General features: G+C 36.0%; 6 protein-coding genes and 2 non-coding genes across 8 annotated transcripts in view; 5 read left to right on the top strand and 3 right to left on the bottom strand.

Annotated features, from left to right (window-relative positions):
- LOC133781536 (B3 domain-containing protein At2g32645-like) overlaps positions 1 to 435 on the top strand; it is a 606-nt gene extending 171 nt beyond the window's left edge. The window contains exon 1 of the mRNA XM_062220574.1: positions 1 to 435. This exon is cut by the window's left edge and continues 171 nt beyond it. Within this exon, the coding sequence (XP_062076558.1) occupies positions 1 to 435 (435 nt within the window).
- Positions 436 to 10674: 10239 nt separating this feature from the next.
- Positions 10675 to 11785, bottom strand: LOC133781553 (uncharacterized). Its single transcript, XM_062220597.1, has 2 exons — positions 11630 to 11785; positions 10675 to 11367 (listed from the first exon to the last, which is right to left on the bottom strand). Exons 1-2 carry the CDS (start codon positions 11783 to 11785, stop codon positions 10675 to 10677), a joined length of 849 nt encoding a protein of 282 aa, XP_062076581.1.
- A 5567-nt stretch (positions 11786 to 17352) lies between these two features.
- On the top strand, positions 17353 to 18030 carry LOC133781562 (B3 domain-containing protein At2g32645-like). Its single transcript, XM_062220606.1, has one exon. The coding sequence runs from the start codon at positions 17353 to 17355 to the stop codon at positions 18028 to 18030; it is 678 nt and encodes a 225-aa protein (XP_062076590.1).
- Positions 18031 to 21565: 3535 nt separating this feature from the next.
- On the bottom strand, positions 21566 to 23303 carry LOC133812744 (uncharacterized). The gene is made up of 7 exons (XM_062246559.1): positions 23147 to 23303; positions 22897 to 23058; positions 22547 to 22785; positions 22362 to 22455; positions 22197 to 22249; positions 22033 to 22116; positions 21566 to 21943 (listed from the first exon to the last, which is right to left on the bottom strand). The coding sequence occupies exons 1-6, from the start codon at positions 23226 to 23228 to the stop codon at positions 22048 to 22050; spliced, it is 699 nt and encodes a 232-aa protein (XP_062102543.1). The 5' UTR covers positions 23229 to 23303; the 3' UTR covers positions 21566 to 21943; positions 22033 to 22047.
- Positions 23304 to 38487: 15184 nt separating this feature from the next.
- On the top strand, positions 38488 to 38594 carry LOC133813496 (small nucleolar RNA R71). Its single transcript, XR_009884505.1, has one exon. It is a non-coding gene; the product is annotated as a small nucleolar RNA R71 (small nucleolar RNA).
- A 5402-nt stretch (positions 38595 to 43996) lies between these two features.
- Positions 43997 to 44103, bottom strand: LOC133813714 (small nucleolar RNA R71). The gene has a single exon (XR_009884717.1). It is a non-coding gene; the product is annotated as a small nucleolar RNA R71 (small nucleolar RNA).
- Positions 44104 to 62116: 18013 nt separating this feature from the next.
- LOC133781583 (B3 domain-containing protein At2g32645-like) lies at positions 62117 to 62722 on the top strand. Its single transcript, XM_062220621.1, has one exon. The coding sequence runs from the start codon at positions 62117 to 62119 to the stop codon at positions 62720 to 62722; it is 606 nt and encodes a 201-aa protein (XP_062076605.1).
- Positions 62723 to 70334: 7612 nt separating this feature from the next.
- On the top strand, positions 70335 to 70952 carry LOC133781593 (putative B3 domain-containing protein At5g35780). The gene has a single exon (XM_062220633.1). It carries the CDS (start codon positions 70335 to 70337, stop codon positions 70950 to 70952), a length of 618 nt encoding a protein of 205 aa, XP_062076617.1.
- The last annotated feature ends 1137 nt before the right edge of the window (positions 70953 to 72089 follow it).

The raw sequence follows: 72089 nt of genomic DNA on the forward strand, positions 1-72089 counted from the left end.
ATTAGTAATGCACGTGGTATTATTACTCCTGATCCTGATGCTGACCAAGAATCAGCAGTCTTCATTCACCAAAAAATGCTTTTTGAAGCCGATGTTAGCAAACAACAAGGTCGACTTTCCATGTCAATAAGTCAAATAATCTTCGATGATTTTCTAAACGATGATGAGAAAAATAAAGTTGAACGAAATGAAGGAATGCAAGTTTACATTATTCAACCTAATTTGGATATAACAAGCCTCGTACTTAAAAAGTGGCAATACGCAAAGAAAAATAAAGCATCTTCTCCTCTTTCTTATGTATTTATCAAGAATTGGCTCGATGTTGTCAAAAGGAATGGACTAGAAAAATGTCATATTGTTCAACTTTGGTTTTTTAGAGATATCAATGCGAATCCCTGTTTTGCATTGGTCAACATAAGCAACGACTCTACTTAGTAATTTTTTTCTTCCATGTTTTAGTGTTTTTAGTATTAGACTAGAAAGTATCTATAGTCGTTTTTCTTTATTATTATTTATTTATTAAAGTTGGAAGTGTTTTTTTAGATGGATATTAAGCTTGTAAGTTTGACAGAGTGAACAGATTATTAATGTTTTATGGGAATTATAATTTTTTTAATTCGTATGGAAAAATTTATTAAAGAAAAAGTTAAAAGTATGAGAAACACAATTAGTAGCTAACTAAAATATAGAAATTTCACATTTTTATCATAACTATGTTTTCTTTTATTTTGAAAGTAATTTTATTCTATTTTTTCTACCAATTTTTTCCTTCATCCTTTTTTTCTTTCCATTTTTCCATTATTATTCTTCTTCTCATTTTTATTCATTTATCTATTTTTTTTTCTTTCATTTGTATTCTTTTATTTTTCATTCTATTTTCATTTTTGTATTCATTATTTTCTCCTTCTATTTTTTTTTTCTTTTTTCACACATATTAGTTTTTTTTTTCTTTCTTTTTTTTTTCTACCAATTTTTTTATTCATATTTTTTTTTCTTTTCATTTTTCCATTATTTTTCTTCTTCTTCTTCTTCTTATTTATATTCATTCATCTGTTTTTTTCCTTGATCATTTCTTTTGTTTTTTTTCTTTTCATTTTTGTACTTATTCTTTTCTCATTCTATTTTTTTTTTTTTGCATTTTTTCACACATATATTTTAACATTACATAATTATTTTACTATTTTTTTATTTATTATCTATTATTATTGTAATTTTTTTAATAGTTTTTTCCACTATATGTAAAAAATTCAAATCAATTTTTTCAGCATTTTCTTTTTACTGTAACACTTATAGGAATACCAAAATTTGGAAAGAAAACTAATAAAAATATGAAAACGTGAATGGGTAACTGGTCACCTTCACGTTCTTTGTGTGTATATTTCTAGGTGTGACTGGTTACTTTCACATTCTGATGTGTGTATATATTTTTTAGTTCTTTAGGGTAACTGTTTACCTATGTTACTAAAATCATAGTTACTTTTTTTTTTTAATGAAAGTATTCTTCCTCTTTTTCCTTCGAATTTGATGTTTATTTTCACATTTAATATGAGTCACCCATCACCCTTCTTATGGTAACTGGTTACCCCTCTTATGGCAGAAAGTTACTTATCTCAGGATAACTAGTTACCCATCCTGATACATGTTATTTAACCTAGCTCTAGGATTTTTTTTTACATAACTGTCAAAGATCAATCAAGAAACCGATTACCTTACCCAGGATTTAAAAAAAGAAACGTACAATCTAAAAAAAAGGAAAAAATGTTTATAATAAATAAAAAATAATTTTAAAAACAATTCATATTACAAAAAAAAAATGCAAAAAAACCAAAGAAAAATTTAATATGAAATTAGTAATATAAAAATAATATAAAAAAACAAATAAACTAAAAAAATGATAATCAAATTACAAACATACCCTTCCAAATTAATAAAACTTGATTAAGAGTAAAACTATGACATAAACAAACTTTTAGACAAAAATGTGGGAAAATAAACCTATTAAAGTGAAAATTCTTAAAAAAAAAAGTCATAGATTAACTTTTTTTTTATTTTTAAAAAGCCATATTTTTGCATGCTCTATTAAAAATCTCATATAAAATGTAATTTCCTCTAGTTTATTATGGAGTTAAAAGCTTAAACTGTATAGTTAATATAATCAATTTTATTTTATTTCGGAGGAAAAAGTATTCATTCGTCCATATTAAGATTGGGGTTCTCATAAGAAGGACCACATTGAGCAATAAATGACGATTAAATCAACCTAACAACAACAAGCATAAACTTCAATCTTACGAAAATTCAATCCATAATTTATTTAATTATTTTTTAGTTTACAAATAATTAAAAGAAAAAGCTCTTCTCAATCTTGATCGTTGGATCAAATTATTATTATGGACTAATATAATCATAAATATTATTCCATAATCACAACCATTAATCAAAGTGCTTATTAATTACATATAACCATTAAACTATAGTTCACCACCTCATATTATAATGAGCCCCAATTAACCCGCTAATACCTCTTAAGGTATGAGAGCATAATATATATGGTGTATGGGTGGCAATTGGGTGCATAGTGGTGGTTTTGTGGTAAGGGTTGGCTATCCATAAGTTCCTCTTGCATTTTTTACACTTGATCTTGTGTGTGATTTTTGTAATGCCCCAAATTTCCTAATAAGGTTTAGGACATTGATTAGGAGGCCGGGAGAGTCATAATTGATTTATTATGTTATTAAATGATAATATGTATGTTTAGGTGTATTAAATATGCATGTGAACCCATTTCTGATTAATTTGGTGATTTTCATATTTTGGCAATTTCAGGCATATTTGGCATGTATGTGATATGTGTGTGATGCTTTATTATTATTTGGTTATGCTAGGGTTACTCAGCACGAGACGATCCTAGGAGGTAAGCTAGTAGGAAAGTCACAACGGGATTTATACTTGACTTGGAGTGAGTAAAGGGGTATTTAGCACATTATCGGGATATTGGGTAATGGGAATAAGTATTTGATGATAAATTGGGAGTTAGTAAGATCAGGGGGATATTCTGAAATTTTTTACTATTTTGCCCCTGGGGACGTTTTCGGGACCCCAAGCATTAGGATTTGTTTAAGGCTACTTAAGCTTGAAGTAACCTTTTAAGAAATAAAAAGAGCGCTCAGAACGTTCTCTCTCCCTCAAAGTTTCATTTTCGTCTCCCGATCGCATTTTCAAAGGAAACTTGAGTTATAGGACTCGGATTCAAGCGAGGATCGATGCATAGCGATCCTAGGAAAGATTAGAAGCTTATTAGCCGGAGGATTTTGTTGGGAAACAACTCAATCAGAGGTAATTCAGGTTTTAAGTTCTAAGTTTTTAAAGTTTTTAAGCTTGAATTGGATTTTGTATTTTGATGAGTTTTTGATTTGATTGAGGCTTGGGTTTTGTTGGTTTTGGATCATGGGGATGTTTGGGAACTTTAATTTTGGGATTTGGATATGTTTGGGTAGGTTTTTGGAAGGTTTTTAAATGAAGAAATGGAGGTTTTCTGGCTGGGTTCGAGGTTGAGCCGCGGCTCTGTTCTTGGGCGCCGCAGCTCAAGCTTGAAGAAGCTGGTGGTTTGGGGCTACTGGGCTATTTGAGTTGCGGCTCTAATGCTGTCAGAGAATATTTTTGGGCCTGACTTGAGTGGGGCTGCGGCTCTAATGTTTGGGGTCGCGACTCAAAAGGGGAAAAGCGGCCAAAATGGGTTTTTAGTCATGGGAACTTAAACCTAAGGGCTCAGGATTGATCTTACTACCCGATTTGGTAGGATTCAACGTCTCGGAGGCTAGGACTTGGTCCGGAAGTATTTATTTACTCATCTTGATGAGGTTTTATATTATGGTAGTGACTAGGTTATCACTGGAGGCTTGGAATCAGGATCGTGCTTGTGGCTCGTTTATTGGTAACCTGTGCTTGGACTAAAGGTAAGAAAACTGCACCGAGTATGTGATGCATGTGATGCACGAGAAACATGTGATTAGGGCATGCCATGAATATTGAATATGAGATTGATCAGAGCTTGAGTCTCTGTGTTTGTGCATGATCATAATTATGCTAGCGATTGTTAAGTAAGCATAATTATGATCATACATTTGAACATTTGACATATGATATATGCCTGGTAACATTGCTTACTTGTGCGTGGCACTGACTAACTAATCAGAATTGGCAATGGTGTCAGTATTAACTGTGAAGTTGTGACCAACTTTTCAAGTTCGGCAGTAATACTGAGCACTGGTCACATGGTATTGACTAAAAAGTCAAGAATGGTCTTAGCGTGTCTAACGCAAGCTGACAAAGATTAGATCTAATCGGCATCTGCATTGAATGACTTAAATGAGCATCAATGCCGGACCGACCTCAAGTTTGATGATAACTAAAAGTGCTTGTCTAGCCTAAGGCTAGTCACTTAGAGCCAGGGTCAGAGAGCCCCAGTGACTGTTTAGTCACATGGCTATGGGTGTTGAGCCAGAGTGACTTACCCAGCAGTCACTCATTTGATTGGAGCCAGGGCCAGAAGGTCCAAGTGACTGTTTAGTCACATGGCTATGGGTGCTGAGCCCAGGTGACTACTTCGTCACATGACTGTGGGTGCCGAGCCCCGTAGTGACTTGTTCGTCAGTCACTCATCTGATTAGAGCCATTGCCCAAAAGCCCAGGTGACTGTTTCGTCATATGGCTATGGGTACTGAGCCCCATAGTGACTTGCTTGACAGTCACTCATTATGGTTAAATAGAACCTCAAAGTGATATTCACTCATCTGTTCAAGGCTATAAGCTCTGTATGATTATAATGATCATCATTCGCATGGCTGTAGGTGCTGAGCCTCGTGGTGACTTGTTTGTCAGTCACTCATTATGGTTAATGGAACCACCAGTGTTAAATCACTCATCTGATTAGGATTGACTTAATAGTCATCCAATCAGGAGGGCATGATTTCTTATCCTAGATTCCCCAGCATTGTCTGAACTCATTTGCATGCTTGATTAGGTTATAAATTGCTAGGCATGCCAGATATGATTTTGTGACATGATATTACTGTTCATGAGCATATTGAGTTTTCTTGCTGGGCTTCGGCTCACGGGTGCTATGTGGTGCAGGTAAAGGCAAAAGAAAGCTGGACCATCCTTGAGTTTGAGAGCTTAGGTGACGATGTGTACATATGCGGCTGCTCGACCGCCACGACCGAGGGTTGAAAGAGGAACTAGGGTTAAACCCTGTTTTTCCGCTTAGAGCGGCTGGGTGTAAATATTTTCTTGAAATTAACCTTTAAATAATATTTTCGGGATCCCAATGTATATGGTAAACGTTTTAGTGAAACTTATATCTTAAGAAAAAAAAATTAACCCTAAACCGCTAATCATACTTAGTTACACGATTATGGCCAAATGACTCGATTAGCGAGTTTAGCATTGTTTAAAAGGCACACCGTAACGATCCCTAGAGTTTGGGGCATTACAATTTTGGCAGATTTTGGAGTGTAGAAATGGCTCAAGAAGGGATGAGAAATATGGGAGGTATGTTCTCTACATTCCCAAACTAATATCCAAATAAAATGTGTTCTTGGATTGATTGTGAGCATTTATTAATTGTACATAATCTGTTTTGAGCATTAGTGATGCTCATATTGTGTTTACAAACTAACAATTGGTATCAAGAACAAGGTCATTTGAGTTTTAGGGCTTGTTTTTTAGACAAAAACCCATTTTGTTCAAATCTAATTTTTTGCACAAATTTTCGGAATAAATGATATGTTAATGTGGGAAATCGGGTTTGATAATGTGTGCTGGGTTTTAACAATGTTTTAGACAAAACTTTCGTGTGTATTGCTATGAAACCGAGCTTTTCATGGAGCTCAAAAATGGTGGAGGCCCATTTTCAGATTTCATGTTGTTTTGACATTTTGGTTGGGAAATGAGGAGAATGGATATGCTAGGGTGGTTGGCGACGTTGAGAGGAAGAAAAGCCAAGTGACGGTGGCCAAAACGGTGGCTGGAATTGCTGGTTTCAGTCGGGTCGGACCCATGGACTGAACCGGGTCAAGGCGACCCGCGTGCCTGAAAAAAAAAAGGTCAGGGATGATAAAAGCGACATGTCGTTTCCGAGGGGGTAAACGTTGTCATTTTTGAGCAAACGATATGTCATTTTTCAAAAACGGCATGTCGTACAGACACATATTTAAAAAAAAAAAAACCATACTTGTTTTAGGTGTGTGGGATGTCCATTTTGGGCCATTTTTCACCATTTCACTCTATTTTTAATATCCTATTATCTTCATATATTTATGCACAAGATTAATCCATGAATTTTATTCATAATTGTATTTGTATTCAATCTTTTGTGGCATAAATCTAATTATATACATTGACAACAATTATTGCTTATTTTCTTGCTTGTCGTAAGAATAAGCATGTAAATTTCTTAGTGATGATAAACATTTAAATAATTATTTATTTAAATTTTGTTTTTTCCTCCAAAGTTACATTAAGGTCCATATGAGTAATTAATTATCCTATTGATAATAATTATTTGGTAAGGATGCTTAATATGGTGAAGAAAGTCTATTGAATTTTATGAACCACAATTTGTCTATCCTCTAGATAGTAAATTCAAGTATTTGGTTATAATGCTTAATAGATTGTTCTTACTTATGAATGAGTTCTATCTTTTGTTTATTTAAGAACTCTAGCATACATAATGATCATTTGTTATTTTTTGCGATCATTGATGAGAAAATAGCACAAATGACATGATTTTGTTATAACATGCATTTAATAGTTATTGCTATTGTTTCTCATTCAACACTAAGCTATCCCAGAACCTCCGCCGTCTTGACACTAAATGCAACCAACCACAAGCAGTGGGTTGAGTCAATCACGATGAACTTGACTTTCATGAAAGTGGACTTGGATGTTCCCAACACCTTAAGAATGTTCTCTAGTCCTAAAACGCTGATTAAAACCATACATAACAGCCCATAAATTCATCACCATCCTAAGAAATGAAATTGAAAAATCGGAAACTTAAAACTACGAAGGAAATCTATGAATATATACCTCTTACTATTAGAAGAAAGCTCTCTGTTCTTTGTATTTCACTCAATATATCAGTACAAGAAGAAAGTTAGCCATATATATATATATATATATAAGCTAACAAGAGTTTGTTTTAGACAAGAGACTGTTACAACAGAAAAGTTATAAAACTGTTACAATAACTAATTAACCAATAATGGTTATAACTCTAAAACTCCCCCTCAAGATGAAGTGTAGAGATTTCTGACACTCATCTTAGATAACAATTCCCTGAAGTGAGTTGGAAACAGTGCTTTTGTGAGAAGATCAGCAATGTTATTTTTGGATGGAACATGAATGAGCTTGATGGAGCCATTGTGAACTTTCTCTCGGACAATATGACAGTCTATTTCAACATGCTTTGTACGCTCGTGAAAGACAGGATTTTCGGAGATGTGATTTGCAGCGTTGTTGTCGCAAAATAGAATGGCAGGCTGTTTGTGATGAATGCCAAAGTCTTGGAGAATAGTGAGTAACCAAGTGAGCTCACATGCTGCGTTTGCCATGGCCCTGTATTCGGCTTCAGCTGAAGATCCAGATACTGTGACTTGTTTTTTTTATTTCTAGGAAATAAGAGATTTACCAAGAAATATGCAATAGCCTGTGACAGACCGTCTAGTATCTAAACAAGAACCCCAGTCAGCATCTGAAAAAACTTTAAGATGGAGATCATGAGCAGTAAAATTGGATTCAGCATAAGCAGTTAATTGAGGCTGACTATTTGATGGGAAGAAAAGGCCTTGACTAGGACTTCCTTTCAAATATTGGAGAATCTTTTGGGCAACCTTTAGATGAGGTAATCTAGGCAAAGATAAAAATTGACTCAACCGATTAACAACAAAGGATATATCAGGCAGTGTAATGGTAAGATAAATCAACTTGCCGATTAAGCTTCTGTATGATGTAGGGTCGGTAAGGGCATCTCCTTCATCTTTGCTTAACTTTAGATTAGGCTCTATAGGTGTGGATGAAGGTTTAGTGCCAAGATATCATGTATCACTTAAGAGCTGTAAGAGAAAGGGTCTTTGAGAAACAGAAATGCCAGAGTTAGATCTGCCTATTTCAAGACCAAGAAAAAAACGAAGAGGACCAAGGTCTTTTAATTTGTATTTTGAGTCTAGGTGAATTTTGAAGTCATGAATAGCTTGATCATTGTTAGTGGCGATGACAATGTACATAGATCAAAATTGCTATAAAAACACCTGACATATTTTTAATGAAAAAAGAATGATCTGAATGTGATTGTTTGAAGCCATCTTCAATTAAAGTGGAGCTAAGTTTAGCATACCACTGTCGAGAGGCTTGTTTTAGGCCATATAGGCTTTTGTTTAATTTACATACCGGATTAGAAGGAAGATTCACCTTAGGTATATATCCTTGGGGAATATTCATATAAATTTCCTCTTCTAAATCACCATGTAAAAAAGCATTATTAATATCCATTTGGTGTAAAGACCAATTAAAAGTGGCAGCAAGAGCTAGAAGAAGTTTTAAAGTATTGAATTTTGCAACAGGAGCAAAAGTGTCAATGTAGTCAATACCTTGTTGTTGCGTATATCCTTTTGCAACGAGTCTAGCTTTATATCTGTCTATGGCTCCATTGGGTTGATGTTTTATTTTATAAACCCATTTGCTTCCAATGGTATGTTTGCCGTGAGGAAGAGAAACTATTTGCCAAGTATTATTAAGCTCAAGGGCAGTAAGTTCGTCCATCATAGCTTGTTGCCATTCAGGCATGGTAGAAGCTTTGGCATACGTAGAGGGTTCTGTAGTAGTATGAGCAGTAAGAATGGTTGCACGAAAAGAAGGAGAAAATCTGTCATAAGAGAGATATTTATGTAATGGATGAGCAGTAGATGAAGTAGAAACACTATGAGTACAGATATAGTCATTTAAATGACTTGGTCGAGTAGTAAGACGACCAGATTTTGTGTGTACAGGTAAAGCTTGTGAAGTGTCATCCTGCTGGGAAGGATTATTGTTGGCCAGAGGAGATGAAGCGGAAGGCATGAGAGGAGGCCTGCATGAAACAGATTCTGATTTTGGCAGCAAGGAGTTATTAAAAAAATTGGTGATATCAACATTATGGTGAGACTTATATAGAGGAAAAATATCCTCATAGAAAATAACATCTCGTGAATGGTGAACTTGTTTTGTTTCAATATCAAGAAGAGTGTAAGCTTTCATACCTGTAGGATACCCGATGAAGATGCAAGCTTGAGATCGAGGGGTGAATTTATGTCTTTTGCTGTCAAGAGTAGACATATATGCAAGACAACAAAAACTTCAAAGGTGTGTATAGTTAGGAACTTTATTATGAAGTAATTCAAATGGAGTTTTGAATTTTAAAAGAAAAGATGGTGTCCTGTTAATGAGATATGCAGCTGTAATGACAGTATAATTCCAATATGATAGTGGAAGATTTGATTGAAAAGCAAGGGCACGAGCTACATTCAAATTATGTTGGTGCTTTCTTTCTTCTACTGAGTTTTGTTAAGGTCTATCAACACATGAATGGTAATGTTGAATTCCCTTAGTAGCATAAAAAGATGTCAAATTGAATTCCTTAGCATTATCAGAACGAGTGGCTTTAATTGTAGTGGAAAACTGAGTGGAAATAAGTGCAAAAAAGGCTGGAATTATTGTTTGAACATCAGATTTTAATTTTAACATATAAAGCCATGTAAATCTAGTATGATCATCAACAATGGTGAGAAAATATCTATACCCTTCAGTAGTAGTGACTTGAAATGGACCCCAAATATTAATGTGGATTAAAGCAAAGGGAGTATCAGATATATTGTTATTGCAAATAAATGGCAGTCTCTTTTGTTTAGCAAAATGACATATTGAGCAATGCCTATCATGAGATTTATCAGTAGAAAAACTCAGACTTTTATTGATGTTATTAGAGATTAACATTGAAGGATGACCTAGGCGATTATGCCATAGGTTTCCATTAGTACATACAGAATTATTGGAAAAAACATTAGAACAAGAGGAAATAGATGACTTGTCTTGAGCAATTATATAGAGATTGCCAACTCGAGTAGCCATCCCAATCTTGGAAATCCGAGTATGATCCTGAATGATGCAATGGCAGGCAGTAAACAAGAAAGAATTAGCATAAATTTTCAGATGTGCATTAACAGAAAATAGATTTAACCTAAATTCTGGTACATATAGAACATCATGAAGAGTTAATTGGTCATTCAAGTGTATTGTCCCTGTTTTGTGAATCTTAATATGCAAACCAGTGGGTAAAGAGACAGTGTTTTCAATATTAGTATCATTAAAAGAGGAAAAACAAGCAAGATCATAACCAATATGGTGGGTAGCCCCACTATCAATTATCCAATGAGATGATGGAAAAGAAAATGAGTTACCAGTAATGTTGGAAACCATTGGCTGAGTTTGGGGGGTGGAGGATTCACTCTTCTGAAGTTGTTGGCTGAGAAGAGAGATAAGGCTCTGAATTGAGGCATTGCTGGCAGTAGCATCAATTATGGGAGGGGTCATAGTGGTACTACCAGTTTGGTTAGTGACAGTAGCCAAGTTGATATTGGCTTAATGGTTGTCATCATTGCGCCTCTTGTCACCATATCCCGGAGGAAAGCCATGGAGGAAGTAACACTTTTCTTTGAGATGTCCTGGTTTGTGGCAATTAGAACATGGTGGGTGCATTTTCTTGGGCCGGGTATTAGTAGTTGGAACAGCAGCCACCAAGTTGTGATTAATAGAAGAACCAAGTTTTCTTTGGCGTTCTTCTTGAATGATCATGGAAAAAACTTTGGATAAAGGGGGAAAGGGATCAATCAACAAAATCTGAGCTCTTACAGCATGAAATGATTCATTAAGACCTGTTAAAAACTGTAAGACTTGATCTTGATTCAGAAAATGAAAGTTATCAACAGAGGCAGCACAAGTACAAGGAGTTCTAGGCCTTAATTGATTTATTTCATCCCACATTGATTTGAGTTTAGTGAAATAAGCACTTACAGAATCATCACCTTGATGAAGACTAATGAGACTTTCATTGAGTTCAAAGATTCTAGGGCCATTGCCTTGGTCGAATTTGTTATTGAGCTCCATCCACATGGCTGCTACAGTATCCAAGAACATAATGCTACTCTTGATTTCTGGAGAGACAAAATGTATAATCCACGACATAACCATCTGGTTGCAACGAAGCCAGGCGTTGAAGTGAGAATCAGATGGACAAGGTTGTGGGAGGGAGCCATTGAGAAAAGCAGTCTTGTTCTTTGCCCCCAATAGAAATTTTAAAATCACAGCGCCATTGGAGGAAATTTTTGTCTATGAGAGGAGGTGAGGCAAGAATAAGACCGGGATGATCACTAGTCCCAAGAAAATATGGATCGTCTTCATGAGTTGGACGAGGCAGAGGGGTACTAAGCATGGGTGGAATTGGAGTCTAAACAGTCGGTGGTTGTTGTCCAATCGAGGAAGGATGGATTGGAGGTTGAGCGACTGAAGGTTAAGGCCCAATCGGAGACGGAGCAACCGAAGATTTGGCAATCGGTGGCTGAGTTTGTTCTGGTTCTTCTGGTGCGATGGGATCAAAGCGATTAGAGTTAGAGCTCACATGACCAAGATTTTCAGTGGCACCATTAGAGAGGTCTGGACCGGTTGAAAGAAGATGTCGTCTGGTGTGAGCCATCAACGCCGGAGGAGAAAAAAAAAAGCAATCAATCGAAGAGGGTAGTGACTTCTGATACCATATTAGAAGAAAGCTCTCTGTTCTTTGTATTTCACTCAATATATCAATACAAGAAGAAAGTTAGCCATATATATATATGTATAAGCTAACAAGAGTTTGTTTTAGACCAGAGACTGTTACAACAGAAAAGTTATAAAACTGTTACAATAACAAATTAACCAATAATGGTTATAACTCAAAAACTTACTGTGGCCGGTTCTTGGTGTGTTCTTTCTTCTCCTCAACTTAGTCCAAAACATTATGAACACAACAAAACCATTCAACATGAATTTGGAACTCAGAATCTAAGAGAGAAATTAACACAAAGTAGGTTCGGGCTTACGTTATTTTGTTCTGACTATTCTTGCACCGAACTCTCAAAACACTCCCTTCTTTCTCTTGCTTTCTTCTAAAATCAACACAACACAGAGGTTCTAAGGACGTGTCTAAGGTCATTACATTTAAAAAATAAGGTGTGAATAATTTTTAATTTTTAATTTTAGATATTTAAATCATTTAGATATTATATTATTTTTTAATAATTAACTAATAATCATAAATATGAAAAAGAAGAACTAAAAAATGTTAAAAATTTAGAAAATATAAAAAGTGTTATGGAGCCATTTTAGAGTGTTACATCATTTCTTGATACTCTCATTTATATAAATTGGGTCATTTGGCAAAATGTCTTTAAAAATATTTTTTTAAGTTATTTTGCACTCTAGCCTAGTTTTAATAATTCTTTGCTTTGCAAAATAAAATAGATTTATATATATATATATATATCTTTTGAAATTAAAATATGATTATATATTTATTATGCAATAAAAGGAAGATTAGATGATATGAAAATAAATTTTAAAAAAATGGTGTTTTTATCTGAGGATTAAAATTTCGGTTAATTTAGGAGAATAAATATCAAGAAAAAAGATAAGATAAATTTGAATTAATTTAAAAAGAATCGATATCAATAACGGATATAAATATCAAATTTTAAATTTGAATGAATATTTAATTGAGTTTTCGAATCCTAATAGAAATTAGAAATCTTGCTATATATATATATATTTGAGTCTAGATCTAGGCTTCAATTAATTGTCTCGAGTTTATAGTTTAGAACAAAAATAAGAATCAAAGAAAAATGTCGAGGATTGAAAACATTTCTAAATGTGGCCAATCCTGGAAACGATTTAATGCACTCATGGATGTATGTCATCAGTTTCTTATTGCTGATTTTGTTGACGATGGGCCATCATCAAATTCTAATTGCAGAGTTAAAGCAAAAGAAAACCTGAAAAGAAAACGATCCACCAATGGTGTCGCTGCAGGACCATATCCACCGCCACCTATAACTCCTGCATTGAGTAGGATTATTAGTAATGCACATGGTATTATTACTCCTGATCCTGATGCTGACCAAGAATCACGAGTCTTCATTCACCAAAAAATACTTTTTGAAGCCGATGTTAGCAAACAACAGGGTCGACTTTCCATGCCAATAAGTCAAATAATCTCTGATGATTTTCTTAACGATGATGAGAAAAATAAAGTTGAACGAAATGAAGGAATGCAAGTTTACATTGTTCAACCTAATTTGGATATAACAACCCTCGTACTTAAAAAATGGCAATACGCAAAGAAAAATAAAGCATCTTCTCCTATTTCTTATGTATTTATCAAGAATTGGCTCGATGTTGTCAAAAGGAATTGACTAGAAAAAGGTCATATTGTTCAACTTTGGTTTTTTAGAGATATCAATGCGAATCCCTGTTTTGCATTGGTCAACCTAAGCAACGGCTCCACTTAGTAATTTTTTTCTTTCATGATTTAGTGTTTTTAGTATAGACTAGAAAGTATCTATAGTCGTTTTTCTTTATTATTATTTATTTATTAAAGTTGGAAGTGTTTTTTTAGATGGATATTAAGCTTGTAAGTTTGACTGAATAGATTATTAAATTTTAATGGGAATTATAATTTTTTTAATTTGTGTGCAAAAATTTATTAAAGAAAAGTTAAAAGTACGAGAAACACAATTAGTAGCTAACTAAAACATGAAAATTTCATATTTTATCATAGTTATGTTTTATTTGATTATGAAAGTAATTTTATTCTATTTTTTCTACCAATTTTCCTTCATCCTTTTTTTCTTTCAATTTTTCTATTATTCTTCTTCTTCTCATTTTTATTCATCTATCTATTTTTTTTCTTTCATTTTTATTTTTTCTTCATTTTTGTATTCATTTCTTCATTTTTTTTTCTACCAATTTTTTCATTCATATTTTTTTCTTTTCATTTTTCCATTATTTTTCTTCTTTTTATTTTTATTTATTCATCATTTCTTTTGTTTTTGTAACGACCCGACTTTTCTTAACTAGACCCACTGAAACGCAACTATGACTATCCGTGGTCAACTAGACTCTTACGGTCAACTTTGGTAAAAATGGAACGTTAAAAACTAAATAAACTTTAAAGTAAACTTTAGAAAATTTTACATTGGAGTACTTTGAAATAAAATAGTATTTGGATGGGAAGTTTTAAAAACAAAATGTAGTTAAACGTAACTTAAGAAATAGTTTGTAGCCACATGGCTTTCTTTAAATAAACTAGTAAACATGAAATTGATAAAACTGTTACTGGACTTAGCGGAAAACTTAAGAGGAACCCTGAAAACCCCGCAGGTCGGTTGTTTCACAGTATGCATACTTCAGACAGAATCCTCTTCAGCTCATTGCACTGCTCCTTAAGCTTTGCCCTTACCTACACACACAGAGTAACTGATGAGCTATAACGCTCAGTAAGGAAGCTAGCTACAACTCATGATTCTATTATCCAAAACAAACTTTGCATAACAGAAATGCATATCTAGAAACTGCAAACTGAGCAACACGTCTAGCATATTCACATAAGTCAAAGTGTTGCGTAACATACTGAAATCATATAACTGAGCCATCATGTTATCTGTGGGGTCTTAATCCCCGTGTGGCCTCCACGGCCCAGAGAATACTCACCTCCTGTACCAAAGGGGTACACTCCGCTAAAACACGATGACTTTACTGACTTGGCGGATAACCCCGATGTACTGCTGCATGGGGATCCGCCCTCACAAGGTTTCCCTTGTCTGAGCCATCGAGTTATCTGTGGGGTCATGATCCCCGGGGGCCTCCGCAGCCCAAAGAATACTCACCTCACGTGCCAAAGGGGTATACTCCGCTAAAACCCGATGAATTTATTGACTTGGTGGCTAACCCCACTACACGGCTGCATGGGGTCCATCCTCACAAGGTTTCCCTTGACAGTCACAAACATTGCACATGCATTCATGATAACTTTACTGCACTAAGCACATTCAAACCCGATAGATGGGTACTATCATGCGCATCCAACCATATAATCACACATATATAGCAACTAGAATTTAACCGGCAGTATACAAACATGCAAACAATTCACTAAGATCACAACAAGCTAAGTTACTCTTGGTGTATACTTCCTCACCTCTTGTCCTTAGCTTTCGCGAATTATGTCTTTGTGAGTATTTCTGAACGCGTTTAGACCCTATAATCATATTGGGACAATATGTCTTAGTTTATGCTTACTAAGATTCTAAAAAATATTAGGGTATTTAAAAAAACAAAACTGAAATTCCCGACCCTAGCCCAAACCCGAGCCCTTGGGGTAAAATGACCATAATACCCCTCTCAGAATCCCAAACTCAACTTAGAAAATTATTATTTCTAATAATAATTTTATCCTAGGCCACGTTTGAAATTTCAAGTCAAAGCTCCAATTATTTCTTAAAATTCTGTTTTCCGATGCTCGAGTCCAATTCACGAGCCCCAAGCCCACCTCTTGACCTTGTGACTTAAAATCGGTAATATTGTACTTCCTAAAATATTTTCTAAGTCCTTGAAAATATTTCATAGATTCTAAGTCATCAAATCTAAACTTTGAAACTAACTCCCAAACCTAGAATTTTTCTCGAAGCTTACATAATAATTCCCGAGCCTAACTTGTTAATTATTATACTTGGACAATTAACTAGGGAATTTTTATCCTTAATTCTCGATAATCAGATTTTGATCTTAGAATACCTAATCCCAAGCCTTGCAGTAACTTTCTAAAGTTTCGGGACCAAATACCACTTTTTGTCCCCTTTGGTTACAAATTGGTAACCATTAGTTACCAAAAGAATCAACAAACCATGCATGCATGCTCACGTGCACAAAGCTTTCATCAATGGCACCTTGTGCACGGCCAAGAATGGCAAGCACTCTTCAAGTCCAGTTTCAAGCCATAGGTACCTTCCACAACGTTCACTGCCTCATCCCGGTACCACCATGACCCTCACCTCCGGCCACCACCACCACCACCACCGGTGGCGGTTGATCGAAGCAAACGGTCAACAATGACTCCCAAGTTTCAGCCGTGACTCCCAAACCCACCAAAGGTGGAACCCAACCCCAAGGCAACTTCTAATACACCTCTGGAACTCTTAGGGGTGTGGAAGAACACCCAGCCCGTGGCCTTAAACATCATCACCGCCTGCAACCTCCATTAAAGCCGGCGGTGAAGAAACTCTCAATGCAACCATCGGCCATGGCTACAACCACCACCTTGCCACCCCAAAACTTAAGATATACTATATTAGACCCTTCCCAACACCTTAAGGATGTTCTCTAGTCCTAAAACGCTGATTAAAACCATACATAACAGCCCATAAATTCATCACCATCCTAGGAAACGAAATTGAAAAATCGGAAACTTAAAACTACCAAGGAAATCTATGAATATATACCTCTTACTGTAGCCAGTTCTTGGTGTGTTCTTTCTTCTCCTCAACTTAGTACAAAACACTATAAACACAACAAAACCATTCAACATGAATTTGGAACTCAGAATCTAAGAGAGAAATTAACATAAAGTAGGTTCGGACTTACGTTGTTTTGTTCGGACTATTCTTGCACCCAACTCTCAAAACACTCCCTTCTTTCTCTTGCTTTCTTCTACAATCAAAACAGAGGTTCTAAGGACGTATCTAAGGTCCGTAATACAAAGAAAAACCAAAGAAATAACTCACCTTACCTTCTTCTTTTTGGACCCGAACTAGTCGTACACTACAAGAACACAATGTATTCTCTTTCTCTAACCTCTCTCAGTTTTAATAATTCTTTTCAAAATATAATAATAGGATTATATATATATTTTGAAATTAAAATATGATTATATATTTATTATTCAATAAATATATAATCATATTTTAATTTTAAATTTTTAAAAAAATGGTGTTTTTATCTGAAGATTAAAATTTCGGTTAATTTATGATAATAAATAGCAATAAAAAAAATAAGATAAATTTGAATTAATTTAAAAAGAATAGATATCAGATATAAATATCAAATTTAAATTAAACCGTTTAATAGGAATTAGAAATGTTGCTATATATATATATAGATATTTGAGTCTAGACTTAGGCTTCAATTAATTGTCTCTGAGTTATAGTTTAGAACAAAAATCAGAATCCAAGAAAAATGTCGAGGATTGAAAACATTTCTAAACGTGGCCAAACCTGGAGACGATTTAATGCATTGGTGGATGTATGTCATCAGTTTCTTATTGCTGATTTTGTTGACGATGGGCCATCATCAAAGCCATCATCAAATTCTAATTGCAGAGTCAAAGCAAAAGAAAATCTGAAAAGAAAGAGATCCACCGATGGTGTCGCTGCAGGACCATATCCACCGCCACCTATAACTCCTGCATTGACTAGGATTATTAGTAATGCACGTGGTATTCTTACTCCTGATGCTGCTACTGACCAAGAATCACCAGTCTTCATTCACCAAAAAATGCTTTTCGAAGCCGATGTTAGCAAACAACAGGGTCGACTTTCCATGCCAATAAGTCAAATAATCTCTGATGATTTTCTAAACGATGATGAGAAAAATAAAGTTGAACGAAATGAAGGAATGCAAGTCTACATTATTCAACCAAATTTGGATATAACAAGCCTCGTACTTAAAAAGTGGCAATACTCAAAGAAAAATAAAGCATCTTCTCCTGTTTCTTACGTATTTATCAAGAATTGGCTCGATGTTGTCAAAAGGAATGGACTAGAAAAAGGTCATATTGTTCAACTTTGGTTTTTTAGAGATATCAATGCGAATCCCTGTTTTGCATTGGTCAACCTAAGCAACGACTCAACTTAGTAATATTTTTATTTCATGTGTTTAGTGTTTTTAGTATCAGACTAGAAAGTATCTATAGTCATTTTTCTTTATTATTATTTATTTATTAAAGTTGGAAGTGTTTTTTTAGATGGATATTAAGGTTGTAAGTTTGACGGAGTGAATGGATTATTAAAGTTTTATGGGAATTATAATTTTCTTAATTTGTGTGGAAAAATTTATTAAAGAAAAAGTTAAAAGTATGGGAAAAAATTTCTTAATTTTAGTAGCTAACTAAAATATGGAAATTTTACATTTTTTTTATCATAGTTATGTTTTCTTTTATCTTGAAAGTAATTTTATTCTATTTTTTCTAACAATTTTTCTCTTTTATTGGGATTTTTTTTATTAATACGTATATAAAAAATTTATAGTACATTTACATGGTAGATAAAGAATTAATTCAAAACTACATAAACTAAAGTTTTTTTATTAAAAATACGGCCTCTTGTAACCTTTAATCTATTCTTTATTTTCTTATGCTTTGACGGGAATAAGGTTTCAGAGCTAATCAACGAGCCTTGCCAGCTTCTCTTCCCACTTCTTTCACTTATTCTCTTTGTCCCTTTTTTGTTCATTTGCCTGTGCTTTCTTCTATGTTTTTTTGCTTATTTTTCTGCTACTTTTGTAGCTGCACATGTCGTTTCCGAGGGAGTAAACGCTATTGTGTTTGAGCAAACGACGTGTCGTTTTTAAAAAATGACATGTCGTACGGACACATTTTTAAAAAAAAACCATACTTGTTTTAGGTGTGTGGGAGGTCCATTTTGGGCCATTTTTCACCATTTCACTCTATTTTTAATATCCTATTATTTTCATATATTTATGCACAAGATTAATTCATGAATTTTAATCATAATTGTATTTGTATTCAATCTTTTGTGGCATAAATCTAATTATATACATTGACAACAATTATTGTTTATTTTCTTGCTTGTCGTAAGAATAAGCATGTAAATTATTTAGTGATGATGAACATTTAAATAATTATTTATTTAAATTTTATTTTTTCCTCCAAAGTTACATTAAGGTCCATATGAGTAATTAATTATTCTATCGATAATAATTATTTAGTAATGATGCTTAATATGGTGAAGAAAGTCTCTTGAATTTTATGAACCACAATTTATCTATTCTCTAGATAGTAAATTCAAGTATTTGATTATAATACTTAATAGATTGTTCTTACTTATGAATGAGTTTCTATCTTTTGTTTATTTACTTATGAATGAGAACCACTCCGGCTCCGATCTCTCTCTCTCCTCTCATCACAATCTCTCTCTCTTCATCTTCTTCTTCAATGGCGGAAGCTTCAGCCATCTCTTGGGTCGAAGGACCGATCTCTCTCTTCTCCAAAGAGTTTTCTCCGTCGTTCTTTTCCTCTTCTCCTCCACGTTCTTCCTTTCCTCGCCGGCCAACCTCTCGATTTCTCCGATTCACCGCCAAAGGTTCCTCCTCCAATTTTTTCTACGATGGCTCTTCCAGCTTGTTCCCTTGATCTGATGGAGACTCTGGTAACTCATCTTTTACATGTTCTTTTCCTTCCAGCAAGTTCTTAATTGATTCGCGTAATTGTTGATTAGATCACAAATTGGTAACAGAGGAGTGTAGTTTGATCAAAATTGGGTAGTTATATTGTTATTTGAGAGAAGATTAATGTAACGGTATTGTATCAAATAAATATAAAAATAAATATTTTTATTGAAATTATTTAGTTATTAGAATATTACTTATTGCCTGTTATAAGTGATAACTCGGCTAGCACATTGTTTTGGCCTCTTTTCTATTCAACCACAAAATGCAATCCCCATGGTTAAGTCCTCCGATGATTTATTGTACGTGCCTTTTGAGAACAAAATCAAGTTTTCTAATCATGGTTTAACAAGTATCAAAAGTACATAAAACTACTCAAGTGAAAAGGGATTAAAATGTGATCTTTAAACGACCAGGTTGCCGCCGACTGAGCACTAAGTCAACAACAAATCGGCACTATTGAGAAAATTTGACTGTTAAAACCAAATTCAAAAAGTAATTTTAAATTAATGAAATAAAATTTCTTCCAGTGACAAAGCTCAAGCTGTTATCCAATTTCTTAACTGAATGGGTACCGAATTGCTCGTATAGCAACAACATTTTTAATTAGTAATTCCAATAACTGAATGAGAAGCCATGTAGTCATGTACATCATCATTTATCACAATCATAATATCCATATAAAAGTTAATCGCCTGTACAATTATGCAGTTGATATTTTATGCTCAACATTAGAGTCCTATAAATATACACGTATATATAATTAATAAGAGGACAAGGGCAAATCTCTATAGGTAAAGCAGATTATTCCCACATGTCAAACTTCAGATGTTGGCCATCTGTGATCCATGAAATATAAACTATATACCACAAAAAAATTTCTATGTTCAAGTTCCTAGATGGTCTTATTGATTAAATATCAGATGTTGGGTTAGAAAAATCCTCTTAAACTGTTAAATAAGGTCTCCCAAGATGTCACCTATATAGACTAAAGACACATAAGTTTATTCAGTAGTATTTTCTGACCATCAACTCTAGAGTTTTCACCAAGTCTAAATATAACACCACTATTTCTTTAGTCTCTTTTTGTTTTCTAGAAAAGAATGAATAAATGATAGTCAAGAACCAAATTTCTACTAAGCTTAAAATGGGTTGAGGTCTATGAGCATGAATACTAAGAATTAAACCCCATCAAATAAAAGTCAGTTCCATGTTAAATGTGGGCAGGATGAAGTTCACCTAATTAAATCTCTAAAAGAGTAAACTGACCATCTCTATCTATGACAAACTACGCAATTCATCAAAGATGTTCAGAAATGATGCATCCTTAGAAAACCTCCTAATTAGGCGAAACACTTGAAGTAGAAATTTAATTTAGAACAAATAAGTCTTCTTCCTAAGTTATTCAGATGTTAAAACAGACTACTCGTGCAAAACAAAGCTAACCATTCAGCCAATGACAAGTCTCACCAAAACTATAAGAACTATAGTCTAGAATCAAATCTCGATGGACACCATTTGAAAATACACAGATATCAGAGTCTCCCAACATTTATTTGCATAATTGACTAAATCATATTTGACAAGGCTTATCACTTCTACTCCTAAAAAAAAAGGCATCAAGACAAAACATGAGAAGTTCTGATTTGATTCCTACTAAATAGCTGCACCACTCATTCCTCTAAAAGGGGAGAACCTCTTATACACCTCCAGAAGAAATGTCCCAGAACACAGCAGATCGTGCATTTATCACCTTATGTCAACGCAGACAGAAATTTGTGATATATATTTACATATACACCCTGCATTGCAAATCTGCAACTTCATTCTCTCCATAAAATCTTCAATATCATCTTCCAGAAAAGCCCCCATTTAAATAAGTAAACTAAAGTCTCCTATCTCCATAGGAAAATTAAAATCTTAACCTGAATCCTTTTACCTCAAGTAAGTCCCCACTTTGTCTCTTTCGAATCACAAGTTTAAATATCATCAAGAAATATTGATCCATACCAACAATTATAAATAAAGCAGAAAATGAAATCTGCACTTATGCACAAGAACTCATAACTCAAGTCATCAACCCGTTCATACCTAGGGGTAAAGGGGGCATCTCTGTACCTCTCCATCATATGAAAAGTAAATTATAATCTTACTCAGGAATCTTAGAACTTGGAAGACAACCTAAACTCGAAACTCTAGCACTCTGGATACTCTACCAAAAATATATATAAGAGCAAACCATGAGGAAGAGTAAAGTAGAAAAAAGCAAGGAGTAAGAAGGGAAATGATATGGAACTTCAGCTCTTTCAAACAGCAAGCCTCTAGTCCATCAGAAGAGTTCCTCATGCATTTTCATGCCCACCTACACACAATATATGAGAACCTTTGAAACATTGAGATGGGTAATCATTATAAAATTCAAAATCATCATTGCAAAGGAATTTTTATTACCAAAGTTCCTTGAGATTAATAGTAGTAGCCACCACCATATGGGGGATCACCTCCATAGTATGATGAATAAGGACCTCCAGCATTCTGCAAGGCCAGCTGAATAATTAGAGATATCAATAAAACATCATTATCGTGCCATATCATTAAAAGCAACAATTTCTTACATCAGGGCCATAATAATCACGAGGATAGACACTGCTGCCGGCTCCATTAGTATCTGAATTTAAAAATACAAAAGAACAACATGATTAGAATATATATTATACATGTGTACATGACGGAATTGATGAGCAGATACTAGAGGTAAAACCAGATGTAAACACCCTTACCATGATAACGGCTTCCACGAAAGGAAGCTGCTGGATCAGAATATTCTAATCTTGGGCGAATTCTGCTTGGCTCCACAAAATCAGGATCAGGGTCCTAAATCCAGGAGCATAGTACCAATCATAAGATTCAATAGATTATAAGATAAACCATATTAAAAGTTAACAAGAAAAAAAGGACATCTTACCCTCGTGTACAATGGCCGCTTCATGCCACGCATACTGTCATTATAACCATAAGGGTCATCAAAGTGATTTCCTGGGAAAGGTCTGTCAAAATGGCCTTCCGGAGAATAAGGCTGCCTCATAGGAGGGTAGTGCATTTCCCGTTCTCTGTTGGGGACACCATGCCATGATCTATCAAAATTACGTCCAGCAAACCTACCAGAAGGGTAATCACCACTTCTGAAAGAACCTCTCCTTCCACCTATTATTCGTTGGTAAAATCTTACTTTAAAGAATTGACTCAGAAAATTGGAACAGGGAAGACAAAAATAATTAAAAATAAATAATAATTACAAGAAATTTGAAAAATAACCTCGTCCAACGTTTTGTCTCCCATGAAATTCAGCATGCGGGTTATCAAATCCATATTCGTTAGGAAAATTCATTCTGCCCATATGACCACGTCCACCATGATGAAAACCCCTGCGGAAATTTGCATTGTTAAAGGAATTTCCACCTCTTCCATTACCTCGCCCTGCAAGAACAAGTAAAAAGGACATGACAAACTATCCTCTGCTGAGCTACCACTATAAATAAGCAAACATATAGACATATGAGCACACCAGATTTAGGAAAATATCCATCACCGCGACCAATTCGAAATCCACCACACATTCCACCCTTCACAGCCTGAGTTTTTGGCATAGGATTTGATTTGAAGGAGAAAAATATAAATACAAAAATGGAGAAAAAATATAATGAAAAAAACGGAAGAAAAAAAAAATAATCCAAATGAAAGAAAGAAAAAAAATAGATAAATGAATAAAAATGAAAAAAAAAAAAAAAAAAAAAGGAAAAAATGGAAGAAAAAACAAGTAAGGAAAAAAAGAAAAAAATGATGGAAACAAATAAAAAAAAATTACTTTTAAAATTAAAGAAAACATAACTATGATAAAAAAATATGACATTTCCTTATTTTAGTTAGCTACTAATTGTGTTTCACATACTTTAATTTTTTCTTTAATAAATTTCTCATATAAATTAAGAAAAGTATAACTCCCATATTTTTTTACATTGGTAGTATAAAAGCCATATTTTTGAAAAATTCCCCAGATTTTAACTGCTGAACCACATAAAATATTGTGTGTTTTTTTATTGATTTTTCTAATTCTGTGTTTAGTGCTCTTCTATTATAAGTTGACGAAAAACGACGTCAATATATAAATATAAATAGATAGTGTAATTACATTTAAAAAATAAAGTGTGAATAATTTTTAATTTTAGATATTTAGATATTATAATATTTTTTAATAATTAATTAGTAATCATAAATGTGAAAAAGAAGAACTAAAAAATGTAAAAAAATTAGAAAATAGAAAGAGTGTTATGGAGCAATTTTAGAGTGTCACATCATTTCTTAATATTCTCATTAATATAAATTGGACCATTTGGCAAAATAACTTTAAAAATATTTTTTTAAGGTCATTTTGCACTCTAACCTAGTTTTAATAATTATTTACAAAATAAAATAGAATTATATATATCTTTTGAAATTAAAATATGATATATATTTATTATGCAACAAAAGGAAGATTAGATGATATGAAAATAAATTTAAAAAGCGGTGTTTTTATCTGAGGATTGAAATTGGCGTTAATTTAGGAGAATAAATATCAATAAAAAAGATAAGATAAATTTAAATTAATTTAAAAAGAATAGATATCTATAATAGATATAAATATCAAATTTTAAATTTAACTGTTTAATATTTGAATGAATATTTAGTTGAGATTAGAAATCTTGCTACACGTGCATATACTTATATATTTGAGTCTAGATAGGCTTCAATTAATTGTCTCGAGTTATAGTTTAGAACAAAAATCTATATCAAAGAAAAATGTCGAGGATTGAAAACATTTCTAAATATGGCCAATCCTGTAGACGATTTAATGCACTCGTGGATGTATGTCATCAGTTTCTTATTGCTGATTTTGTTGACGATGGGCCATCATCAAATTCTAATTGCAGAGTTAAAGCAAAAGAAAACCTGAAAAGAAAGAGATCCACCGATGGTGTTGCTGCAGGACCATATCCACCGCCACCTATAACTCCTGCATTGAGTAGGATTATTAGTAATGCACGTGGTATTATTACTCCTGATGCTACTACTGACCAAGAATCACCAGTCTTCATTCACCAAAAAATGCTTTTCGAAGCCGATGTTAGCAAACAACAAGGTCGACTTTCCATGCCAATAAGTCAAATAATCTCTGATGATTTTCTAAACGATGATGAGAAAAATAAAGTTGAACGAAATGAAGGAATGCAAGTCTACATTATTCAACCAAATTTGGATATAACAAGCCTCGTACTTAAAAAGTGGCAATACACAAAGAAAGATAAAGCATCTTCTCCTGTTTCTTATGTATTTATCAAGAATTGGCTCGATGTTGTCAAAAGGAATGGACTAGAAAAAGGTCATATTGTTCAACTTTGGTTTTTTAGAGATATCAATGCGAATCCCTGTTTTGCATTGGTCAACCTAAGCAACGGCTCAACTTAGTAATTTTTTTCTTTCATGTTTTAGTGTTTTTAGTATCAGACTAGAAAGTATCTATAGTCGTTTTTCTTTATTATTATTTATTTATTAAAGTTGGAAGTGTTTTTTTATGATGGATATTAAGCTTGTAAGTTTGACGAAGTGAATAGATTATTAAAGTTTTATGAGAATTATAATTTTCTTAATTTGTGTGAAAAAATTTATTAAAGAAAAGTTAAAAGTATGATAAACACAATTAGTAGCTAACTAAAACATGAAAATTTCATATTTTATCATAGTTATGTTTTATTTGATTATGAAAGTAATTTTATTCTATTTTTTCTACCAATTTTCCTTCATCTTTTTTTTCTTTCTATTTTTCTATTATTCTTCTTCTTCTTCTTCTCATTTTTATTCAATTATCTTTTTTTTTTTCATTTTTGTATTCATTTCTTCTTTTTTTTTTCTTTTCTTTCTACCAATTTTTTCATTCGTATTTTTTTCTTTTCATTTTCCATTATTTTTCTTCTTCTTCTTTTTTTTTTTATTTATTCATCAGTTTTTTTTCACCATTTCTTTTGTTTTTGTAACGACCCGACTTTTCTTAACTAGACCCACTGAAACGCGACTATGACTATCCGTGGTCAACTAGACTCTTACGGTCAACTTTGGTAAATATCGGACATTAAAAACTAAATAAACTTTAAAGTAAACTTTAGAAAATTTTACATTGGAGTACTTTGAAATAAAATAGTATTTGGATGGGAAGTTTTAAAAACAAAATGTAGTTAAACGTAACTTAAGAAATAGTTTGTAGCCACATGGCTTTCTTTAAATAAACTAGTAAATATAAACAAGAAAAGAAAATAACACACAAGATTTTTATAGTGGTTCAGCCCCGATTGTCGGTAATAGCCTAATCCACTTAGAGTTGTGATTTATAGATCTATACTCAAGATCAGATGGACTGAGCCAACTGAGTTTCTTCAGTACAGATTGTGAAAATACAAGAGTTCTCTCAAATATCAGCACTTTCTCTCTCTAGAATACACAGACCCAATTTTCTCTCTCTAGAAAGAAGAAGCAGCAGAAGCCCCTCTCTCATCCCATCAGCTCTCTATTTATAGGCTTGGGATCCTCAACTGATATCCCATTTAGATAGGGATATTTTATTATTCATCTTATATTTATATTACAAGAAATATTCAAAATTCGAAATGTAACAAACCCCCCATTTGTGGGAAGAATGAGAGATTCCCGCGTATGTTGTTGAAGCTGTCTCTGGGAATCTTGACTTAGTCTCTTCTAGCTAGTTGATCCACCTCCTATTGACCACCCATGCAAGTGCTGGTCGAACGTGCATGGTGGTAGGACTTGTGCATGGTGGACATGCACTTCTCTCCTCTAACATGGCACTCTCCTCTAGCATGCCATGTTTCTCCTCGGACCAACTCCTTGGGGTCTCCTCGGACCAAGGTGGTAGGACATGCACTTCTCTCCTCTAACATGACACTCTCCTCTAGCATGCCATGTTTCTCCTCGAACCAATCTCCTTGGCTTCTCCTCGGACCAAGGTGGTCCGAGGCAACCTCCTTGGCATCTCACCCCGGATAGGTCCGAGGCAACCTCCTTGGCATCTCACCCTTGGGGTATCCTAGGATCACTCTCTTGGCTCTCCTAGGATGCACTCCCCTTCGCCTCCTAGGATGCATTCTCCTTAGTCTCCTAGGATGCATTCTCCTTAGCCTCCTAGGACCAAGGTGCACTTGGCTTGGTTATGACATCTTTGAAGCAGTCCAAATTCTTCGTCAGTCTACCGGGTCACTTTATCACAACTCTGAGGAGTCAATGTATTTATTGATTATTAACGTGTCTTTTACTGACCATGCACTGCTACTTGTCACATTTATTGCCACGTCCTTGATCTCCAATTTTTGGGTATAACAATCGCGTTTAGACCCTATAATCATATTGGGACAATATGTCTTAGTTTATGCTTACTAAGATTCTAAAATATATTAGGGAATTTAAAAAAATAAAACTGAAATTCCCGACCCTGGCCCAAACCCGAGCCCTTGGGGTAAAATGACCATAATACCCCTCTCAGAATCCCAAACTCAACTTAGAAAATTATTATTTCTATTAATAATTTTATCCTAGGCCATGTTCGAAATTTCAAGTCAAAACTCCAATTATTTCTTAAAATTCTGTTTTCCGATGCTCGAGTCCAATTCACGAGCCTCGAGCCCACCTCTTGACCTTGAGACTTAAAATCGGTAATATTGTACTTTCTAAAATATTTTCTAAGCCCTTGAAAATATTTCATAGGTTTTAAGTCATCAAATCTAAATTTATTTGAACTAACTCTCAAACTTAGAATTTTCTTGAAGCTTACATAATAATTGCCGAGCCTAGCTTGTAAATTATTATACTTGGACAATTAACTAGGGAACTTTTATTCTTAATTCTCAATAATCAGATTTTGATCTTAGAATACCTAATCCCAAGCCTTGCAGTAACTTTCTAAAGTTTCGGGACCAAATACCACTTTTTGTCCCCTTTGGTTACAAATTGGTAACCATTAGTTACCAAAAGAAACAACAAACCATGCATGCATGCTCACGTGCACAAAGCCTTCATCAATGGCTCTGATGAGTCTAGTTTTTATTATGTTTTGGTGATGTTTTTAGTAGTCTTTTATTTCGTTTTTCTTTCAATTAGTGCGGGTTTATGTTTTGTTTGTTTGTTTTTGTGAATATCAGGAAGAATTGAGCATGTGGAAGAAAATGCCAAAGAAAGGGAAGAAATAATCAAGTTTTTCATCTTATTTTGATAAAGAATGGTTCTCAACACAATTTGGAAGTGTTGGTGAAATTTTGGGATGAAAACTTGAAGAATTGAAAAATTCCTTAAGAGCCACGGCATGAGCAAAGTAGAGCCGCGGCTAGGGGGAGAAACAGAAGCATTGTTTTTGAGGACATCTTCGGGCCGCGGCATAGCTATGGAGGGCCGCGGCATAGATGGGCATTTTTCCCAGAATTCGTTGGTACGGGCCGCGGCATGGCTTCAGAGAGCCGCGGCATGGAAAGGGCTTTTTGCCCAGGAATGTGGATACGGGCCGCGGCATAGTGTATGTAGAGCTGCGGCCCGCCTCATTAAAAATCTGAAATCTTAGGTTTTAAATGACACAAAGGAGAAGGAAAAGAGACGTACGGACGAAGGGAGAAGTTCTTGTTGGAAAAACTTATACAGGATCTTTATTTATTTTCATGTATATCTGATATTAAACAAATTAATACGAGATAGCCTAAAACATGTTTCTAAATTGAATTCAAAGAGAAACAAACAATATAATACTTACAGTATACGCAGCGGAATTAAGAGTCCTTCCTTCAGTTTCTCTAACTCTTGTATCCTTTCTGTCGCAGAGTATTATCAAGAAACTGAACCGATTTTCTATTTTCTTCACGATCTTCCAATGTATCCTTAGAACCACCTAGACTAGTGTGGGCAATTCTCAACACATGAGATAGATATAGAGAGAAGAAGAGAAAATAAGAAAGTGGCTTAGAAAAGGACTTGTGTTTAGAGAGAATATAAAACTATCAGAAAATCTGACTTATCAAAAACCCTTTTTTTGACTTCTCTATAAGCACTCCTTTTATAGACTCAATTAGGCCATTTAATTTAATTAAAAAATCAATAAAATAACAGCAATTTTGAAGCCCTAGGTCGAAATTATCATGGGCTATAGGCCCGTGAAATTTCCCATTTGATTATAAGCCCATTGGACTTAAAATCAAGGCCTGTATTATTTTCTATTGATTTAATTAATTAAATAATTATTTAAATCCTTTATCAAATTAATTATTTATAATTTGAACCTTGATTTAAATTTATTTATTAATTTAGATACCAATTTATCTTAATTAATAAATCTGCCATAATTTCTCTTTTCTTCTCAAAATTACACAACTCTGTGAAACTATCCAAAATTGACCTGGTCAACTTTGATAATTCTAATTGATGATTAAATCAATTAATTGAGACTATCTAGATGATTTTATCCAAGGTACAATGGGGACCGTGGACCTATGAAATCAAGCTCCAATAAGTTATCATAAATCTAACAAATAAATTTACTAACTTATTAATTCCTCGTGACTCCACTATAGACTTGGAATTGCACTCTTGAATTCATAGAACGCTCTATAACAAATATAGATACGCTATTAATTATCCATTGTTACAACCATAATTGTCACTCAATCCTCTATAGACGGTCTACAATGAGATAGGACTAAAATACCGTTTTACCCCTCATTGTATTTTATCCTTAAAACACTTAGTTCCTTGTAAATGATATTTCAGTAAACTAATTTAATTACTGAAATGAGATCTCTATCATTTAACACCTTGAACCAAACTAAAAGGAAACCATCGTTTCACTTCTTCATCAGAAGCTATAGATGTTCATATCTATGATTAACACTCCCACTCAATTATACTACCGAGTTCCCAAGATGTAAGTATGGGCTAGTCCGTCCTACCACGTCCTATGCATTCAACCAATTACTAGATCTACCCTCATTTTCTGCACAAGAGGATGAACACTGGCAGTTGGCCCATTTCGAGGAGCCAGACTATGATGCGGTGGCTGCAGTCTTGAGTATGGAAGGGGCACGTTTCAGTTATCATAATGGGAGGCCCAAAGAGTTGTTCAGGTGGCAGCTAAACCCAGTTGCGAAGGCGTGGGTTTATTTTGTGAGTGCACGTTTACTGCTGATGTCTCACCTGTCTTCTGTTGATCGAGAGCGTTGTTTGTTAGTGTATGCTATCATGACCCAAAAGAAGGTCGATGTGGGCCGCATTATTCGCTATAGCATTCGCAACATCAGTAGATTCAACACTACAGCTGCTGTCGCCCATGGTACCTTCCTCTCGAATTTATGCAACACTTATTAGGTACCAACCTTTCCCAGCGATCTAGTCCGGAGGCCAATGGGGGCAATCAATCAGACCTTGTTTACGGCCTTCCCTCCAGCTTCTCTTACGCAGCCTGCCTTTACTCAGCCAAATAAGCGCAGCCGGGCTGATGAAACAGGGGACCCTGATCAAGCTGAGGAGGAGGAAGTAGAAGAAGTGGGTCCCAGCAACCCACCTGAAAATTTGGCAATTGGAGGACCGATTGATGAGCACACGCAGGGTACGCATGCTCGCTTGGATTACATTATTCAACAAAATCAGTATTTAATCCAATCGCAGCAGGCGCAAAATCAGCACTATAATGACTTTATGGTGCAACAATATGAATATGGGCGGGCGCACATTGAGGAGTTGAATACTTTGGTCACGAGGTGGACTATGAGTTCAGCTGATGAGAATTATTTCACTCCACCGCCACAGTACACTCCATATCAGTGGCCACCTCCACCACCTCCACCGCCATACTGATGTGGCGTCAGGTAAGTTCTTTTCCCTTGTTCTTTTCTTTATCACATTGGGGACAATGTGTATCTTAAGTTTGGGGGGGGGGAGCTTATTTTGTTTTATTTTTGTTTTCTGCGTTGTTTAGTTTAGTTTTCTTTAGTCTGTTGTGTTATTTTCTGTGGTTAGTGTAAATGTTAAACCATCATTCTTGTCTGTAGTTTCTTTGTCTTTGCTCGTGAAAAGGAAATTGAATTCAACTGTGTGCTTGGTTCAATTGTTTTAGAGTTGAATTTAGAAAGTTTTGTGAGAAATTTTTAATATGTTTTGAAAAGACAACATTTTGGATTGTATTATATGTGTTTGACTAGGGTTGGTGGAATGACAATTTGAATCTAATAGAACTTGCATTATTTGGCTTTTGAGGCGAAATTCGTGATGACATGTGTTTAGAAAAGTGATTTAGGCAATTTTATTGGATCGATTGTGCCTTTCAAGCCGACCTTGAGTTAATTATCCTTAGTTACCTGATATCACCCAATAAATTTCTAAGCGGTCGCAGTAGTAATCGGGCTATGTCGTATCCACAGAGAGGTAAAGTACAAAATTAAAAGAAAGATTAGTAAATTAAAAATAATAAACTTTGGAAAAATGTGAATTTGAAAAAGAATATAAACATTAAATGAATAAAATCGAAGGATTAGAATCAGAAAGAAAATATGGAAGGCATAAGTTTCATTCATGCAAACATATATATATTTTAATAAAATTGATTCATTATACTCAACTATAATTCTACACCATTAATTATAGTTGGAAAATATATATATATTAAAGCTCACCTTAAAATATGTTCTTTAATTAAATTATACTAACTTCTAATTTTAAAACCTATCATATTATATACTTTAGAGCGACAAAATACCATTGGCAGAATGCAGTAAAAAGCATATAATATAACAAATATTCTAAATTAAATTAAAAACCTAAATTACATAAGAAGAGCATGACTAGACTTATGTAAAAGATAATAATAAATTTAGAACAAAAATTAGAAGAAAATAAATTTAATTGTAACAAATATATAGAAATGAAGAACAAAATAAAGAATCAATATATTAAAAATATAATGTACACATGAACTCCACTCTAGCCTTTCCACAAGAAAATTTAGCCTAAAATAGGCATTGTTTTCACTCAAGAAAATGTAAAAGAAAAATAGGAAAAGTAAGTGTTTTTCTCTCAAATACTCTCTACACTCTCCTTTGCACAATCTGATATATTTTTCCCTATTTGGTACTCTATTTATAGTGTAAATAGGACCCAAAAACGTGCAAAACCGTGTAAAAAAATAGTGGGAAAGTGGCATAAAAAGCTGGTGAAAGTGGAGTGGCTGCTGGGATGGGACGTGCGTCAGATCGTGTCAGGCGCGTCAGGAGTTGTCGGGCGCGTGGGAGACAGATTCTGACGACATGGGACAGGTGTCGTGCTCGAGTTGGCTGGGCAGCTGGAGGCGTCAGTCGTGGTCGGGTCTTGGGGAAACATGGCAGGCGCGTCAGGCGGCGGTGTCAAACGTGGCAGGTGCGGCGTCAGGTGGCGGCTTCGTCAGCGGCTGGAAGCTGGCGGCTTGGCGGCTGGCGACTTGAGTGGACGAATGGAAGATTGACACGTGGCAGCGAGAGGGAGCAGCTGAAACTTGGGTTTGGGCTCCATTTTGGGCCTATTTCTCCTTCAAAAATACCACTTTATTATCATATTTTTCAATTTTAATTCTTTCTTTTTCTTTGTGTCAAAAATATATTTTATTTTCTGAAAATTAAACACAAATTAAATTAAAATTAATATTTTCAAATATAAAATATATGACAATAAATCCATGAAAATATTAATTAAAACTTAATTAATTTTACACTTTTAAGACTAAAAAAATGATATTTTTGAGCACTAATCACAACCCCCAACCAGCTTATTGCTAGTCTCTAGCAATTTAAGCGAAATAAGAAATGTCAACATGATATATTTCCGGTCAAAAATTATAAAAAGAACTTAAGTATTTACACAAAATGTTAATAACAAGTCAACAAGAGTTATCAAAATTACTTCGAATAAATCTAGAGTTGTGAGTGTGTGCACCAAACTTAAACCTTCTTACCGCAAACCATAGCACATAAGAGCCTTCGAAATTATGCGAAGTAAAAGTCTCAACTCCATTAACCTCCCATGTAATTGAAAGTATTTAAAGCTTAAGGGTTTCACTCATGGAGTTGGAAAAGAAGTAAGCACTCATCAAATTGGTATATATTTAGGACAAACTCATAAATAATTATTGAAACGAAGATAGGATATAAACTATTTGGACAACCACCATAAAGAGTACCACAAAACCAGTTTTTCGGGATTTTAAGTTAAATAGACAATCTTTACATTTATTCTAAGAGCCGTAAAATAAAAAATTAATAAACACATTTTTTTTTGGACACAAGGGACAACATAATTGAAAATGATAGAAATATTGTTCTTGTGTCTTTCTCCTTTTTTTTTTTCTATTTTTTTTTTTCTTCTTCTTCTTCTTTTTCTTCTTTTTTTTTCTATTTTCTTCTTCTTCTTTTTTTTTTCATGAACAACATAATAAAAGGCTCTTTAATAAGATTTGTCTATAGAAAATATTATCCCTAAAACATCATCCATTCATACCACAATACCTTGTCCAAATAATTATAACAATTTCTAAGAATCAATAAAAATTTAAAAGTTGTTTTCTCAAGTCTCACTTCTCACACAAAAGAATGAATTACTTAAACATGGCAAATTTCTAAGCAAATATGTGCTAACAACCATCTTACCACAACAATTGGCATGTGCATTAGGTAACTCTAGAGAAACTCTTAGTAATATAGATAACAAAAATTGACTCAAAAGTAACATTTTGCAAAAATAAATAAGTAATTTTTTTAAAAATTTGACCGTGAAAATATTAATATGACAAAAATCAACATGAACGTGCATGAATATGCTCACCACCCCCAACCAAAATCTGACAGTGTCCTCAATGTCTCAAAAGATAATAAATGTAAAAGAGCAGGGAAAGAGAACACCTGGATAGCGAGCGTCGAGTGGTAGAGCGAATATTGATTCTCTAAAACATGAAAAACTGAAAACACAAAATGATAACAAATAAAATAAAATGACAAAAGGGAAATAAACAGAAAACAAACCTATTTACAAACAATTTGGAACACTACTCAGACTTGGTAAACTGGTTCCACGAGAGTGACTTCTTCAGGCTGGGTCACCCTCTCTATGTAGTGTTTCAGTCGCTGGCCATTTACTTTGAATTCTCTCCCATCAGTTGGGTCCATGACCTCAACAGCACCGTTGGGAAAGACAGATTTCACAACATATGGGCCAGTCCACCTTGATCTCAGCTTGCCAGGGTGGATATGCAAACGAGAGTCATAAAGATGCACTCGTTGGTTTGGCTCAAATTCTTTTCTTAGGATCTGCTTGTCATGAACCGCTTTCATTTTAGCCTTGTAGATCCTAGAGTTGTCGTAAGCATCGTTTCTTAATTCTTCAATTTCTGACAACTGAAGCTTACGATTGAGTCCTGCCGCCTTGAGATCAAAATTTAGGCTTTTAACTGCCCAATAAGCTTTGTGTTCCAGCTCAACAAGAAGGTGGCAGGCTTTACCATAGACTAGCCTATAAGGAGACATACCAAGTTGAGTTTTATAAGCAGTGCGGTATGCCCAGAGAGCATCGAGAAGTTGTGAGGACCAATCTTTGTGGTCAGGATTAACCGTCTTTTCTAAAATTTGCTTAATTTCTCGATTGGCTAACTCAGCTTGGCCATTTGTCTGTGGGTGATAAGGCAATGCAACCTTATGAATTACACCATATTTTTTCATTAAGGTCTCGAAAGAATAGTTGCAAAAATGGGTGCCTTGATCACTTATGATAGCGCGTGGTGTGCCAAACCTAGATAACACATTTTCTTTTAAGAATTTCACAACAGTTGTGTTATCATTATTTCGACAAGGCACAGCTTCCACCCATTTTGAGACATAGTCTATGGCGAGGAGAATGTAAAGGTAGCCAGAAGAAGGTGGAAATGGTCCCATAAAGTCTATTCCCCAACAATCGAATATTTCTATTACAAGAATTGGGTTTAATGGCATCATATGTCGTCGGGACAGGGCACCTAATTTCTGACGCCTTTCACATGATCGACAGAATTTGTTAGTGTCTTTGAACAAAGTGGGCCAATAAAGACCACACTGTAAGATTTTTGCAGCAGTCTTTTTCATAGAAAAATGACCACCACAAGCTTCATTATGACAAAAGTTCAAAACACTAAAAATTTCATCATCTGGAATGCAACGTCTCATAATTTGGTCGGGGCAATACTTGAAAAGATATGGGTCATCCCAATAGAAGTTACGAACCTCGACCAAAAATTTACGTTTATCTTGTGCACTCCATGCAATTGGAAGTTTGCCAGTCACTAAGTAATTGACGATATGAGCGTACCATGGCAACTTAGTGACTGCGAAGAGATGTTCATCAGGGAAGTCATCTCGAATGGCTGGGCCATCAGCGGAATCAGAAAATTCAAGACGAGATAAGTGGTCCGCTACCACGTTTTCAACTCCTTTCTTGTCTTTTATGGTCAGATCAAATTCCTGTAACAGAAGGATCCACCTAATTAAACGCGCCTTAGCATCCTTTTTGGAAAGGAGGTATTTTAAGGCGGAATGGTCCGTGAAGACTGTGATAGGTGAACCAATCAGGTAGGAACGAAACTTGTCAAGTGCGAATACTACAGCAAGTAACTCTTTTTCAGTGGTAGAATAGTTCATTTGAGCACTGTTAAGAGTTCTACTTGCGTAGTAGACAACGAAGGGCTTCCCTTCCCTTCTTTGACCTAAGACTGCCCCTATAGCATAATTGCTAGCATCACACATGATTTCGAACGGTAAGTTCCAATCTGGTGGCTGAAAGATAGGGGCGGAAGTGAGTTTTGTAATGAGCGTTCGGAAAGATTCCTCACACTCAGGTGTCCAACTGAACACAACATCTTTTGCTAGGAGGTTTGACAAAGGGCGAGCAATTGTCGAAAAGTTTTGTATGAACCTCCTATAGAATCCTGCATGCCCAAGAAAAGACCGAATGTCTTTAACAGTCTTGGGGGTGGGCAGCTTTGATATGAGTTCAATCTTTGATTGATCAACCTCAATTCCTCGTTCCGACACGACATGCCCCAAGACTATGCCTGATGGCACCATGAAATGACACTTTTCCCAGTTGAGTACTAAGCCTTTCTCTTTGCAACGTTTAAGCACAGACTCCAAATTGAGAAGGCTTGATTCAAAGGAATCTCCAAATACTGTCAAATCATCCATGAATACTTCCATACATTTCTCGATCATATCACTAAATATGCTCATCATGCATCGCTGGAAAGTGGCTGGAGCATTGCACAGGCCAAATGGCATACGCCGGAAGGCAAAAGTACCAAAAGGACAAGTGAATGTGGTCTTATCCTGATCTTCTAAGGCAATCTCGATTTGGTAATACCCTGAATAACCATCGAGAAAGCTATAGAAAGGATGACCTGCCACACGTTCCAATATTTGATCGATGAATGGAAGTGGAAAATGGTCTTTGCGGGTGGCTGCATTTAATTTTCTATAATCAATGCACATGCGCCACCCAGTTGTGACCTTGGTAGGAACAAGTTCCCCTTTTTCATTTGGTACCACTGTTACCCCAGATTTCTTGGGAACAACCTGAGTTGGGCTGACCCATTTACTATCAGCAACATGATAGATTATGCCAGAATCAAGAAGTTTCAAGACTTCAGTCTTTACTACTTCCTTCATCGTTGGGTTCAATCTTCTTTGAGGGTCACGACGTGGTATAGCCCCATCTTCCAATTGAATGTGATGGGAGCAAATTAATGGACTCATACCTTTGATGTCAGCTATCGTCCATCCTAATGCTTCTCTTTGTTCTTGCAACACATTGATGAGTTGGAGCTCTTGTGTGGCAGTGATCTTGGAGGATATTATGACAGGAAAGGTGTTGTCAGCTCCCAAGAAAACATGCTTAAGACCGTCAGGAAGTTGGGCCAACTTTGGTTGAGGAGCTTGTTCAATGGACGGTTTTGGTGTTTCTCGATCTTGAGGGAGTTCCTCAAAGATTGGATTCCAAAACATGGTTTTACTAGCCTGTGAGTGTTTGACGATTTCAGGGTTGATTGCAGACTCATCAGGCTCAACACTTTCTGAAATTTGGAAGAGGTGATTAAAATGATTAGACGTGTATTTCGATTCGACCTCTTCCGAAATAAGTGTATCGATCAGATAGGATTGGAAACACTCATCGTTGTCAAGTGGTTGTTTTGCGATATGGAAAACATTCACTTCTAGAGTCATGTTCCCGAAAGAGATTTTCATGAGACCATTCCTACAGTTAATGAGTGCATTAGCTGTTGCGAGGAAAGGTCTACCAAGAATAATGGGAATTTTGGACTCTATACTCACTTCAGATTGAGTGTCCAAGATGAGAAAATCAACAGGGTAATAGAATTTTTCAATTTGAATCAGAACGTCTTCTACTATTCCCCGAGGTTTCTTAACTGATCGATCGGCCAGTTGTAACACCACAGATGTGGGCTTGAGTTCTCCTAGACCTAATTGCAAGTATATTGAATATGGCATGAGATTTACACTTGCTCCTAAGTCTAGAAGGGCTTGACCAAATTCCTGTTCCCCTATTTGACATGAGATGGTGGGACAACCAGGATCTTTGTACTTAGGCGGTGTTTTGCAGTCAATTACCGCGCTAGCTTATTCTGCCAAGAATGCAGTTTTCTTGACATGATGCTTTCTTTTAACGGTGCATAAATCCTTGATAACCTTGGCATAAGCCGGCACTTGTTTGATCACATGCAACAATGGCAAGTTGATCTTCACTTGTGTTAAAAGGTCTAGGATTTCACCATGATTTTCCAGTACCTTTCCAGTGGATTTCAAAGCTTGAGGAAAGGGTGCCTTTACTGGAATGTTTATTGGCACATCATCATCTGGAGCGGGCATTGACGTACTCGTTGTCTTTGTTAACGGTGAAACCGTACTTTGACCACTTCGAGTAGTGATGGCATTAACCTCTTTGAAATTTGTATCTGCAGAGGAGGAGGTTTGTGCCATGTGTTGCCCTTTTTGATGGATTAGAGGTTAAGCGGGAAGTTTCCCATGCTCTTGAATCGCCAAAGTAGTGTTTAGCTTTGTCATTTGGACTTTCATGTCTTTCATTTCCTCTACCATTTGTGTGAAACAAGCTTTGAGCTCTTGAGTTGAGGCTATTTGAGTTTGTGCAAGCATTTGCAAAGTACTCTCAAGAGAATTACTTGACTGCATGATATTTTGAGGAGCGTTGTATGATTTTGGTGGTTGTTGCTGCTCAGGCCTCCATTGGCTCCCAGATGCTTGGTTCGAATCCTTCCAGCTAAAATTTGGATGGTTGCGCCAACCAGGATTGTAAGTGTTTGAGAAAGGGTTATAGGGCTTCTTGTAATCCCCTAAAGCATTGCATTGTTCCTCTTTTCCTCCTCTTAACTCACTAAGAGTTGGGCACTCTTGCGGTTGATGTTCCGTTCCTCCACAGATGAAGCATGGATCTCGTGTCTCTACCTTTGCAGCCATGTGGATTCCTCTACCTTCTTGAGATTTGAAAGCCTCGAATTGTTGTCTCAATGATTCAATTTGGCTTTTGACGTTATCCTCTTCCTTCAATTGGTAGATTCCAGTTGATCGTGGCTTGTCCATAGGACTCGGTCCATTCCATGTGTAGGATTTTTCAGCAAGATCGTCGAGGTACTCGAAAGCTTCATCGGGATCTTTTTGAAGGAATTCGCCATTGCACATCATTTGTATGAATTGTCTTTGTCCGGTTGTGAGACCGTCATAGAAATAGTTGATCAGACGCCAGCTTTCGTATCCATGATGTGGGCATTGATTTATCAAATCTCTAAACCTTTCCCAGACCTGATGGAAAGTTTCATGGTCTTTCTGGATGAAGGTAGAGATTTGTCTCTTAAGGCTACTAGTCTTATGGGGCGGGAAATATTTGGCAAAGAATGCTTTTGTCATTTCGTCCCATGTTCCGATAGATCTAGGCCTTAAGGAATACAACCAGCTTTTTGCTTTGTCTTTGAGTGAGAAAGGAAAGAATTTCAATCTCACAATGTTGGTGACATCAGCTCGGTTGTTGAATGTAGCCACCACCTCTTCGAATTCCCGTATATGCACGTACGGACTCTCATTTTCCAACCCATGGAAGGTTGGTAAGAGGTTAATCATGCCGGGTTTGAAATCGAAATTTGGCATATTGTTGGGATACATTATGCACGAAGGTGTGGCTGTACGCGTAGGATGTAAATATTCCTGTAGCGTTCTTGGTTGGACTTCATCTTGATGAGCCATCGTGGGTGGTTCAGGAAGTCTCGGTGAATCAGGAGTGTTTGAACGAATGGAAGAAAACGACGAACTAGGAGAGTTTTCTAAAGTTTCTACTTGTTGTCTCACAAATCTCCCTAGTGCGTCTCTGTTTCGTGGCATAAATATTTTTTTGTAAGTATTATAAGCGCAAATGTGTAATAATGTAATAAGTATACACCAAAATGTTCCCAGGCCAATCGGAAAGGCTGCCAAGGTACCACTTTAGGCCCAAGAGCTTTTCTAGAACTCCCCGAGGTTCTTAGAAAAGATTGGAGGGTAACGCTAACACAGACCTTATTTAAGAACCAATTTTTCTAAGACAGAACAAGTTTGGTTTTTACTAATTTCCACGATTACACAAATGTTCTCAATACTTTGTTTGATTTTTTTTTTTTGATTTTTTTTAATTTTATGATTTAAAATTTTATGCTCTTTTTTTTTCGGAAAAAAAAACCTAAATCTAAAATAAAAATTCTAAACTTAAAATTAAAAAAAAAATGAATAAATAAAATAAATAAAACTACTAAGGAAAAATAAAATAAAAGAGAAATTAAAAATTACACTACTTTTTTTTTATATTGAAAAGAAAAAAATTAATTTACTAGGCAAACCTTTAATTGTAGAATTACCTCCCCGGCAACGGCGCCAAAAATTGATATCGCCCAATAAATTTCTAAGCGGTCGCAGTAGTAATCGGGCTATGTCGTATCCACAGAGAGGTAAAGTACAAAATTAAAAGAAAGATTAGTAAATTAAAAATAATAAACTTTGGAAAAATGTGAATTTGAAAAAGAATATAAACATTAAATGAATAAAATCGAAGGATTAGAATCAGAAAGAAAATATGGAAGACATAAGTTTCATTCATGCAAACATATATATATTTTAATAAAATTGATTCATTATACTCAACTATAATTCTACACCATTAATTATAGTTGGAAAATATATATATTAAAGCTCACCTTAAAATATGTTCTTTAATTAAATTATACTAACTTCTAATTTTAAAACCTATCATATTATATACTTTAGAGCGACAAAATACCATTGGCAGAATGCAGTAAAAAGCATATAATATAACAAATATTCTAAATTAAATTAAAAACCTAAATTACATAAGAAGAGCATGACTAGACTTATGTAAAAGATAATAATAAATTTAGAACAAAAATTAGAAGAAAATAAATTTAATTGTAACAAATATATAGAAATGAAGAACAAAATAAAGAATCAATATATTAAAAATATAATGTAACACATGAACTCCACTCTAGCCTTTCCACAAGAAAATTTAGCCTAAAATAGGCATTGTTTTCACTCAAGAAAATGTAAAAGAAAAATAGGAAAAGTAAGTGTTTTTCTCTCCAATACTCTCTACACTCTCCTTTGCACAATCTGATATATTTTTCCCTATTTGGTACTCTATTTATAGTGTAAATAGGACCCAAAAACGTGCAAAACCGTGTAAAAAAATAGTGGGAAAGTGGCATAAAAAGCTGGTGAAAGTGGAGTGGCTGCTGGGATGGGACGTGCGTCAGATCGTGTCAGGCGCGTCAGGAGTTGTCGGGCGCGTGGGAGACAGATTCTGACGACATGGGACAGGTGTCGTGCTCGAGTTGGCTGGGCAGCTGGAGGCGTCAGTCGTGGTCGGGTCTTGGGGAAACATGGCAGGCGCGTCAGGCGGCGGTGTCAGACGTGGCAGGTGCGGCGTCAGGTGGCGGCTTGGCGGCTTCGTCAGCGGCTGGAAGCTGGCGGCTTGGCGGCTGGCGGCTTGAGTGGACGAATGGAAGATTGACACGTGGCAGCGAGAGGGAGCAGCTGAAACTTGGGTTTGGGCTCCATTTTGGGCCTATTTCTCCTTCAAAAATACCACTTTATTATCATATTTTTCAATTTTAATTCTTTCTTTCTCCTTTCTTTTTCTTTGTGTCAAAAATATATTTTATTTTCTGAAAATTAAACACAAATTAAATTAAAATTAATATTTTCAAATATAAAATATATGACAATAAATCCATGAAAATATTAATTAAAACTTAATTAATTTTACACTTTTAAGACTAAAAAAATGATATTTTTGAGCACTAATCATTACCCTTTTGAGCCTTGAACTTGGTTTTTGTTCTTGATCATACTACTTGAGCCTAAATTTCTTAACTTCTTTATTTTTGTTTTCCTTTCCTTTTGTTATCATAAGCATATAATCTGTGGGAAAGAAGAAGGAAAAATAGTAAGAAGTTGGTATGATTGGAATATAGTATGATTGTACAAAAAGAAGAGAGAGAGAGAAGTCTTTGAAAAAAATAATATCACTTTGTCACACTCCTTGATCATATATATATATATAGAAAATAATAAGTTTGGGGGAATGTGATTTGAAAAAAAAAAAAAAGTGATAAGTCTAAAAAAAAAAAAAAAAATAATGAAAAGTGTTGTAATCTCTCTCTCTAATTGTATAAACGGGTGATTTTTGGTGTGGTAAAGAGAAATTTGGTGGGTTTCAAGGTTTTTTATGCTTATGGTAACGACTGAGCCTAAATGAGAATTTCATCTACCCTTACCTAAGCCTAACACTATAACCTGTGAAAGTCCTTTTGATTTCAAAACATGTGTTGTTGACATTAGTGGAGAAGGTCAAGTAATGCAAGCATATTGTAGAGTTGGTTTGTGGAATTGTCTGGAATGAGTTGAGCATATATGATAGAATCCAAGTGTTGTAGTCATTTTCATGATAAATTATTGATTTCCCTATTTGAATTGTATAAGTTGGACTTTAAGGCAATTGAGCTGAAATTCTGGTTATAAATATTGCAATTGAGATTTCATGAGTTTTGGCAAAGCAGTGTAGATGGTAATGATGGTTTAGCTTGTTCGTTTGTGTTTGTTTCTTTTTGTTAGTTTAACTTGGTCTTTACTCGAGGGCGAGTAAAGGTTAAGTTTGGGGGAGTTTGATGAGTCTAGTTTTTATTATGTTTTGGTGATGTTTTTAGTAGTCTTTTATTTCGTTTTTCTTTCAATTAGTGCGGGTTTATGTTTTGTTTGTTTGTTTTTGTGAATATCAGGAAGAATTGAGCATGTGGAAGAAAATGCCAAAGAAAGGGAAGAAATAATCAAGTTTTTCTTCTTATTTTGATAAAGAATGGTTCTCAACACAATTTAGAAGTGTTGGTGAAATTTTGGGATGAAAACTTAAAGAATTGAAAAATTCCTTAAGAGCCACGGCATGAGCAAAGTAGAGCCGCGGCTAGGGGGAGAAACAGAAGCATTGTTTTTGAGGACATCTTCGGGCCGCGGCATAGCTATGGAGGGCCGCGGCATAGATGGGCATTTTGCCCAGAATTCGTTGGTACGGGCCGCGGCATGGCTTCAGAGAGCCGCGGCATGGAAAGGGCTTTTTGCCCAGGAATGTGGATACGGGCCGCGGCATAGTGTATGTAGAGCTGCGGCCCGCCTCATTAAAAATCTGAAATCTTAGGTTTTAAATGACACAAAGGAGAAGGAAAAGAGACGTACGGACGAAGGGAGAAGTTCTGGTTTTGAAGGCTCAAGCTTAGAGTATTTTTACATGTTTTTCTTCCTGATGTTATCTTTAATTTCTGTTGTGATTAGCACTAAGACTATGAACTAATTTTCTGTTTAGGATGTTCAATTGAATCACTTGAATTTCTGTTATGACCTAATGCAATTTTAATTTCCTCTTCTTCAATCTTCTTCAATTCCTTATAACCTGTTCTTATAGACTGATTATTGATTGGCCATCTTTAGTCATATATATATGTTTTTAAGTCAAAATCTGAGAAGTGAGATTTAATTATGCTGTGGTTATATTGGACATAATTTTGATTTAGAACGAAAGTATCTGAATTAATTGTGTAACTGTTATTAAGTTGTGGAAATTAATGCTACCTTTGTGGTTCAATTTACCATAGAAATATAGGAAATTGTCACCTAGGTTGAGTTTATAATTCATAGTATGATTATAGGCTGCTGTTTCAACTTGTTAATTGAAGTAGGTCAAAATAAGAAGAATTCACATTTTGCATTAGGGAATAATAGGAAGGATAGTTGATGAGATTGAATATCCTAATTGTTTTTTCAGTGATTAAAGTAAAAATTTTACTATTAGTTTTTATTCCATTTAATTTTCGATTATTATTTCTGCACTTTATTGTTACTTTTGCTGTATTTTACAAAAATCAAGAATTTTAATTCATCAAATAGAACAAGAAATTAATTGACTGGTAATTGGTAAATCAATCCTTGAGGACGATACTTGGTTTTACCATTTTATTACGAATTTGCGACTGTGTGCACTTGCATAGCAAAATTATCGCATCAAGTTTTTGGCGCCGTTGCCGGGGACTGAAAATTATCAATATCAGTTTAATTAATTTTTATTCTAATTTGATTTTAATTTCTCTCGTTTCTAATCTGTTTAGTTGCTTAATTTGTCTATCTCAGGTGAATTTTGGTATATGCGTGGCAGAAAAGGAAAGGACACACTTGTTCCTCTGAATCCTGAGATTGAGAAGTCTTGCAATCAAATCAGAAAGAAGAAGAGAGAGGCCCATAAATCTGTAAAGATGGCACAGAATGAAGGGGATGGCAGGAATGTTCAAACTCCTGGAGTTGTACGAGGGGTTCAGGCTCAACCCAATGCTGAGAGGAGCCTGCGAGATTATGTGCTACCCACTCTGACGGGAGTACAAAATAGTATACGCCCACCAACTGTAGAGGCCAACAACTTTGAAATAAAGCCCGCTATTCTACAAATGGTGCAATCTTCTGTGCAATTCAATGGGTTACCCTCTGAAGATCCTCACACCCATTTGTCCAATTTTCTGGAGTTATGTGGGACCTTCAGATATAATGGAGTGAGTGATGACGCAATCAAGCTCAGGCTTTTCCCATGGCTGAACTCTCTGCAGCCAAACTCTATCGTCACCTGGCAAGATCTAGCTCAGAAATTTTTGTCCAAATTCTTCCCTCCGTCCAAGGCTGCTAAATTGAGGGGAGAGATAAATAACTTTTGCCAGAATGACGGAGAGTCATTGTATGAGGCGTGGGAAAGGTTTAAGGAACTCCTGAGAAGATGTCCTCATCATGGCATTGAACAGTGGATGCTAGTACAGAATTTCTACAATGGTTTATGTCCGACAACCAGAACCATTATTGATGCTGCAGCGGGTGGCATTTTTATGAGCAATAGCGCAACTGGTGCTTATGAGCTGTTGGAGGACATGGCTACAAACAACCATCAGTGGTCTGAGGAGAGATCATCAGGAGTCAGAAAGATAGCTGGGGTGCATGAGCTAGATGCAATTACTGCTTTAATAGCGCAAGTAGCCTCTTTGACCAAGCAGTTGCAACAGAGCAGTGTATCAGCTAATGCGGTTCAGATGGCAGTGAGGTGTGAAATGTGTGGTGGTGCTCATTCTGTCGATCAGTGCCCTATCTGTATGAATAACACCCCAATGGATCATGCTCAAGTTTAGGCGGTGGGAAATTTTCAGAGGCCACTCAATAATCCATTCTCCAACAACTACAATCCAGGGTGGCGAAATCATCCAAATTTTTCGTGGAAGAATAATCAAGGCCAACAACCTCAGTTTCAGGGCCAGTTTCAGAATAACATGCCTCAGCCACCTATGAATCAAGCTTTGTCATCACTGCAGCCTAGGCCTCAACAATCAATGCCTCAACCTGAGAGACCTAATGAACTGCAAGCTGCCCTGTTGACTCTTACTAATACACAGAATCAATTTATGACTGAGACCAGATCCTCTATTCGAAACCTTGAGACACAGGTTGGGCAGTTGGCCAATATGCTCAATAACAGACCCCAGGGAAACTTGCCTAGTAATACTGAAGTCAACCCCAAGGAGCAAGTTCAGGCAATTACTCTGAGGAGTGGGAAGCAAACAGAGCAGCCTAGACCTCCACAGGCAGTGGTTCAGAAAAAATAGATGGGTGCACAGTCTGAGTCAGAAAGGGTTACTGAAGACCATCAAAAGTCAGAACTGAGTCCCCCAGTTGTCATTGAGCAGCCAGTTAGAGTTCCATACCCTCAGAGGCTTAGAAAGACTACCCTTGATAAACAGTTTTCTAAGTTTCTTGAGGTGTTTAAAAAGCTGCACATAAACATTCCTTTTGCTGAGGCCTTGGAGCAGATGCCCAGTTATGTTAAGTTCATGAAGGAGATTTTGTCAAAGAAAAGGAGAATGGAGGACTATGAGACTGTAGCACTCACTGAAGAGTGCAGCGCTATTTTACAAAGGAAGTTACCCCAAAAGCTGAGAGATCCGGGGAGTTTCACCATACCTTGCACCATTGGCAAGTTTGAATGCAAGCACGCCTTATGTGATCTGGGGGCAAGTATCAATCTGATGCCCTTATCTGTGTTTAAAAGACTTGGTTTGGGGGAGGCAAAACCAACAACTGTCACTTTACAGCTCGCAGACCGATCGTTAACACATCCACGAGGTATTATTGAGGATGTTATTGTGAAGGTGGATAAGTTCATATTTCCTGCTGACTTTATTGTTCTGGACATGGAGGAGGACACAAATGTCCCCATTATTCTGGGTAGGCCATTTCTAGCCACAGGCCAAGCTCTTATTGATGTTCAAAAAGGAGAGCTTAAGCTTAGAGTTCAAGGAGATGAGGTGGTCTTTAATGTCTTCAAGTCTATGAAGTATCCGGTGGCTAGTGACAGTTGTTTTAGTGTGGATGTGATAGAAAAGGTAGTCTCCAAGAGAAGGATGAGCAGTGATGCCTTAGAGGCAGTATTATTGGGTGATGAAGGCGATGATGATGAGGATGCTGAGATCAGAGAATGTGTAAATTGGATCAACTCTTTCCAACCATATTGGAAGAAGTTCCAAGAATTAGCGGATGCGACTGATAAACCGCTAACCTCCATTCAGCAGCCACCACCGTTGGAACTAAAGGTCCTCCCAGATCACTTGCAATATGCTTATTTGGGAGAGAATGAAACTTTACCGGTCATTGTGTCAGCTGACCTGTCAAAGGTAGAATTGGAGAAACTGTTGAGGGTTCTAAGGGAGCATAAATTGGAAGAACACCCAGCCCGTGGCCTTAAACATCATCACCGCCTGCAACCTCCATTAACGCCGGCGGTGAAGGAACTCTCAATGCAACCATCGGCCATGGCTACAACCACCACCTTGCCACCCCAAAACTTAAGATCTACTATATTAGACCCCTCCCAACACCTTAAGGATGTTCTCTAGTCCAAAAATGCTGATTAAAACCATACATAACAGCCCATAAATTCATCACCATCCTAAGAAACGAAATTGAAAAATCGGAAACTTAAAACTACGAAGGAAATCTATGAATATATACCTCTTACTGTGGCCGGTTCTTGGTTTGTTCTTTCTTCTCGTCACCATGATCCGCTGGTCATTACTCTTCAGTTGGCCAATAAAAGGGTCCACCGAGTTCTCATAGATAATGGGAGCTCAGTCAACATCCTTTATAAAGCAACCCTCGAGAAGATGGGACTCTCCCTTCGTGACCTGAAAGCATGTGCAACCACTTTGTACGGCTTTTCAGGAGAAGGAACCGCCTGCATGGGATCCATCGAGCTCCCCGTAACCTTGGGAGACTACCCAGTCTCGGCAACCAAGATAATGAAGCTCGTGGTAGTAGACTTACCATCGGCCTACAATGTACTGCTCGGGAGACCCGCCCTGGTCGGGCTGGAGGCAGTATCATCAGTGAGGCATCTAGCCCTTAAGTTCCCGACCCCCAGCGGAGTCGGGACATTGAAAGGAGACCAATTAGCAGGGAGGCAATGCTACAGCATCTCCTTGAGGGGAAAGAAACAGACGAGCGCACAAGCACTCGTCATCATACAAAACAAAGATGGAACTATCTTAGAGATTGATCCAAGGATTGAGGAGAAAGTTGACCTCGAACCTTTAGAGGAGCTCGAAGAAATTCAGCTCGAGGAAGCCGATCCCTCGAAAAAGGTGAAGGTCAGAAAACACCTCCCAGATGAGACAAAATAGCAATTAATTTGCTTTTTGAAGAAAAACCAAGATGTCTTCGCGTGGTCACACTCAGACATGGTGGGGATAAGCCCGAATATAGCAAGCCACACACTGAACATAGACAAAAGCTTCCCCCCGAAGCAACAAAAGCGAAGACAGCTGGACGAAGACAGAAAGAAAGCACTAAAGGAGGAGGTTGACAGGTTAAAGGAAAACCGATTCATTAGGGATGCCTTTTACCCTGACTGGGTAGCCAATCCGGTGTTGGTCCCAAAGCCCAATGGGACGTGGCGAACCTGTATTGACTACTCGGATCTCAACAAAGCTTTCCCAAAAGACTGTTTTCCGTTACCAAGGATTGACCAGCTCGTGGATGCCACGGCGGGGCACGGCCTGATGTCGTTCATGGATGCCTATTCTGGATACAACCAGATTCCCATGCATGCCCCCGATCAAGAACATACGAGCTTTATAACGGATAAGGGGCTATACTGCTATAATGTCATGCCATTCGGGCTCAAGAATGTTGGGGCCACATACCAGCGGCTTGTAAACGTGATGTTTTCAGAAAAAATAGGGAACAACATGGAGGTTTATGTTGATGACATGCTTGTCAAGTCTCAACTCAACAAGAACCATGTTGATGACCTCGAAGAGTGCTTCGGCGTGCTCATAAAGTATAACATGAAGTTAAATCCTCAGAAGTGCACTTTTGGGGTATCTTCAGGAAAATTTCTGGGCTTTATTGTAAACTCTCGTGGAATCGAGGCTAACCCCGACAAGATCAAGGCTCTGATTGACATGCCCTCACCTCGGAGGCACAAAGATGTCCAAAGTTTGACTGGCAGGATGACAGCCCTAAGCAGATTCATCTCGAAATCTATGGATCGTGGTCTTCCATTTTTCAACTTATTGAGAGGAGGTAAGAAGTTTGAATGGACGGAGGAATGCGAGCTGGCCTTTCAGGAGCTCAAAAAGCACCTTGCGGAACCACCCATCCTGTCAAAACCTGAAACGGGAGAAGTACTGTACCTATACCTTTCAACCACCGAACACGCGATAAGCGCAGTGCTCGTTCGAGAAGAAGAGAAGGTGCAAAGACCCGTTTACTACATCAGTAAAAGATTACTGGGGGCAGAGTCAAGATACCCATTGATGGAGAAACTCGCGCTCAGTTTAATTCATTCATCTCGAAAACTCCGCCCCTACTTTTAGGCGCATCCCATCCATGTGCTGACTGATCAACCACTTAGGCAAGTCTTGTCTAAACCAGAAGCTTCAAGTCGACTTCTTAAATGGGCAATTGAGCTCGGACAGTTCGAGATCACCTACCACCCGAGAATGACCATTAAGGCACAGGCATTGGCGGACTTTATAGTGGAATGTACTGGTATAGCCGACGACGAGGTAATAACCACGACCCACGAGCTGTGGAAACTGTACGTCGACGGCTCATCAAATGAAAATGGAGCGGGGGCAGGGGTCATTTTGGTTACCCCCGCAGGGAGCAGATTTCATTCTGCCTTAAGATTTGGCTTCAAAGCGTCGAATAATGAGGCCGAATACGAGGCTTTACTCGCGGGACTTCGTATAGCAAAGGAGCTCAAAGCAAGAGCTATACATTGCTACAGTGACTCCCAGCTCGTGGTTAATCAAATCTTGGGAGAATACCAGGCTCGAGGCACGAGAATGGCAGCTTATTTGGAGAAGGCAAAATCCGCGTTAGAGTGTTTCGAATTCTATACAATCGAACAGGTTCCCCGCGAGCAGAACTCGAATGCAGATGCCTTAGCTCGACTCGCCACATCCACCGAAAATGAAGAACTGAATGTTGTACCCATAGAACACCTATCAGCACCTAGCATTAACGAGCCAGAAGAGGAAGATGTGTGTATGATCAAAACAGAGCCAACCTGGATGACCCCAATAGTTGATTACCTCGAAAACAGAGTCCTTCCAAAAGATCATAACCAGGCTCGAAAGTTGATGTATCAACTTCCCCGTTACACAATTTTGGATGGAAAGCTATACTGAAGGGGATATTCCATGACATTACTTAGGTGCGTAATCCCTCCTGAAGCTAAGAAAATCATTGAAGAAATTCATGAAGGGTTCCGCGGAGATCACACCAGGGGGCATAGCCTGTCCAAGAAGATCATACGCCAAGGATATTTCTGGCCAACCATTAAAACGGATTCTTTCGAGTACGTGAAAAAATGCGACAAATGCCAGAGATTCGCCACGATACCCCGAGCTCCACCATCCGAGCTGACCATGTTGACTTCCCCATGGCCTTTCGCGGTATGGGGCATCGACCTCACAGGCTCTCTCCCGACTGGCAAAGGCGGAGTAAAATATGTTGTGGTCACCGTGGATTACTTCACAAAGTGGACGGAGGCTGAACCATTGGCAACCATAACTTCAAAAAAGATCCTTGATTTCGTAGTAAAAAGCATCGTGTGCCGATATGGGGTGTCGAGGAAGATCGTATCCGACAACAGAACCCAGTTCGATTGCGACTTGTTCACCAACTTTTGTGAAAAGAACGACATAATAAAGAGTTTTTCATCAGTAGCTCACCCTCAAGCGAATGGCCAGGTCGAAGCGGTGAACAAAACTCTCAAGAGTTCTCTGAAGAAAAAGTTGGAGGAGGCCAAGGGACGGTGGCCCGAAGAATTGCCCCAAGTCCTATGGGGATATAGAACCACAGCTCGAACGTCAACAGGGCATACCCTGTTTTCTCTAGCATACGGCTGCGAAGCAATGTTGCCCATCAAGGTCGAAATCCCAACGATCCGAACTCAGATTTACGATCAAAGTTTAAACCACACTCAGCTCGAGGAAACCTTAGACCTGATTGAAGAAAAGAGAGAAGAGGCTCAGCTGAGAAACGCTGCTTACCAGCAGCGAACTACCAGGTATTTCAACAAGAGGGTTCGAGATCAAAAGTTCGGAATGGGAGATCTGGTGTTGAGACGCGTATTTTTGGCAACACGAGATCTAGCAGCTGGAGTGCTCGGGCCGAATTGGGAAGGACCGTACCAGATAGAGTCAGTCATCCGTCCCGGTGTGTACAAACTTGCGAGATTGCACGGGAGCCTGGTACCGCGAGCATGGAATGGCGAACACCTTAGACCTTACTACCAGTAGTGTAGGAAAAGTGTTGCCTGTAACCATGAATTTCTATCTGTATTAGTTTGTTTGCTTTTGAATTCCATCAAATAAAGATCTATTTCGTTCAATATATTATCTCTTTTTATTTTTGCAATCTCTCTTAATTTAATAACCTATGGTCACACTCATAGGATATTAAGGGGGCATCATTGGTATATATACCATCAGCTTAAAAAATAAAAATACATAAGTATTTGGATATAACTAGATACGCGAGCTTAGATAGTTCAGACATAACCGAATTATCAAAAAAATGAAGTATTTGGATATAACCAGGTACGCGAGCTAGATAGTTCAGACATAACTGAATTATCAAAAACATGAAGTATTTGGACATAACCAGGTACGCGAGCTTAGATAGTTTGGACAACCGAATTATCAAAAACATAAAATTATTTGGATATAACCAGATACGCGAGCTTAGATAGTTTGGACATAACCGAATTATCAAAAACATAAAAGTATTTGGATATAACCAGATACGCGAGCTTAGGTAGTTTGGACATAACCGAACTATCAAAAACATAAAAGTATTTGGATGTAACCAGATATGCGAGCTTAGATAGTTCGGACATAACCAAATTATCAAAAGATAATAACGCTTGGATTTAACCAGATGTGCAAACTAAATAGGTTTGGAACAAACCAGCCAAAAAATTAATCGACGATAAGTACGAACCTAAACCTACTTCGAGATAAGTCGAGATCGAGGCTGGAATATCTTAAAGAAAAATAGTTTCGAACTCTTAACCTTGGAGTAAAGACCGAGGACGAGGAAAAGTGACTAAGCAAAAAAGATATAACCAAACCATTCACGTTACATACCATATAAGTACTTTCGGGTTCATGGTTAAAGTAATATCCGACTTTGATGAATAAGGAGGTCGGAAGCGGATAATTCAAACAAACTATGCATGAATGCATCGAGTTTCGAGCCTAAATCCAAACTATGTTTGTGTGAAGAAATAAACATAAACAACTCATTCATATAAAATGTGCAAAATATTTCGAGCTGAGAAATGTTAAGCATATATAGGTCAATAATAAAAGAAATTGTATTAGCCCCGTGGGCATAAATTAAAATAATTACAAAAATAAGGGGACGCAGCCCCAATAAATGATTTCCCCGAGATCAGATTTAAGAAGGAGGAGTCTCTTTAGCCTTCTCAGCATCAGTAGCACCGGACCCTCCAGGACGAATAGCATGACTATCCTCCTGGACTCCCTCCGAAATGGCCTCACGAGCAGCCTCTTCCGCCTCAAGCCGAGCATTCCACCTGTCATGAAGTGTCGCCTCGTGAGGACCTAAGAAGCTGGTATCCAAGTCTTCGTTGTTGGCCCACATTCGGTACATGGCCGAGTCAACCGCCTGGTCCTTCTTCTCTCTGTACTCAGCAAGGAGACGAGCTTTTTCATCCTCCATAATATCAAAGGTGGCGGCCTTTTCCTCTTTGAGCTTCTTGTTGGTCTCCTGGAGCCGAGTGATCTCCTTCTTAAGATCTGCGAGCTCGGCATTCTCCTTCTCAAGCTCCTCGAGCTTAGCTTTCAGCTTCCCAAGCTCGGTGGTCATGCCCTCAACTTCCTTAGCTCCTGCATCAAGCTTTGCATTTGCTGCCTTCAGATTATCGCTTGCTTTGAGGTGGAGATCCTTCGCCTCCTGAGCATGAGACTTGCTCGAGTGGATCTCGTTGTTCAACTTATAGTTGAGCTGGGCAGTAAAGGCAAGAGACTGGCAAAGGAAAAAATCATCATTAACTCCAGGTCAGTGTGATTATAACCAAGAAGTAGGACTGTAGAAGGACACTTACCGCGACAGCGAGCTTGATACTCTTCTCATAGAGGACAGTGCAGTCTTGGGTATCGTTCAAGCATCGCCATTGGGGAGCTTCGAGACTGCCAAAGCTTTGGCCGATTCAGGACATAACATCCTAGACCAGTGTAGACCCATGGGACTCAGCGGCATTGCCAACCACATATGCATCCATGTGGGTAGAAACTGACAGCTTCTGAGCTCGAGAAGCAGAAGGCTTTCTAGAAGGTGGACCAAGTGTCGATCGAACCACTACAGGAAGTTGGGGCTCGGTCGTGTTAGAGGCATCGACCTGCGAAGTCGATGCCACAGTTGCGGCACCGACCTACGAAGACGGCGCCGTGATGGAGCTGGGGGAGGAGGTGTCTTCTCGGTCCTTTTGGGAACTTTGGTGGGCCGATCCACCTTTTGAGATGGTGCCCTGGGACGCTTACTCCTTTTGGCGCCACCACTCTCGATGATATTGTCGAGGTCGGAGTCCATGGCACCTGCACAGTTCCAATCGGAGTTAGACATAATGATAATAAGCTTGGAAAATAAAAGAACAAAAAACCAAGTAAAGAAAAGACCTAACTGGAACTCTCCCCCGAACTAGAGCTCGGGGACCATGAAATTCCCCCATCTTCAGAAGAAGCGGGGGGAGTACCTTCCCTATAGGTGGGTGTCAACCTCGAAAGGTCCCTATAATCGTTGGTCCCGTATTGGACAACTATCCCGTTCCACACCTTGTCCGAAGTATACATGGTGTCATACTTCCCGAGCCCACTATCAAACCTATGAACACAGTCGTCTACCCAACTCCATATGTAGAAGTGGTATCTATCATGCGGGCATGAAACTAACCTATTGGGCTTATGCTTTAGTAAGGTGGGGGACCACATTCTCGAGGTATGGAGGGCTTTACCTTCATCCGAATCTGGGTTCGAGGCTTCGTCATTGGCCTCGTTCCCCGATGGCGGACTCCTGCTACGGACTGGAAGCTCTCTCCTCGGAGGGAGGACGCCTGTGGGCAAAGGCACCTGCTCCCAATGTTCATACTTTTTATTGGACCAGTCAGAGGTGGACTGGCCCTCTCCCAAAAGTCCGCAAGCTCGAAGCTTGTCCTCATGTAAAAGGTACAAGAGAGACCTCCTGCCATGAGGGAGTTGGAGTAGGGTCTCTCTATGCCCCTTCATTGTCTCATCAGGAGTGGGACGCTGAAAATTGGCTGAAAAGCAAGACACATTTCAACTAAGTATGGATCTAACAGCTAAAATCCCGAGCACAGAGATAAAGAAAATTGGAATACTTACGAATCCGCCTGAACGAGTAGTATCGAGACGGGGACAGGCCGTCTGTCCAGAAGAAGGCCTTTTTGAAATCAGGTGGATGATTGGGGAGATCTTCAAAGACCTTTTTCTCTTTGGGATAGCTCGAAAGATAATAGAAGCCATCTCCTCCCCGAGCTCGGGAGGGGTTGCTTTTCAGACAAAAGAGATATAAAATCTCCTGAGGCGAAGGCCCTTCCCACGCTAGCTCGTGGTATAGCGACCTCAGGGCAGACAACACCCTGTAAGAATTGGTGTTGAGCTGGAACGGAGCCAACCCAACAAAATTCGTGAAGTCCTTGAAAAAAGACTTCAAAGGCAACAGTGCCCCCGCCTTCATGTGTTCCTGGCTCCATGCCGCGTATCTCAGCTTGGTGTCATGGTCCCCAGGGGCGAAACAGCTTCGTTCGTGGTCGGCCGGAGCTCGACACTTCAAAGAACCTGACAAGCTGAGGCCATGGATGGCCAGGATGTCAGTTATCTGACTAGTCGAGGTAACCGAGTTCCAATAGTGCTCGACCTCGAATATTTCTTTCCTCGGCTGCGAGGAAGAAGGCTCCCCCATTAGTGAAAATTGGAGTTCTCCTGGACTATATGCGACAGTGACCTTCAATGCGGGGTCGAGGGGGATCGGCCTAGGCCCTGAGTTGGACTCTGGATAAAGGGCCTCCCGAAGAGTTCTCCTCGTCTTTTCTATGACCTCGTCTATTTGGCGGCGATGATGAGCTCGAATATCCTCCTGCTCGCGCGCAAGCTCGTACTCCCGAATCCGACGTTGATTCCGAGCGAACAGTGATTCCAGACTTGGGGTTCTTGGCGAGTAAGGGATTGCCAGCAACGACCCCCACCGTCTTTCCAGATTCTGTGACATCTAGCAAGAAAGAAAAAATGGTGAGGGCCATGCATGCAAGAATTACGAGTTCGATAGGACGAGCTCGGAGTTTAGGAACAAAACAAGCTCAATGTTAAGACCCTTATAAAAGAGTCAGGACGTGCGTTCCACGAGAAAGGGAGAAGAGTAGACAATTTTTTGAAAATCCCGAAAATCAGGGGAAGAAGAGTGGCGGATAACCAGAAAAGGCAACCTTGGGTTTCGTGCATTTGTCAAAGCCAAGGTTTTCTACCCGAAATCTTGGTGTACAAGAAACATCTCTTAAAATTTTAAAACCCAGAAAACAGGAACCTTGCTCAAACATCAAAAAACTGGATTTGAAACCAGAGATTCAACACCTAGTATGGGAACGTAAATGTAGAAGCCTATCGATCAAAAATTTCCTAGCATGTAATACTAAGGAAATATATCAGCGCATTCCCAGAAATAACAAGAACACTATGGACAGAAACTGGGATAAGGGGAAAAAAAAATTGCACACTTACACAATAATGGCGATTGCAGAGAAATCGTTGACTGAAGGAGAGGCTGCAGATATGAGCTCACGGTCTCGAACAAACTGGCGGTCCTCTGTTTCTTCGGTTGAGAAAACATGCACAAGCAAGAAATCCTCAGGGATAGTCTCTGGTTTTGCTCTTTTCTTGCTCCTGATGAACGAAAATAAAAAAGAAGATGATGAATGGGGTCTTATATATATAGATGGAAAAAGGAAATTAATCTGGGGCGTTGAATAAAATCCTTGCAAAATCCGACGGTCAGGGGTCAATGACATGATGGAGCCGAAAAGGTGGCAAATGAATGATCGTGGGCAGGTTTCCAAGGTACTCAAGTGCCATAAATGAGCAATATCCAACTGACGCGTGTCCATTTTCAAGTGTATGACGGTACGGTTCCCGAATAAAGTAGTTCAAAAGTTTCCTTCTCTTAGGATTCGAACAAATACTTTTGAGGGGGCAAGATGTTATACCCAGATTTTGAGCCATGTTAAATATGACCTCGAAAGCTGGATTTGCAACGAATGAACTCGTAAAGTTTGAAGTATGCTCCAGGACTAAATAGCGAGCCTGCAAGGCTGAGACGACCTCGAATGTGGTGGCCTCGAAATATTCACGATCTCGAAGGGTAGCTCCCGAGACGCATCTATCCCCAGGGATGACCTCGGGTCAGAGGTCCTGAGCCTGACACACGTACGATCTCGAAAGCCATGTGACCTCGGCAGATGTCATTAGTTCGAAAGCTTATGAGAAACCTGGGAGAATAAGGCCTTGGGGATATATGATAATAACCCTGAATATCTACAAGTGTTGTTCATAAGAGACGTAGTCTACATTTATTACTATAAATCCCCCAAAATCGTGGGATATTATTTGATTAATTATACGCCCCCTGGTCTTCAGGGGACGTTTCCTTTTATATTGGATTGCAGGCATTTAAAGCCATTTAATTTATTTACACAAAAAGAGTAACTACCCAAAATATGTGGGATAGTATTCTGTATCATTCTCTATAAATAGAGAGGTCATGCACCATTGTAAAGGACCGAATTTCTGAATCTTGAGAGAAAACTCTGAAGAATTCATGCTTAAGAATTTTCAGAGATAATCTTGAGTTTAATAACAAAGACTCGTGGACTAGGCAGATTTAACTGCTGAACCACGTAAAAATCGTGTTTTGCATTGTCATATTTTAATCGGCCATTCTTAGTTATTGTTTACGTGCTCTTCTTTCACTGTTGGCGAAAAACGGCGTCAATAATAGATATCAATAATAGATATAAATATCAAATTTTAAATTAAACTGTTTAATATTTGAATGAATATTTAATTGAGTTTTCGAATCCTAATAGGAATTAGAAATCTTGCTATATATATAGATATTTGAGTCTAGATCTAGGCTTCAATTAATTGTCTCGAGTTTATAGTTTAGAACAAAAATAAGAATCAAAGAAAAATGTCGAGGATTGAAAACATTTCTAAATGTGGCCAATCCTGGAGACGATTTAATGCACTCATGGATGTATGTCATCAGTTTCTTATTGCTGATTTTGTTGACGATGGGCCATCATCAAATTCTAATTGTAGAGTTAAAGCAAAAGAAAACCTAAAAAGAAAGAGATCCACCGAAGGTGTCGTTGTAGGACCATATCCACCGCCACCTATAACTCCGGCATTGAGTAGGATTATTAGTAATGCACGTGGTATTATTACTCCTGATCCTGATGCTAACCAAGAATCACCAGTCTTCATTCACCAAAAAATGCTTTTTGAAGCCGATGTTAGCAAACAACAGGGTCGACTTTCCATGCCAATAAGTCAAATAATCTCTGGTGATTTTCTAAACTATGATGAGAAAAATAAAGTTGAACGAAATGAAGGAATGCAAGTTTACATTATTCAACCTAATTTGGATATAACAAGTGTGACAGTCAGAATCCCGTGATCCGTAAGGGGAAAGATCGGGTAAGCTGTGCAATCCCACACCGCCTGGGGAAGGTCAAGTGTAATGATTCTAAGACTGTGTAGGTATGGGACTACACAGTTGAAGATGGCTTAAATGGATTGATGGGTACTACCTATATCAGGAAGGTGCATCTTCTTTTCGGTAGCCCATCTCTTGAGAACTCCATGGTTAAGCGTGCTTGGCCTGGAGTAATCTAGGGATGGGTGACCTCCTGGGAAGTTTTCCCAAGAAGTGTGCGAGTGAGGACAAAGTACACTGGAAAGACTTGTCTTGGTTTGTAGGGCTAGTCGTCATTCCAGAAAGCAGCCATAGTGATGTGAGGCGTTACAACAAGCCTCGTACTTAAAAAGTGGCAATACGCAAAGAAAAATAAAGCATCTTCTCCTGTTTCTTATGTATTTATCAAGAATTGGCTCGATGTTGTCAAAAGAAATGGACTAGAAAAAGGTCATATTGTTCAACTTTGGTTTTTTAGAGATATCAATGCGAATCCCTGTTTTGCATTGGTCAACCTAAGCAACAGCTCCACTTAGTAATTTTTTTCTTTCATGTTTTAGTGTTTTTAGTATTAGACTAGAAAATATCTATAGTCGTTTTTCTTTATTATTATTTATTTATTAAAGTTGGAAGTGTTTTTTTATGATGGATATTAAGGTTGTAAGTTTGACGGAGTGAATAGATTATTAAAGTTTTATGGGAATTATAATTTTCTTAATTTATGTGGAAAAATTTATTAAAGAAAAAGTTAAAAGTATGAGAAACACAATTAGTAGCTAACTAAAACATAGAAATTTCACATTTTTTTTTATCATAGTTATGTTTTTGTTTTATTTTGAAAGTAAATTTATTCTATTTTTTCTATCAATTTTTTCCTTCATCATTTTTTTCTTTCTATTTTTCCATTATTCTTCTTCTTCTCATTTTTATTCATTTATCTATTTTTTCTTTAATTTGTATTCTTTTTTTTTTCATTCTATTTTTTCTTCATTATTTTCTCTTTTCATTTTTTTTTCTTTTTTCACACATATTAGCTTTTTTTCCTTTCTTTTTTTTTCTTCTTCCATTTTTTCTTTTTTTTTCTACCAATTTTTTCATTCATATTTTTTTTTCATTTTTCCGTTATTTTTCTTCTTCTTTTTATTTTTATTTATTCATCTATTTTTTCCTTCATCATTTCTTTTGTTTTTTTTTTTTCATTTTTTGTACTTATTCTTTTCTCATTCCATTTTTTTTTTGAATTTTTTCACACATATATTTTAACATTACATAATTATTTTACTATTTTTTATTTATTATTTGTTAATATTGTAATTTTTTTAATAGTTTTTTCCATGTAAAAAATTCAAATTAATTTTTTCAGCATTTTCTTTTTATTGTAACACTTATAGGAATACCAAAATTTGGAAAGAAAACTAACAAAAATATGAAAACGTGAATGGGTAACGGGTTACCTTCACGTTCTTTGTGTGTATATTTCTAGGTGTGACTGGTTACTTTCACGTTCTGATGTGTGTGTATATTTTTGAGTTCTTTACGGTAACTAGTTACCTATGTTACTAAAATCATAGTTACTTCTTTTTTTAATGAAAGTATTCTTCCTCTTTTTCCTTCAAATTTGATGTTTATTTTCATATTTAATATGAGTCACCCATCACCCCTCTTATGGTAACTGGTTACCCCTCTTATGGCAGAAAGTTACTCATCTCAGGATAACTGGTTACCCATCCTGATACATGTTATTTAACCTAACTCTAGGATTTTTTTTTTACATAACTATCAAAGATCAATCAAGTAACTGGTTACCTTACCTAGGATTTAAAAAAAGAAACGTACAATCTAAAAAAAAGGAAAAAATGTTTATAATAAATAAAAAAATAATTTTAAAACTAATTTATATTACAAAAATAAAAAATTGCAAAACAACCAAAGAAAATTTTAATATAAAATTAGTAATATAAAAAAAATATAAAAAAATAATAATCAAATTACAAGCATACCCTTCCAAATTAATAAAGCTTGATTAAGAGTAAAACTATGACATAAACAAACTTTTAGACAAAAATATGGGAAAATAAACCCATAAAAGTGAAAATTCTTCAAAAAAGTCATAGATTAACTTTTTTTTTTTAAAAAAAAAACCATATTTTTACATATTCGATTAAAAATCTCATATAAAATGTAATTTCCTCTAGTTTATTATGGAGTTAAAAGCTTAAACTGTATAGTTAATATAATCCATTTTATTTTATTTCGGAGGAAAAAGTATTCATTCATCCATATTAAGATTGGGGTTCTCATATGAAGGACCACATTGAGCAATAAATGACGATTAAATCAACCTAACAACAACAAGCATAAACTTCAATCATATGAAAATTCAATCCATAATTTATTTAATTATTTTTTAGTTTACAAATAATTAAAAGAAAAAGCTCTTCTCAATCTTGATCGTTGGATCAAATTATTATTATGGACTAATATAATCATAAACATTATTCCATAATCACAACCATTAACCAAAGTGCCTATTAATTACATATAACTATAATGGGATGGTTCACACTTACTAATTGCATTAGAGGCACATGGTAGCACCCTAATGACTATGTGTTGGCCTATTAAACTATAGTTCACCACCTCATATTATAATGAGCCGCAAATAGCCCGCTAATACCTCTTAAGGTATGAGAGCATAATATATATGGTGTATGGGTGGCAATTGGGTGCATAGTGGTGGTTTTGTGGTAAGGGTTGGCTGTCCATAAGTTCCTCTTGCATTTTTTACACTTGATCTTGTGTGTGATTTTTGTAATGCCCCAAATTTCCTAATAAGGTTTAGGACCTTGATTAGGAGGCCGGGAGGGCCATAATTGATTTATTATGTTATTAAATGATAATATGCATGTTTATGTGTATTAAATATGCATGTGAACCCATTTCTGATTAATTGGGTGATTTTCATATTTTGGCAATTTCTGGCATATATGTGATATGCGTGTGGTATTTTATTATTATTTGGTTATGCTAGGGTTACTCAGCACGAGACGACCCTAGGAGGTAAGCTAGTGGGAAAGTCACAATGGGATTTATACTTGACTTGGAGTGAGTCAAGGGGTATTTAGCACATTACCGAGATATTGGGTAATGGGAATAATTATTTGATGATAAATTGGGAGTTAGTAAGATCAGGGGGATATTCTGAAAGTTTTGACTAGTTTGCCCCCGGGGACGTTTTCGGGACCCCAAGCATTAGGATTTGTTTAAGGATACTTAAGCTTGAAGTAACATTTTAAGAAATAAAAAGAACATTCAGAACGTTCTCTCCCTCAAAGTTCAATTTTCGTCTCCCGATCGCATTTTCAAAGGAAACTTGAGTTATAGGTTTCGGATTCAAGCGAGGATCGAGGCATAGCAATCCTAGGAAATATTAGAAGCTTATTAGCCAGAGGATTTAGTTGGGAAACAACTTAATCGGAGGTAATTCAGGTTTTAAGTTCTAAGTTTTTAAACTTTTTAAGCTTGAATTGGATTTTGTGTTTTGATGAGTTTTTGATTTGATTGAGGCTTGGGTTTTGTTGGTTTTGGATCATGGGGATGTTTGGGAACTTTAATTTTGGGATTTGGATACGTTTGGATAGGTTTTTGGAAGGTTTTTAAATGAAGAAATGGAGGTTTTCTGGCTGGGTTCGAGGTTGAGCCGCGACTCAAGCATGAAGAAGCTGGTGGTTTGGGGATGCTGGGCTATTTGAGCTGCGTCTCTCTTTCTCTAACCTCTCTCAGTTTTTCTCTCACGTTCAAAGATGGCTGAAACAAATGAGGAAAAACAACGGTTCTAATTCCCTCCCTGGTAACCTCTAAAAACTACCATGGCTGTTCAAATTGTGTTTCCCTCCCATAAGTATGTGTGCAGTCAAACACACCGTACGCTTCTCAAAATAAAACATTAAAACTATAGCTTAAGAATGATAAATATAAACTATAGTCTAAACACCAAAAATGCAACTTTGGTTTAACTTATGTCATAACTTTAATCCCATAAAATGCCTCTTGAATTATTCATAGACTCTTAGTGAATAAGTCAGAAAATCATTGTCTAAAACAAGTCTAAGATTTTACGAGGATTTCAAACACATAAAATCGTATACTTAAGGGAAAAGTTGAGAACTACCCATTTTTAGGAATAGTTAACTAAAATTAGACATTAAATATATTTAGTTAAATTTTACTCATTATTATCATGAAACTTCCTAAATTACCCTTATTTGAGCACATGGTTCTAAGTGTTATTGTAGTGTGTATTATATGTATATCAAATACATAGAATAGGTATATCATATGAAATAGAATATCATATGTATGTATATAAGTGTTGAAGGAACTTAATGGGTTATGTTTTAGAGGGTATAATAGGTATATCATATGAAATAGTGGGCATTTTAATAAAAGTTTAAAATTGTGGGTATAAAGGAAAGCACTTAATTTAAAACAGGTACTAGATATAATTGTGGGTATAAAGGAAAGCACACTATGGTCTAAAGCAATCAACCCACACTTCTTTACTTAAAATAATATTCACCAAATATTAATTTAATTATTATTCACTCTTAATATAAAAAATTCACAGAATAATGTTTACATAAAACATAATAAAAAAAATCCGAGTTATTATAGCCGCTCTTCTATTCTAAGTTGACGAAAAACGACGTCAACATATAGATATAAATAGATAGTGTAATTACATTTAAAAAATAAGGTGTGAATAATTTTTAATTTTAGATATTTAAATCATTTAGATATTATATTATTTTTTAATAATTAACTAGTAATCATAAATATGAAAAAGAAGAACTAAAAAATGTTAAAAATTAAGAAAATAGAAAAAGTGTTATGTAGCAATTTTAGAGTGTTACATCATTTCTTGATACTCTCATTTATATAAATTGGGTCATTTGGTAAAATGACTTTAAAAATATTTTTTAAAGTTATTTTGCACTCTAGCCTAGTTTTAATAATTCTTTGCTTTGCAAAATAAAATAGGATTATATATATATATCTTTTGAAATTAAAATATGATTATATATTTATTATGCAATAAAAGGAAGATTAGATGATATGAAAATAAATTTTAAAAAAATGGTGTTTTTATCTGAGGATTAAAATTTCGGTTAATTTAGGAGAATAAATATCAAGAAAAAAGATAAGATAAATTTGAATTAATTTAAAAAGAATAGATTTCAATAACAGATATAAATATCAAATTTTAAATTTGAATGAATATTTAATTGAGTTTTCGAATCCTAATAGGAATTAGAAATCTTGCTATATATATTTGAGTCTAGATCTAGGCTTCAATTAATTGTCTCGAGTTTATAGTTTAGAACAAAAATAAGAATCAAAGAAAAATGTCGAGGATTGAAAAAATTTCTAAATGTGGCCAATCCTGGAGACGATTTAATGCACTCATGGATGTATGTCATCAGTTTCTTATTGCTGATTTTGTTGACGATGGGCCATCATCAAATTCTAATTGCAGAGTTAAAGCAAAAGAAAACCTGAAAAGAAAGAGATCCACCGAAGGTGTCGCTGCAGGACCATATCCACAGCCACCTATAACTCCTGCATTGAGTAGGATTATTAGTAATGCACGTGGTATTATTACTCCTGATCCTGATGCTGACCAAGAATCACCAGTCTTCATTCACCAAAAAATGCTTTTTGAAGCCGATGTTAGCAAACAACAGGGTCGACTTTCCATGCCAATAAGTCAAATAATCTTCGATGATTTTCTAAACGATGATGAGAAAAATAAAGTTGAACGAAATGAAGGAATGCAAGTTTACATTATTCAACCTAATTTGGTTATAACAAGCCTCGTACTTAAAAAGTGGCAATACGCAAAGAAAAATAAAGCATCTTCTCCTGTTTCTTATGTATTTATCAAGAATTGGCTCGATGTTGTCAAAAGGAATGGACTAGAAAAATGTCATATTGTTCAACTTTGGTTTTTTAGAGATATCAATGCGAATCCCTGTTTTGCATTGGTCAACCTAAGCAACGGCTCCACTTAGTAATTTTTTTCTTTCATGTTTTAGTGTTTTTAGTATTAGACTAGAAAGTATCTATAGTCGTTTTTCTTTATTATTATTTATTTATTAAAGTTGGAAGTGTTTTTTTAGATGGATATTAAGCTTGTAAGTTTGACGGGGTGAACAGATTATTAAAGTCTTATGGGAATTATAATTTTTTTAATTCGTATGGAAAAATTTATTAAAGAAAAAGTTAAAAGTATGAAAAATACAATTAGTAGCTAACTAAAATATAGAAATTTCACATTTTTTATCATAACTATGTTTTCTTTTATTTTGAAAGTAATTTTATTCTATTTTTTCTACCAATTTTTTCCTTCATCCTTTTTTTCTTTCCATTATTCTTCTTCTTCTCATTTTTATTCATTTATCTATTTTTTTTTCTTTCATTTGTATTCTTTTATTTTTCATTCTATTTTCATTTTTGTATTCATTATTTTCTCCTTCTATTTTCTTTTTCTTTTTTCACACATATTAGTTTTTTTTTCTTTCTATATTTCTACCAATTTTTTTATTCATATTTTTTTTTCTTTTTATTTTTCCATTATTTTTCTTCTTCTTATTTATATTCATTCATCTGTTTTTTTCCTTGATCATTTCTTTTGTTTTTTTTCTTTTCATTTTTGTACTTATTCTTTTCTCATTCTATTTTTTTTTTGCATTTTTTCACACATATATTTTAACATTACATAATTATTTTACTATTTTTTTATTTATTATCTATTATTATTGTAATTTTGTAATAGTTTTTTCCACTATATGTAAAAAATTCAAATCAATTTTTTTAGCATTTTCTTTGTACTGTAACACTTATAGGAATACCAAAATTTGGAAAGAAAACTAATAAAAATATGAAAACGTGAATGGGTATCTGATCACCTTCGCGTTCTTTGTGTGTATATTTCTAGGTGTGACTAGTTACTTTCACATTCTGATGTGTGTATATATTTTTTAGTTCTTTATGGTAACTAGGTACCTATGTTACTAAAATCATAGTTACTTTTTTTTTTTTAATGAAAGTATTCTTCCTCTTTTTCCTTCAAATTTGATGTTTATTTTCATATTTAATATGAGTCACCCATCACCCTTCTTATGGTAACTAGTTACCCCTCTTATGGCAGAAAGTTACTTATCTCAGGATAACTAGTTACCCATCCTGATACATGTTATTTAACCTAGCTCTAAGATTTTTTTTTAAATAACTGTCAAAGATCAATCAAGTAACCGATTACCTTACCCAGGATTTAAAAAAAGAAACGTACAATCTAAAAAAAAAGGAAATAATGTTTATAATAAATAAAAAATAATTCATATTACAAAAAAAAAAATGCAAAAAAACCAAAGAAAAATTTAATATGAAATTAGTAATATAAAAATAATATAAAAAAATAAATAAACTAAAAAAATAATAATCAAATTACAAACATACCCTTCCAAATTAATAAAACTTGATTAAGAGTAAAACTATGATATAAACAAACTTTTAGACAAAAATGTGGGAAAATAAACCTATAAAAGTGAAAATTCTTAAAAAAAAAAAGTCATAGATTAACTTTTTTTTTTTTTTTAAAAGTCATATTTTTGCATGCTCTATTAAAAATCTCATATAAAATGTAATTTCCTCCAGTTTATTATGAAGGTAAAAGCTTAAACTGTATAGTTAATATAATCCATTTTATTTTATTTCGGAGGAAAAAGTATTCATTCGTCCATATTAAGATTGGGGTTCTCATAAGGACCACATTGAGCAACAAATGACGATTAAATCAACCTAACAACAACAAGCATAAACTTCAATCTTACGAAAATTCAATCCATAATTTATTTAATTATTTTTTAGTTTACAAATAATTAAAAGAAAAAGCTCTTCTCAATCTTGATCGTTGGATCAAATTATTATTATGGACTAATATAATCATAAACATTATTCTATAATCACAACCATTAATCAAAGTGCTTATTAATTACATATAACCATTAAACTATAGTTCACCACCTCATATTATAATGAGCCCCAATTAACCCGCTAATACCTCTTAAGGTATGAGAGCATAATATGTATGGTGTATGGGTGGCAATTGGGTGCATAGTGGTGGTTTTGTGGTAAGGGTTGGCTATCCATAAGTTCCTTTTGCATTTTTTACACTTGATCTTGTGTGTGATTTTTGTAATGCCCCATATTTCCTAATAAGGTTTAGGACATTGATTAGGAGGCCGGGAGAGCCATAATTGATTTATTATGTTATTAAATGATAATATGCATGTTTAGGTGTATTAAATATGCATGTGAACCCATTTCTGATTAATTGGGTGATTTTCATATTTTGGCAATTTCAGGCATATTTGGCATGTATGTGATATGTGTGTGATGCTTTATTATTATTTGGTTATGCTAGGGTTACTCAGCACGAGACGATCCTAGGAGGTAAGCTAGTGGGAAAGTCACAACGGGATTTATACTTGACTTGGAGTGAGTAAAGGGATATTTAGCACATTATCGGGATATTGGGTAATGGGAATAAGTATTTGATGATAAATTGAGAGTTAGTAAGATCAGGGGGATATTCCAAAATTTTTTACTATTTTGCCCCCGGGGACGTTTTCGGGACCCCAAGCATTAGGATTTGTTTAAGGTTACTTAAGCTTGAAGTAACCTTTTAAGAAATAAAAAGAGCGCTCAGAATGTTCTCTCTCCCTCAAAGTTCCATTTTCGTCTCCCGATCGCATTTTCAAAGGAAACTTGAGTTATAGGACTCGGATTCAAGCGAGGATCGATGCATAGCGATCCTAGGAAAGATTAGAAGCTTATTAGCCGAAGGATTTAGTTGGGAAAAACTCAATCAGAGGTAATTCAGGTTTTAAGTTCTAAGTTTTTAAAGTTTTTAAGCTTGAATTGGATTTTGTGTTTTGACGAGTTTTTGATTTGATTGAGGCTTGGGTTTTGTTGGTTGTGGATCATGGGGATGTTTGGGAACTTTAATTTTGGGATTTGGATATGTTTGGGTAGGTTTTTGGAAGGTTTTTAAATAAAGAAATGGAGGTTTTCTGGCTGGGTTCGAGGTTGAGCTGCGGCTCTGTTCTTGGGCGCCGCGGCTCAAGCTTGAAGAAGCTGGTGGTTTGGGGCTACTGGGCTATTTGAGTTGCGGCTCTAATGCTGTCAGAGAATATTTTTGGGCCTGACTTGAGTGGGGCTGCGGGTCTAATGTTTGGGGCCGCGACTCAAAAGGGGAAAAGTGGCCAAAATGGGTTTTTAGTCATGGGAACTTAAACCTAAGGGCTCGGGATTGAACTTACTACCCGATTTGGTAGGATTCAACGTCTCGGAGGCTAGGACTTGGTCCGGAAGTATTTATTTACTCATCTTGATGAGGTTTTATATTATGGTAGTGACTAGGTTATCACTGGAGGCTTGGAATTAGGATCGTGCTTGTGGCTCGTTTATTGGTAACCTGTGCTTGGACTAAAGGTAAGAAAACTGCGCCGAGTATGTGATGCATGTGATGCACGAGAAACATGTGATTAGGGCATGCCATGAATATTGAATATGAGATTGATCAGAGCTTGAGTCTCTGTGTTTGTGCATGATCATAATTATGCAACGATTTTTAAGTAAGCATAATTATGATCATACATTTGGACATTTGACATATGATATATGCCTGGTAACATTGCTTACTTGTGCGTGGCACTGACTAACTAATCAGAATTGGCAATGGTGTCAGTATTAACTGTAAAGTTATGACCTACTTATCAAGTTCGGCAGTAATACTGAGCACTGGTCACATGGTATTGACTAAAAAGTCAAGAACGGTCTTAGCGTGTCTAACGCAAGCTGACAAAGATTAGATCTAATCGACATCTGCATTGAATGACTTAAATGAGCATCAATGCCGGATCGACCTCAAGTTCGATGAAAACTAAAAGTGCTTGTCTAGCCTAAGGCTAGTCACTTAGAGTCAGGGTCAGAGAGCCCCAGTGACTGTTTAGTCACATGGCTATGGGTGTTGAGCCCGAGTGACTTACCCAGCAGTCACTCATTTGATTGGAGCCAGTGCCAGAAGGTCCAAGTGACTGTTTAGTCACATGGCTATGGGTGCTGAGCCCAGGTGACTACTTCGTCACATGACTGTGGGTGCCGAGCCCCGTAGTGACTTGTTCGTCAGTCACTCATTTGATTAGAGCCATTGCCCAAAAGCCCAGGTGACTGTTTCGTCATATGGCTATGGGTACTGAGCCCCTTAGTGACTTGCTTGACAGTCACTCATTATGGTTAAATAGAACCTCAAAGTGATATTCACTCATTTGTTCAGGGCTATAAGCTCTGTATGATTATAATGATCATCATTCGCATGGCTGTAGGTGCTGAGCCCCGTGGTGACTTGTTTTTCAGTCACTCATTATGGTTAATGGAACCACCAGTGTTAAATCACTCATCTGATTAGGATTGACTTAATAGTCATCCAATCAGGAAGGCATGATTTCTTATCCTAGATTCCCCAGCATTGTCTGAACTTATTTGCATGCTTGATTAGGCTATAAATTGCTAGGCATGCCAGGTATGATTTTGTGACATGATATTACTGTTCATGAGCATATTGAGTTTTCTTGCTGGGCTTTGGCTCACGAGTGTTATGTGGTGCAGGTAAAGGCAAAAGAAAGCTGGACCATCCTTAAGTTTGAGAGCTTAGGTGACGATGTGTACATATGCGGCTGCTCGACCGCCACGACCGAGGGTTGAAAGAGGAACTAGGGTTAAACCCTGTTTTTCCGCTTAGATCGGCTGGGTGTAAATATTTTCTTGAAATTAACCTTTAAATAATATTTTTGGGATCCCAATGTATATGGTAAACGTTTTAGTGAAACGTTATATCTTAACAAAAAAAAATTAACCCTAAACCGCTAATCATACTTAGTTACACGATTATGGCCAAATGACTCGATTAGCGAGTTTAGCATTGTTTAAAAGGCACACCGTAACGATCCCTAGAGTTTGGGGCATTCCAATTTTGGCAGATTTTGGAGTGTAGAAATGGCTCAAGAAGGGATGAGAAATATGGGAGGTATGTTCTCTACATTCCCAAACTAATATCCAAATAAAATGTGTTCTTGGATTGATTGTGAGCATTTATTAATTGTACATAATCTGTTTTGAGCATTAGTGATGCTCATATTGTGTTTACAAACTAACAATTGGTATCAAGAACAAGGTCATTTGAGTTTTAGGGCTTGTTTTTTAGACAAAAACCCATTTTGTTCAAATCTAATTTTTTGCACAAATTTTCGGAATAAATGATATGTTAATGTGGGAAATCGGGTTTGATAATGTGTGCTGGGTTTTAACAATGTTTTAGACAAAACTTTCGTGTGTATTGCTATGAAACCGAGCTTTTCATGGAGCTCAAAAATGGTGGAGGCCCATTTTCAGATTTCATGTTGTTTTGACATTTTGGTTGGGAAATGAGGAGAATGGATATGCTAGGGTGGTTGGCGACGTTGAGAGGAAGAAAAGCCAAGTGACGGTGGCCAAAACGGTGGCTGGAATTGCTGGTTTCAGTCGGGTCGGACCCACGGACTGAACCGGGTCGAGGCGACCCGCGTGCCTGAAAAAAAAAGGTCAGGGATGATAAAAGCGACACGTCGTTTCCGAGGGGGTAAACGTTGTCGTTTTTTAGCAAACGATATGTCATTTTTCAAAAACGACATGTCGTACGGACACATATTTAAAAAAAATAAAACCATACTTGTTTTAGGTGCGTGGGATGTCCATTTTGGGCCATTTTTCACCATTTCACTCTATTTTTAATATCCTATTATCTTCATATATTTATGCACAAGATTAATCCATGAATTTTATTCATAATTGTATTTGTATTCAATCTTTTGTGGCATAAATCTAATTATATACAATGACAACAATTATTGCTTATTTTCTTGCTTGTTGTAAGAATAACCATGTAAATTGCTTAGTGATGATGAACATTTAAATAATTATTTATTTAAATTTTGTTTTTTCCTCCAAAGTTACATTAAGGTCCATATGAGTAATTAATTATCCTATCGATAATAATTATTTGGTAAGGATGCTTAACATGGTGAAGAAAGTCTATTGAAATTTATGAACCACAATTTGTCTATCCTCTAGATAGTAAATTCAAGTATTTGGTTATAATGCTTAATAGATTGTTCTTACTTATGAATGAGTTCTATCTTTTGTTTATTTAAGAACTCTAGCATACATAATGATCATTTGTTATTTTTTGTGATCATTGATGAGAAAAGAGCACAAATGACATGATTTTGTTATAACATGCATTTAATAGTTATTGCTCTTGTTTCTCATTCAGCTCTAAGCTATCCCAGAACCTCCGCCGTCTTGACACTGAATGCAACCAACCACAAGCAGTGGGTTGAGTCTATCACGATGAACTTGACTTACATGAAAGTGGACTTGGATGTTCCCAACACCTTAAGGATGTTCTCTAGTCCTAAAACGCTGATTAAAACCATACATAGCAGCCCATAAATTCATCACCATCCTAAGAAACGAAATTGAAAAATCAGAAACTTAAAACTACGAAGGAAATCTATGAATATATACCTCTTACTGTGGCCGGTTCTTGGTGTGTTCTTTCTTCTCCTCAACTTAGTCCAAAACACTATGAACACAACAAAACCATTCAACATGAATTTGGAACTCAGAATCTAAGAGAGAAATTAACACAAAGTAGGTTCGGGCTTACGCTATTTTGTTCTGACTATTCTTGTACCGAACTCTCAAAACACTCCCTTCTTTCTCTTGCTTTCTTCTACAATCAACACAACACAGAGGTTCTAAGGACGTGTCTAAGGTCCTTACATTTAAAAAATAAGGTGTGAATAATTTTTAATTTTAGATATTTAAATCATTTAGATATTATATTATTTTTTAATAATTAACTAGTAATCATAAATATGAAAAAGAAGAACTAAAAAATGTTAAAATTAAGAAAATAGAAAAAGTGTTATGTAGCAATTTTAGAGTGTTACATCATTTCTTGATACTCTCATTTATATAAATTGGGTCATTTGGCAAAATGTCTTTAAAAATATTTTTTAAAGTTATTTTGCACTCTAGCCTAGTTTTAATAATTCTTTGCTTTGCAAAGTAAAATAGGATTATATATATATATCTTTTGAAATTAAAATATGATTATATATTTATTATGCAATAAAAGGAAGATTAGATGATATGAAAATAAATTTTAAAAAAATGGTGTTTTTATTTGAGGATTAAAATTTCGGTTAATTTAGGAGAATAAATATCAAGAAAAAAGATAAGATAAATTTGAATTAATTTAAAAAGAATAGATTTACATAACAGATATAAATATCAAATTTTAAATTTGAATGAATATTTAATTGAGTTTTCGAATCCTAATATGAATTAGAAATCTTGTTTTATATATATATATATATATATATTTGAGTCTAGATCTAAGCTTCAATTAATTGTCTCGAGTTTATAGTTTAGAACAAAAATAAGAATCAAAGGAAAATGTCGAGGATTGAAAACATTTCTAAATGTGGCCAATCCTGGAGATGATTTAATGCACTCATGGATGTATGTCATCAGTTTCTTATTGCTGATTTTGTAGACGATGGGTCATCATCAAAGCCATCATCAAATTCTAATTGCAGAGTTAAAGCAAAAGAAAACCTGAAAAGAAAGAGATCCACCGAAGGTGTCGCTGCAGGACCATATCCACCGCCACCTATAACTCCGGCATTGAGTAGGATTATTAGTAATGCACGTGGTATTATTACTCCTGATCCTGATGCTGACCAAGAATCACCAGTCTTCATTCACCAAAAAATGCTTTTTGAAGCCGATGTTAGCAAACAACAAGGTCGACTTTCCATGCCAATAAGTCAAATAATCTCTGATGATTTTCTAAACGATGATGAGAAAAATAAATTTGAACGAAATGAAGGAATGCAAGTTTACATTATTCAACCTAATTTGGATATAACAAGCCTCGTACTTAAAAAGTGGCAATACGCAAAGAAAAATAAAGCATCTTCTCCTGTTTCTTATGTATTTATCAAGAATTGGCTCGATGTTGTCAAAAGGAATGGACTAGAAAAAGGTCATATTGTTCAGCTTTGGTTTTTTAGAGATATCAATGAGAATGCCTGTTTTACATTGGTCAACCTAAGCAACGGCTCCACTTAGTAATTTTTTTCTTTCATGTTTTAGTGTTTTTAGTATAGACTAGAAAGTATCTATAGTCGTTTTTCTTTATTATTATTTATTTATTAAAGTTGGAAGTGTTTTTTTAGATGGATATTAAGCTTGTAAGTTTGACTGAATAGATTATTAAAGTTTTATGGGAATTATAATTTTTTTAATTTGTGTGGAAAAATTTATTAAAAAAAAGTTAAAAGTACGAGAAACACAATTAGTAGCTAACTAAAACATGAAAATTTCATATTTGATCATAGTTATGTTTTCTTTGATTATGAAAGTAATTTTATTCTATTTTTTCTACCAATTTTCCTTCATCCTTTTTTTCTTTCCATTTTTCTATTATTCTTATTCTTCTCATTTTTATTCATCTATCTATTTTTTTCTTTCATTTTTATTTTTTCTTCATTTTTGTATTCATTTCTTCTTTTTTTTTCTACCAATTTTTTCATTCATATTTTTTTCTTTTCATTTTTCCATTATTTTTCTTCTTTTTATTTTTATTTATTCATCAGTTTTTTTCTTCATCATTTCTTTTGTTTTTGTAACGACCCGACTTTTCTTAACTAGACCCACTGAAACGCGACTATGACTATCCGTTGTCAACTAGACTCTTACGGTCAACTTTGGTAAAAATGGGACGTTAAAATCTAAATAAACTTTAAAGTAAACTTTAGAAAATTTTACATTGGAGTACTTTGAAATAAAATAGTATTTGGATGAGAAGTTTTAAAAACAAAATGTAGTTAAACGTAACTTAAGAAATAGTTTGTAGCCACATGGCTTTCTTTAAATAAACTAGTAAACATGAAATTGATAAAACTGTTACTGGACTTAGCAGAAAACTTAAGAGAACCCTGACAACCCTGCAGGTCGGTTGTTTCACAGTATGCATACTTTAGACAGAATCCCCTCCAGCTCATTGCACTGCTCCTTAAGCTTTGCCCTTACCTACACACAGAGAGTAACTGATGAGCTATAACGCTCAGTAAGGAAGCTAGCTACAACTCATGATTCTACTATCCAAAACAAACTTTGCGTAACAGAAATGCATATCTAGAAACTGCAAACTGAGCAACACGTCTAGCATATTCACATAAGTCAAAGTGTTGCGTAACATACTGA

The sequence above is a fragment of the Humulus lupulus genome, chromosome 1 (assembly GCF_963169125.1).
Source record: "Humulus lupulus chromosome 1, drHumLupu1.1, whole genome shotgun sequence".
Classification (NCBI taxonomy): domain Eukaryota; kingdom Viridiplantae; phylum Streptophyta; class Magnoliopsida; order Rosales; family Cannabaceae; genus Humulus; species Humulus lupulus.

Coding starts and splice junctions, on each gene's coding strand:
- LOC133781553 (XM_062220597.1), bottom strand. CDS start 11,785: ATGGCTCACACCAGACGACATCTTCTTTCAACCGGTCCAGACCTCTCT. Junction 11,368..11,629: donor CACCGATTGCCAAATCTTCG/GTTGCTCCGTCT, acceptor TTGGGGGCAAAG/AACAAGACTGCTTTTCTCAA.
- LOC133812744 (XM_062246559.1), bottom strand. CDS start 23,228: ATGCCAAAAACTCAGGCTGTGAAGGGTGGAATGTGTGGTGGATTTCGA. Junction 22,786..22,896: donor GAGACAAAACGTTGGACGAG/GTTATTTTTCAA, acceptor AACGAATAATAG/GTGGAAGGAGAGGTTCTTTC. Junction 22,117..22,196: donor GTGATTATTATGGCCCTGAT/GTAAGAAATTGT, acceptor CTGGCCTTGCAG/AATGCTGGAGGTCCTTATTC.
- LOC133781562 (XM_062220606.1), top strand. CDS start 17,353: ATGTCGAGGATTGAAAACATTTCTAAACGTGGCCAAACCTGGAGACGA.
- LOC133781583 (XM_062220621.1), top strand. CDS start 62,117: ATGGATGTATGTCATCAGTTTCTTATTGCTGATTTTGTTGACGATGGG.
- LOC133781593 (XM_062220633.1), top strand. CDS start 70,335: ATGGATGTATGTCATCAGTTTCTTATTGCTGATTTTGTAGACGATGGG.